The following is a 68326-nucleotide window of genomic DNA, read 5'->3' as shown; positions in this document are numbered from 1 at the left end:
TTACACCACTGGTCCCAGTAACACCACTGGGGCTTGAGGGATCGTGTCCAAGGCCGTGTGGTCCATGTCCCATCATGGGGTGCCCTCAGGAGGCAGCTTGGCTTAGTGCACTTCCCAAGGGAGATTGCCCCGAGCCCATCCAGTCATTCCTTGCTTCGTGGCACTCCACCACCGAGGTCACTCTTAACCCTTAAAACTTCAACCTCGTCCCACTCTCCTCCTAAACTTCCTGTGGGAGCCGTAACTCCTCCTCCCTCCTCCTTCAGATCTACCAGAAGATCCCGAGCACGGACCCCTCGTCCAACAAGACGCAGCAGGTCATCGCGTCCATCCGCGCCGTCAGCCTGCCCGGCAGCCCCATGGCCTCCCGCCACCACTACTCCCCCATCTACCTGTCCTGTGCCATGCTCCTGGCAGCCCTGAGCTGGCAGTACCTCAGCACCCTCTCCAAGGCCACCGAGGAGTACGTGCAGGCAGGAGACAACTGAAGGGCAGTGCCCGGGCGGGGGGACAAGTGGTGGCGGATGGGCAGCGGGGGCAGAGGCTCCTCGTCCCCTGCTGTGGGGGTGGCCCAGCACTGAGATGGTGACAAGGATGGGACACTGGGGAGCTGCAGGCCCTGGGGTGACAGTGTGGCACTGCTGCACTCCATCCTCACTGCCCTTGCTGTCTGCTTGGATGGCTGCAAATGGTGACTGGAGTCTTAGTGTTTGGGGTTGAGTATTTTTTTTTCCCGCCTTCTTTCCTGTTGACCTGACTATTTTTGGTGGGTTTTTTTTGTTTGTTTGTTTTGGTTTTTTTTTCCTTTAGGATGATTTGAAATAGAAGCTCCAGTTGTTTCTTTTCTTCCTTGAGATTTGAGGCATCTTTCCAGCTCAGAGCTGAGCAAAACCCTGAAGGTTTTGCCTCCCTTTCTTAGGCAGCCTCTTCTCCCTTACCTCTGGTGCCTGTTCCATGCTGGAAAGATGCTGCTTCAGCTGGGAGAGGAATGTGCTTCCTTATCCAAGGAAAAAGCTCTGGCCACTTTCTGGCCCTCAGTGATTGACATCCTGCAGCCTGGAAACAGGCAGAGGCCATAGTCACATTTCTGTTGTGCTGAAGGATGCTGAAATGAGCCCTTTTAATGTTAAATATATGGGAGGTGAGGTACTATGTCCCCCGGCTGAAAGGCAGCTGTGCAGCTCCCTGCCCTGGGACAGATGGGCCCTGCAGTGACACAGCTCCTGTTTCAGCACTGGGGGGAGGTGATAAAAACGAGAAGGGAGCTGCCAGCACAGCCCTGAGCTCATAACCCCAGGATTGACTCCACAGCAGGCTCTGGGCTCTGCACTGACTCAGCCCCAGGGGATGGGTGGTCGTGGCAGAGCAAGGCAGGGGAGTGAGAGTTTGCACCTTGCTGTCCCTCATGGGATGCTTTTTTAGGGGGGCATTTGTCACCCTGGAAGGCAGGAGTGATCCCTGCCAGGAGCTGGGAAGGCTGGAGCCACCAAGGGGGTGACCAGGGCAGGTTTCCCTGACCCACTTGGCTCTGGCTTTGGGTCAGACTGATGTGAGAGCTGCAAGAGGCTCCCACCGCTGTCATCAAACACATCTGGCTGGACTGGAAGAAACAACACTGAACACTCTGAAGAAGGCAAGTCCTGTTCTCCTGGGGTGGATTGTTTTCAAGTTTCCTACCCACCTCCTTCAAATGCTGCTTTGCTGTTGTGAAGGGAAGGAGAGCTCATGTCCTGGTCTAGGACAGAGCTACCAGGTGCAGGGTGGTGGCCTTTGCAAGGCCAAGCCCCTGTGGCCAGGCTGTTTCTCAGAAGGAGAACCCCTACTCCACAGTTCCTGGTGTACATTTAAGCTGTTGTTCTAAAAGAAACTCGTGGTAGCTCTCTTTGTGCAGCTTCCCGTCTTGTTGAAATTAAAAGTTTTCTTTGGGAAAAAAAAAAAGTGCTGGATCTTTTTTCTTTTCAGCTGTCATTTATTTTACAGGAGTAATTTCCCTACAAGTTACAAACTTTCAGCTGATGAAATTCCAGTGGTCCCTTGGTGCTAACTCTGGGTATCAAAGTACAGCCCCATGTGCCAGACCTGGGGGAAGAATTTTAACCAGAGGGACAGGTGAGGGTCCATAAATTCACCTTGAAAGGAGTGATGGCACAGCCCTGGGCTGCAGGCACATGCTCCAGGGCCCTGGTGCATCCTCAGGGATGCTGGGGACAGGTCCTGGCTGCTCTCTGCTCCAGGTGGAAGCACCTTCCCCACCACCAGCACACACACCAGGAGGTGGCTGTCACCAGTAGGGCCACGGGACAGGGCTGGCAGTGACCACACCTGCACAAGGGAGGGGATTCTGCCCCTCTGCCCCCCTCAGGTGAAACCCCACCTGCAGAGCTGCCCCAGCCCTGGGGCTAACAGCAGGAGGATGTGGAGCTGCTGGAGAGAGTCCAGAGGAGGCCATGGAGATGTTCCAGGAGCTGGAGCCCCTCTGCTCTGGAGCCAGGCTGGGGGTGTTTATCTGGAGAAGAGAAGGATCCAGGGAGAGCTCAGAGCCCCTTCCAGAGCCTAAAGGGGCTTCAGGAAAGCTGGAGAGGGACTTGGGACAAGGGATGGAGGGACAGGACACAGGGAACGGTTTCCCACTGCCAGAGGGCAGGGATGGATGGGATATTGGGAGGAAATCCTTTCCTATGAAGGTGAGGAGGCCCTGGCACAGGGTCCCAGAGAAGCTGTGGCTGCCCCTGGATCCCTGGAAGTCTCCAGGGCCAGGCTGGAAGGGGCTTGGAGCAGCCTGGGATAGAAGAATGTGTCCCCTGCCTGTGGCAGGGAGTGGGACTGGATGAGATTTAAGGTCCTTTCCAACCCAAACCATTCTCTGAAGACAGAAGGGTCTCACTTGGCTCCCACTCCACACAACCATCTGAGGTGGTGGAAGCCAAGCAGAAGCAGCCAGGAGCCAGGAGCCGAGACACTGGAGAAATCATTTATTGGCACAGGTGTTCCAGCCAAGTACAGCACAGCTCTGCCTCACTGGTGCCTGAGCAAGCAGAGGAAAGGGATTATTTTACAGTGCATGGAGAGCCTGCTTCACACATTTCAGACCCATAGCCTCAGGTCACTAATATATTTTGTGCTTTAAAATTAAAAAAAAAGCTCTTTGCTATATTAGTGTTGGCAAATTGCATGATTCCTCCTACACTTAAGCTATTGCCTCCCCCCAGTAACAAAAATAAGGGTTTTTACCTTCCTCAATGACTGTGGCTCAAGAAAAAAAAGCTTTAATTGTGTCCAAGTTAGTGAGACACCTCCAAGCATCTGTTTGAGCTGCCTGCAGCAGACTTGGGAACCATCCCTCAGCTTAGCATCCAGCACCTGCAGCCCCAAAGCACCCCAAATCTGGGTGCTGCACCCTTGCCCAGGCATGACCTGCGCACATCAAGCTGCTCAGCCATGGAGGAGAAGGGCTTTGCTCTTTCCAGCTCCCTCCCAGAGGCTTGCAGGCTATTTGATCAAAGGCTCTTGCAGCTCCAGCCAGGCCCTTCCCCAGCATCAATAACCCCAGAGTACAGCAGATAAAAAAGTCAGTGAACAGCTGAGGAAGGAGTGGTTTGAAAATCCAGAAGGATGGAGCAGAGCAGGCAATGCACGAGGGACTTGGTGCAGGCAGCTCTGGCCAGAGCCACCCCCACATCAAGTTCATCAGTATTTTGTTCATTAATGGGTCTAAATTTAGCCAATTCAAGGCACACACTCACAGGAAATTCTTCCCTGCTTGTTTCAGGTGCTAACAGTCAGATCAACCCATCTGGGGGTGCACAAATCCCCCCTGGCAGCATCCACCTCTGCTGCCCCACCAAGTCCCTAATCCCAGCACAAAGCTACTGTTTCCTGCCCTCCCAGTAACAAACTGGGCTGGAAAGGGTCCAGGCTAACCAGATTCCAAGAGGCCAGCAAGCTCTCCAGCAGTCCTCTGAGCAGGGAATGCCCCAATGTCCTGCTGTGACCCACCAGAAGCAGGAGGTTGGCAGAAAGCAGTCCCACCTCCAGCTCCACCATACAATTTAAAAAACAAAACAAACCCAAAAATTCTTAAAAGAGAAAAAAAACACTAACAAAAAATTGAAAAAAAAAAAAAAGAAAAGATAAAAAGCTTTAATAAAGTAACCTGAACTAGAGTCTCTTTTAGAAGGGAGGGTCTCTGCACCCAACCCACTATCAGTTAAAAGCATCAGGGACTCAGGATTATTTGTGGTTTGATCAGAGTTACATCCTCTTCCAGTACTGCTCCGTCCTGGGGATGCCGGCCACAACCTCGGACTCGATGCCACAGTGGTCCTCTCCTCGCAGGATTTTGAAGAAACCTGGAAGAACACCAAGAACCAAAAAAAAAAAAAAAAAAAGTCACCTTCTCCATCCATCCCGAGGGGAACGGGGCAGGGAAATGGGGTGGGAATTCCCGGTGGTTCTCACCGTTCTCCCCCCAGTCGGTGTTCCAGGAGTTGGCCACCAGCCAGTAGGGAGTGTTGTTCTCCACGCCCCAGCCCAGGATGCGGATGGCGTGGCCTCCCACCTGCTCCCCAGACACGTGCTGGTACACGCCTGCAAGGGAAATGTCCATTTCTCTGAGGGTTCCTAAGGTCAGGGTGACCCTGAGATCCTAAAGACTCTTTGCTTCCCTAGCCCAAGCAGCAAAGAAGGAGCCTGGAATGCTTCTGATTGTGCTTTCAAAGTTGTTTATTTCTTCTTATCTAAACATTCTTTCTCTGACCTGCTGAGCTCTGTCCAGAAAGGAAGCCATGGCAATCTGTCCCTGAGCCTTGGGTGGCTCCCACCTTATATATTCAAAACTACATGTCTATGTTTACAATTTCTTACCAACTCCTATCATCTGTGTTAGACTGTGAACCTCTACCTCAAACCAATAGAAAAGTGTCACCATCACACCAAGACATGGAGGACAAGACAAAGGAGAAGAAGGCTAGGACACGCCCAAATTCCTCCATCTTGTACCCCCATGAACCCCATTCTAAAAATCCCAAATTTCTACTTTTCCACCCTGTGTTAATTCAAATATCCAACTACTAAAACCCTTGTGGCTTGTAATTCCTCATATAAAATTGACAGCTTTTTCCACATGCTAAAATCAAAGCCACAGATGTTTTTGACTTCGTGCCAGGGTCTCCGAGGCCCCTGCCAGGGTCTCGAGACAGCCAGGGCAGCCAGAGGGATGTCCTGGACTCTGACAGGGAAAAACACCCCAAAATGTCAGCAGGCACCATCTGCCCACAGCACAGAGCGCTCACAGCCTGGGGGCCACCCAGTGTCACAAACCCCAGAGTTGGCTAAGGAGGGGTTTTTGGTTAAATGTGAATCTGAAACTTAGTGTAGAGTCTGGAAGAAGAAGTTCTGCTGGGGAGATAGCAACAGGACAGAAGGGGGAGGTTTTAAACTAAAAGATGGGAGATTTAGGTTGGGTGTTAGGAGCAAATCCTTCCCTGTGAGGATGGGGAGGCCCTGGCACAAGCTGGCCAGAGAAGCTGTGGCTGCTCCTGGATTCCTGGAAGTGTCCAAGGCCAGGCTGGAGAGGGCTTGGATCAACCTGGGATAGTGGAAGGTGTCCCTGCCCATGGCAGGGGGTTGGAACAGGATGATTTTTTAAATATTATCCTCCCAAACCATTCCATGATTCTGTGACTGATGCTCAGCACCAGCTGAGCACACAGGACACCCAGAGACATTCCCCAAGGGGCTCAAAGCCTATTCACAAGAGTTTTGAGGTCCCAAATCTGAGCTGTTGCAGTCAGCTGGAATTTGGGGTGCTTCCCATTAGGGCTCCTTCCCTGATCCAGTCCCAAGAACCAATTATCCTTGCTATGGATACAGGAAATGGCATCTGCCCGTGTCCTTGCCACACCAGATACTCAGGTGTGAGGCTGAGATCTCCAAGACTGGAGCAGACAGACCAGGGCCACAAAAGAGGGACAAAAAGAGGCACAGAAGAGGGTTGAAGCTCCCCCCACAGCCCCAGTGCTGCTGCTCACCAGATTTGTACATCAGGAAATCCTCGTAGACAATGAAGGCTCCTTCCACGGGGCCGTTCTTGTAGATCTCAGCCATGATTTCCTTCTCACTGCGAGGGACTCCGTAGGATGTGATGCCTAAAAGGAGAAGAATTCCCACCATTAGGATGGCATGGTCAGGCCACACAGGATGGCTCAGTGTGACCCTGCAGGAGGCCTCTTGCACTTAAATTCAGGTTAAATCCAAACCCGGCAGCTCCAGAGGGACTGACACAACCAAGCAGGAAAAGTGGGCTCCAGCCACCCCTCTTCCAGAGGGAATTATTTAATCTGAGTCCTATTCTGTACCCAAAGACCTATTCCAGACAGCTTGAGTGGGAAGGGACTTTTTTCCCTGCTACATTCTGCTTTTCAAAACCCGTAATACTCAAGGTGAAGACACATCTCCAAGAAACAGACGGATTATCTTAGAAGTACAGGGCTGGCTGCTGCCAAGGAGACTTGGAGGTGGCTTTGACACCAGATGGGGCTCAGCACTACACTCCTCAAGCCAGCCACCTGCACCACGAGGACTCAAACCTGTTCCACCAGTTCCCCCTTCCCAGCTGAGTCTCAGCAAACACAAACTCTGCATCTGCCACACTCGGTTTGCTCCAGGACTGCCAGAACGGAGCCTCCAGGGACAGGGCACAGGGGGGGAAAAAACACACCAGGAATGGGTTCAATCCTGCCCACCCCTCCCAGCTGCCACGAGGAGCAGCTCTGGAGGGCACCTCCCTTACCATAGTGCTTGTCCTCCTTGTATGAGGGCGAGTAGCCGGGCTCACAGTGCCGGCTGCACCTCGGGGTGCTCCCTCCCTCCCCGGTGCAGGGGGGCCGGGTGCCGTTCACGTGGTGCTCGCAGGGTGGGATGGAGTAGGGCCGGCAGCCTGTCCAGGACAGAGGTGACATCAGCTGGCTGTCCCCAGAGATCCCGACAGCCACGCTGGAGAAGGCAGCAGAAGCCCCAGGAAAGAGCCTTTCTGCCCCAGGAACCCCACAAATCAGTGGGGTGTAGGAGATCTTCCCCTGCCAAACTGGCAATCCCTCCACGAGCAACGTGTTTCCCACCAGACCTGCTTCCCACCACCTCCCTCTCCCAAACGGTGATGGAAAAGGTGGAAACATGAATCAGGTAATGACAGGGAGAGGCAGAGGGTTCCAGTCTGAAAGTTTTTTTTTTTTAAAGGGGGAACATGTCAGGAAGACTCCTGACCTCATCCAAAGCGTAGTGAACTGGTTCAAAACCAGCAATAACACAAAATTCACAGGCTGATTCATTCTTGCTATGGAAACAGGAGCCTTGGGGGGTGGGTTGAGGGCTGCTGGCTCCCTTCCCAGATCTGCCTCTGGGTGCTGCTCAGGCACCCTTGTCCCAAAGGAGTGGCTGGAAGGAGCCATGAGGGCACAGGCAGCCAGCTGGGACTGCAGAGGTGCTCGAGTTGAAGGAGGGAGCAGCCACAAGGATGCAGACCAGGAGAAAAGCAGCCCAAAAAACAGGAGCCTCAACCAAGCAGAGATGCTCCTCCCTACTTCCCCAAGGGTGTCTGCCAGGACTTACCCACGTGGGAATCGTAGAGCCCCCCGGACACGAGGCCCCTCTCTGTCCAGTACCTCCATGCACCAGAGGGGTAACCACCATTGCACCTGGGAGGAGAGGCACCAGCTCCAGCCCCAGCCATCCCGTTCTGGGAGAGGCAAGGGAACAGAGCCAGCCTGGGATGGTTCAGAGGAAGGTTTGAGCACATTAAGCCTTTTCTTAGGCTGTTCTTTTCTTTCCCAGGATCTGCCTTGAGACACCAAGGTTTCGGGCAAGGAGGTAACACGGCTCCAAATCCCAAAGTGCCTTCTTACCAGGTCCCTGACCAGCTTCTGCTGCCAGGAGCAACAGAACTTGGAGACTCAACTCCCTACCCTGTGCTCAACAACTGGGAAAGCTGAAAGTAAAAGGCTTGTGCCTGAAAATCAAGGGTCTGGGACTAAGAAAAGATCCTTCCTTTGGCTTTGGCAGCTGCCAGCTCTGTGTGGAAGAGCAGCACTATGTGCTTGCAGCCATCAGCACCCACTGTGCTGGGGGCAGGATGTGTCCCAGTCCCTCAAATCACCTTTACGTTCCCACCTAACTCCCTCATCCACAGCACAAACCTCTGGAGGAGCTCCGTGCTCGTAAGGGAGACAATTAAGGCAGGGCTGAAGCAATCAGCACCTCCAGGGTCTGCCCCTGCTCCCCCCAGCCACCTCCCAGGTGCACAGGGACCAGGAGCAGCTCACCCCATGCCACACTCAAAGCCACAGCACGACAGCAGGTCCTCAGCTGAGACCTCCACGCTGACCTTGGCGTTGGTGTGGACACAGATCCGGTCTGAAATCGCCTCCACGGCGCCAAAAGCCTGAGGGCAACCCCAAAACACCCATTAGAGCTGGCCAGGGGAGAGAAACCAGGAAACCTCCTGGAAATGAGAGCAGCAAGCATGGCCTGGCTGGGAGAAGCCACCCAGGAGCTCAGACACTGCAGGATCCCACAGTGTCCCCTCACAAAGGGAAACAAAGGTGCTCCAGGGGCTGGAGCCCCTCTGCTCTGGAGCCAGGCTGGGTGAGCTGGGGGTGTTCCCTGGAGAAGAGAAGGATCCAGGGAGAGCTCAGAGCTCCTTCCAGAGCCTAAAGGGGCTCCAGGAGAGCTGGAGAGGGACTTGGGACAAGGGATGGAGGGACAGGACACAGGGAATGGCTGCACACTGCCAGAGGGCAGGGATGGATGGGATATTGGGAAGGAATTCCTGCCTGTGAGGGTGGTGAGGCCCTGGCACAGGTTTCCCAGAGAAGCTGTGGCTGCCCCTGGATCCCTGGAAGTGTCCAAGGCCAGGCTGGACAGGGCTTGGAACAACCTGGGAGAGTGGAAGGTGCCTCTGCCCATGGCAGGGGGCTCAGCAGCAAATACAAAGGTGTGGGTTTTGCCCAGTAAATTTTATGAACACGACATTAAACTTCCCCTGTCCTTACCCAGCAGGAGCCACAGGAGCCCTGGTCCCTGATCTCGCTGATGGTGGGACAGTTGGGCCACTGCGTCCGCGAGTCGAAGTTATCAGGCAGCTCCACATCTGCAGCAAAATCCACCCTGTGAGGAGAGGGAAATCCTGTCTCAGGAGCACCAGCGAACCACCACGGGGTGCACTGCACTCTCCAACCTCCTCTGAAGGTGGAAGGTGGCCTGGAGGACGTTTGTGTTGTTTGCTTACTGAAGGAGCATAAATGGTTATGCTGTCCTTAGATCAGGTCAGCAGCTCCTCTGGCGTGTTCATTTTCAAGGATAACAAACTGCACAACTGGCTGAGTATTTGGCAGGACACAGGATGGATTTTCCCCTCACGTGTGCTCCATGCTTAATTCCATGAAAAATGTCCACCAAGCTGCACCAATGTCCACCCTGCTGCCCACAGCCTGCCAGGAGAGCCCCTGACCCACTCCAGATGCTCATGAAGGATCCACACAAGTTCTACAGGAGCTTCACCTTCTCCTCCCTGCACTCACCTCTCGGGGAGCTTGGGCCCACCCAGGAAGGTGCCACAGAGCTTCTTCACGTAGCTCATGTCAGCATTGTGGAAGTTGTGTCCTGCCTGGGGAGAGACACACACAGCATTGGGAAACGACTCTCCAGAGCCACCGGGAGCATCTCTGGGATCACAGCCCAGTGCTCCAGAGCTCCCTGAACCCCAACCAGAGTCTGACACTTGCTGCAAAGCCCAGGGGCCAAGAGCCAAGCACCTACAGACACAAAACACAGCCCAGGATCTGCCCATCAGGACCAGTGAGGTCCAGCTTGAGGCTTTGGACAGAGCAAAGCAGCCAAGGAGGGTCAGGTCACCAATAACTGGACACTCACCGCTTGTCTCCAGCCCCCTGCAGAGTTTCCTACTCTTACATTGCTCCTGTTCCACAAATTCACCCTGCTCTGCTCCAAGGAGGAGCTCACAGTTCCTGTCACTGCAGGAATCCCTGGCAGCATCACCTCACTGGAAATGCCAGCTGGGACCAAGGCTGGATCTGTGTCACCACCACAGTGACCCTCCCAAAGCTGAGACACTGAACCCCACAGAGACCGTCAGCAATGCCTCTCCAAAAGAACCCCAAATCAGCCCAGTACTCACCTTCCAGGTGGTGTTGAGCTTGTTTATGTGGTTGACCAGGTCATCAGAGAGAGGAGGGAAGTAAGGAATGCTGCGAGCATTGGCAAAGGCCACCAGGACACACAGGAGGGACACGGGTGGCCACATCTTGGCTGCTGAACAGGACACTCCACCTGCAGCCAGATTGGAGCATCATTGGAAACATTCCCAGGGTGGGCTCAGCTGCAGCAACACGTGGGAGGATAAAATCTGGTGTGGCTGCAGCAGATCCCTCCAGATCCCCAACTGCCCCAAAGGTCAGGAGAGAGACACGGGAACAGAGCAACCCCCCTCCCGCAGCTCAGGAGAAATCAGACAAGGCAATCTTGTTTGTTGACCACTGCAAGATTAGCAGCAGCAGGAAAATACCTTTTGAAGCAGATCCAAGGGATTTGGAGGGTATTAAAACCTGTGTTTACTTCCACAGCAATGGAGAATAAGGACCAGGAGAAGGAATAAGTGATATCCCATCTCCACCCCAAACTTCAGGCATGGGATTTGATAGACCCTGCCCCTGCTCTTCCCTTTTAAGATGTTACTCCAAATTACATTTGTAAGAGCCTCATTTTGGCCAGCCTGCTGCCCTGGGGGTGTCACAGCCCCAGATGTGACCCCCTGTCCATGCACCAGAGCTGTCTGTGGCTGCTCTCCTCTGCTCCTCTCCCACTGGGGCTTTTCCCCAGGGAAGTGTAGGGAGTGAGGAAAGCTCCAGTTTGGGGATCAGGGATGCAAAGGAAGAGCAGGAAAGAAAGGACACAGCCTCCCGTGCAGGAGCACAGGCACCATCAGCCCAAACACCCCAGGGCTCTGTGGTTTCCATGCTCCCTTTAACCTAATTCACATCGAATTGCCCAACTTCACATTAACCCCAGCGCCAGCAGCCACTTGAGCCATGTCCCCACGCCTGACTCAGACACATCACGAGCTCCTTTATCTCTGCAAACACACCAGGGCACCCTCCTCCTCCTCCTCCAAACCCTCCCAGCTCCCTCCCACCAGCCCCACATCCACCCCAAGCCTGGTGAGCACTCCAGAACCTCAGCTCCTCCACAGCAGAGATATTCAGGCTTTAATTCCTGCTCAACTCAGCCAGCTGAACCTGTAAGCACCTTTGCAAGCCCTGCTGACACGCAGCTCCTGCCAGCAGCCCCCAGAGCAGCAGAGCTGGATGAGCAGGGGATGGGGATGGGACACACACACACCTCCCTGCCGGCTGCTTCCACCCACTCCAGCCAAGTTCAGCCTTTCCAGAGAAGAAAACCCAGCAGGAGTGCCCTACTTTCTGCCAGCAGTGAGCCCAGGAGGCTGCAGCTCGCTGTATAAAGGGGCTTTTTTCTCCTTTCCCACTCCTCCTTACACCATTTATTTATTTGTTCCCCCTTCTGTGTGCTTTCAGCTCTGCCCAAAAGAAAACCAGCTGAGTTTCAGCAGCATTTGGGTCCTCTCACTCCTAAATATCACCTCTTTGAAGGGGTTTTATGTATATTTTCAGGGGTTTCATGAATATTTTCTTGCTTAGAGGTTTCTGCAGGCAAGGCACTCGCTGGCTCCCTGCTTACACAGAAGGCTACACCCAGGAAAATAAATACACATGTATAATACAACTGTGCTTTTTGCCCACAACAGGAAGCCTGCAGTTAACAAGCCTGAGCTGAAGTACCTTTTTAATGAAAAATCTTATAAAAATAATAATAATAAAAGAAAATGCACACAGACACACAAATATCGAACCCCAAAACCCCCTGTACTTCCTGCAGTCAACTCGGTATTTTCCCACAGCATAGGCAGGAGGCGTTTCTGAGGTCAGAAGTCACATGATTATAATTTATTTTTTTTTGTTGTTTTCCAGCAAGATGTTTGTAAATCTGCTGACAGGCTGAAAAGCACCCTGCCAGGCATGGATGTGCTGCTCACACCCAGCTTTTGAGGGACATCTCCCAGCCTCGGGTTACCAGACCACGCTCTCCAGGCAACCCAAAACCAAACTGAAAATAGATCCCAGAAGTTTCTCCTGAAAGAGGCAGAGTTTCAGCTCTGCTGCTTTGCATCTGCACCCTGGACATGGCCCAGGGCCAGCAAACCCAGCAAAGCAAATAGCTGGGAGCCAGATGGCTCTTGAGGCAAAAAAAAAAAACCAAAAAAAAAAGAAAACCCACTTGCCAAGTCTCCTGTGGGCATGGAGCCTCCCTATGGGTCATGAGAGAGCTGGGGGTGTCCAGCCTGGGGAAGAGAAGGCTCCAAGGAGACCTCTGAGCTCCTTCCAGTGCCTAAAGGGGCTCCAGGAGAGCTGGAGAGGGACTGGGGACAAGGGATGGAGGGACAGGACACAGGGAATGGCTTCCCACTGCCAGAGGGGAGGGATAGATGGGAAGGAATTTGGAATATTGGGAAAGAATTGTTGCCTGTGAGGGTGGTGAGGCACTAGAACAGGGTGCCCCAAGAAATGGGGGATGCCTCATCCCAAAAAACATTCAGCGTCAGGTTGGACAGGGCTCTGAGCAACCTGACATACAGCTAAAATACACAGTTAAAATGTCCCTGCCCATGGCAAAGAGGTTGGAATGATATGCCCTTTTAAACACTCCTTCCACCCCACATCTTTCTATTATTCTACGAGGTCTCCTATGGCTGCAGAGTTTGGGGTGGTGAGAGCTGACACCCAAGATCAGGTATGTCACGATCTGTCTGGAAAAGGAAGGGGAAATCCTCACCCCCGTGGGATTTCTTCCTCCCTAACCCCCCCTCTCCCAGGCTTTATCCTGTGTTCAGCGGGTCTATAAATAGGACACAGGCACGGGACTGGCAGGACGGATTCCCACTGACCGTGGCTCATGTGCAGCCCAACCACAACAAGCCCAGAGACCCGACAGTGACTAAAAGCTGCTGGTTTCCTCCCTCACCCCCTGTCCCAGCTGATCCGAGCAGCAAAGCTTCCCCTGGCAGTGTTATCACCCTGGTGCTTCCCCCAGCACCGCTATCTCCTCCTCACACCTAAAACCTCAGGGCCGTTTGAACCCCAGAGCAGCCCCAAAACCAAAATTGCATCGCAGCTGCCGCACCCCAACATCTGCTCCCCGCTTCGTGCACAGCAAACAGGGCAGAGGAGTTTCCCCAGGAACCCCAGCAGATCCTTTCCCTCTGCACCCCACAACATCTCCAGAGGTGCCTCAGCTTCAGGATAACCCTGGCTAAGGCTGATCCACAGCTCACATCCCACCACCCTGGAAACAACACAAGGCTCTTGGGCTTCTCAGGACACAGCAGCTTCACCCTGCAGAATTCCCCAGGTGGCAGGAGATGTCTGGGGCGGGCAAAGAGCCCCTTGGGTTGCTCCACCTTCCCCTGGACTGAGAGCAGGGAATACTTTGAGATCCAAAGCATCTGCTAATGTCATTTCTTGAAGGATGAAGAAGAAATAAGCAAGAAATGAACACCCACCAGCACACCTGCCCCTGGGTGGGACAGGACACTCACGATTCAGCCAGCTGGCCGCTCAGAAAGAGGAAATTTGGGCCAGCTGAGCACAGCCCCTCTCCCAGGCAGAGAGGAGGAGGCAGCGGAGGTTCTGCAGGAGCTGCTGCAGCCTGCGAGGGAGGAGAGCACCCGCAGGGCTGTGGCTGTGCTGGTGCTGCAGCATCCACCCACAGCCCTCTGAGCTGCCGCAGCGGAGGAGGAGACACCACCCAAGAGCCATCTCCATCCCTCCTGAGCAGGTCGGGGAGCCAGGGCAGCTCCCCGCCTGTTTTCTGGAGGATGGAGCTCCTGACAGTCGAACCCTGGCATCCCAACCTCAGCAGGACCCCACATCACCCTCCCAAGCAGCCAAGCAGCGAATCCCTTCACTCTTGGGTGTCCTTCCCCAAAACAAAGCCCACAAGTCCCATTTAACTTCATTTAAGAAAAAGCAACAACCCAACCCCCAAACCGGCTATTCCGAGCCCAGCTCACATGACTCAGCCGAGGCAGCTCAGACCACAGATAAGACACAGCCCTGCAGCATCTCCCAGCTCTGCACTGTCTGGGCCAACCCCCTGCAGGCACAGACAGAGGCGTCCACACCTCCTGCAAGGCTCTGAGGAAGGTAAAAGCTGTCCCACCCTCCCTTCCACAACACCCCCCAGCCCTCCAGGGGTGCTCAGCACAGCCCAAATCATGTGTCCTGCTCAGCACCAGCCTTTGTCCTTTGTTCTCTCTGCCAGGGCTTGTGACTCCAAGCCACAACAAAGCGAACCCAGCGAGGTTCAGCTCCAGCTCCCGATCCAGCTCAGCCTGCTGTGTCACCAGGTGAGCTTGGCAGCACCAAACCCGTGCTCTGCTGACTTCATCACAGCTCTCGCTGCCTTACCGCAGCTTAAATTATTTTTTCATCGAGAAAAAAACAATATCAGGCGCTCCTCCCTACGCTTATTCCCTCCTAGCAAAGCCGGATCACTAACACAGGTCAGGTAACAGAATCCTAGAGATCTGAGTTGGAAGAGATCCTAAAGGTGATCTAATTTCAACCCTACTAGACCTGGCTGCTCTGTATCTGACAAAGTCATTCCCTCCTGAGACAAGCTGCAGCACTCACCTCCGCAGCTTCCGTGCACAGAAAGCACAAGATTCTTCCCAAATGAAGCTGTACTGATTTTTAATTCCCTCTTCTTACAGACCAGCCCATAAACCAGAGTCTTGCACAAACCCCCACACACCCCGTGCTACGGAAATCCCTTCCTTCGAGGGAAATGCCAGGAGGAAGCGATCTTTGCTACCTCACGCCCGCAGAGCATCCCCGAGAGTGGGATACGGGGATGGGAGATTTATTCCAGGCCAGAGGGACGCAGGGCAGCTTCTCCAGCGCCATTCCCAAGCCGTGGTCCCGCTCCGAACCCAGGCTGGGCTGTGCATCACGGGATGCTCCCAGGGTGCCAAAGCGACCTCGGCGTCAGCTGACGGGCAGAGCTGCGCGGTTTTCCTGTCTCGATCACAAAAACAAGGCTTCCTCTCCCCTCCCGTGACCTTTCTTGAAGGTTTGATGCGTTTCGAGGGTTCATTTTCCGGGCAACAATCCGCGCCGCAGCGCATCTCCCTCCCTCACCCCGCATCCCGCATCCCGCACTAGCCCAAAAAAATCCCCCAAAACGCCGCTGGAAAAAGCGGGAGACGCTGCTGCTGTTGTCCCTGCGGGTGCTCCGTGGCTCTCACGGAGCCGTGCAAGGGGGTGCCCCATTGCCGTGTGCCCTGGCCCTAAGCATCCCCTCCCTTACCGCTTCTTACGCGCGTCCGCGGCTCTCCCCGGGACCCACCGGGACCCACCGGCGCTCACGGCCCCGCTCGGCAGCCACGGCCAGGGCAGCTCCCGGAGGCTGAGTCATGCCGGGCTGCCCGCCCCCGGCGTGACAGCATCCTGCCTGCTGCCCGCCCCCAGAGCCCGCCTCCCTCCCTCCTTCCATCCTTCCAGCCAGCCGTCCCTGCTCCCGGCTCCATCCCTGCTCCTCCCTGCTTCCCTCCTTCCTCCCTCCTTCCTCCATCCCTGCTCGTCCCTGCTTCCCTCCTTCCTCCATCCCTGCTCCTCCCTGCTTCCCTCCTTCCTCCATCCCTGCTCCCGGCTCCATCCCTGCTCCTCCCTGCTTCCCTCCTTCCTCCATCCCTGCTCCTCACTGCTTCCCTCCTTCCTCCATCCCTGCTCCCGGCTCCATCCCTGCTCCTCACTGCTTCCTTCTTTCCTCCTGTCTGCTTCCCTTCTGCCTCCATCCCTGCTCCTCACTGCTTCCCTTCTTCCTCCATCCCTGCTCCCGGCTCCATCCCTGCTCCTCCCTGCTTCCCTCCTTCCTCCATCCCTGCTCCTCCCTGCTTCCCTCCTTCCTCCATCCCTGCTCCCGGCTCCATCCCTGCTCCTCACTGCTTCCTTCTTTCCTCCTGCCTGCTTCCCTTCTGCCTCCATCCCTGTCCCTGCAGGCTTCCATCAATCCTGCCTGCACCCCTGCTCTGCTTCCATCCCTCCGTCCCACCTGCTTTTCATACCTCCATCCTTCCTGCATCCTTCCTTCCTCAATTCCACCTCCAGCCCACCTGTATCCCTCCTCCAGCCTGTCTCTGACCTTCCTCGATCCCAAAGATGTTCTGCCCCTGCCATCCCGTCCTGCATCTTCCCTCCTGCCTTTTTCCCTTTGTGCTGCACTCCATCCCATTTCCTTTTCACCTTCCAAGCTGCCTGATTCCTCCTCAATCCCACCTGCATCCCACCTTTATCCTGGTTTAATCCCATCCATATCCTTCCTGCTTTCTTCCTCCATCCCATCTCCATCCCATCTAGTTTTCCTCCAGCAACCTGTCTGGATTTTTCCTGTATCCCACCCTTTGCTATCCTGTCTCCATCCTGCCTCTATACCTTTTCCTTCCCATTTCTCTCCTCCAGCTGGCCTCTCTCCCATCTACTTTTCCTCCTCCAGCCTGCCTGTATCCTTCCTAAACCCTTCTGCATCCCACACGCATCCCTTTTCAACTCCACCTGCATCACACAGGTTGCCCAGAGAAGCTGTGGCTGCCCCTGGATCCCTGGAAGTGTCCAAGGCCAGGTTGGACAGGGCTTGGAGCAGCCTGGGATAGTGGAAGATGTCCCTGCCCATGGCAGGGGTGGAATGGGATGAGCTTTAAGGTCCCTTCCCCCCCAAACCATTCTGGGGTTCTGTGATCCTCCTGCTTCCCTCTTCCAGCCTGCCTCTCTCCCATCTAATTTTCCTACTCCAACCTCCTTGCACCCCACCACTATCCCGTCTCCATGCTGTCCTGTCAGCATCTCTTGAAGTTTTCATCTGGAAATACAGAAATATTTCACTGTGTTACTGTGCTGACTGACACTTTTTCCCTCATTTTGGCCAATCTTCAGGAGTATGAACAACAGAAAAATAATCTCAGGAACCAGTTTCAAGCCCTGTACTAAACCACAATTACACTAAACCTTCTCTTTAATGAGAAAAACTATATTTTTTTATTATTTTATCACCCTTCTCTGTGAGGAGGAGGTAAAAACTATACTCCCCACCATTCTCAGAAATGAAAAGACCATGTGGCCTGGATCAAAAAAATAATTAATCAGTGATCAAAAAACAGTGAGCATATTCCTTTTTCCCCCTGTTTCCATTTATATCAATCAATTTTTTGTCACACTCACATTTTAAAGGTTGATTTTGGTTTGTGAAGATTTCCTAGTGAAGTGATGAGAAAAATCAGAATAGCATTTAATACACTTGACTGTACAACCCAGCATTTAGGCAGTAAAATGGGAGATGTATTTGATGTGTTTAAATGTTTTTATTCTTCGATGCTCTGTGTGCAATGGCCCTTGGACCATTGCATGCCTTTGCATGTAATATTTAACCACCCCTTCACTATGTTTTTATTTGTGCCTTAACAATTAAAATATTTTTTTAAAAAATCAGTTGTAATTTGCCTGACTTCCCTCTGACTCCACAGGATTTCTTCTCTCTCCTTTGAAGGTTGATTTCAGTTTTCCACATTGTCTGCAAGGTTTTATTGGCATAAAATACAGGAGAAATAACCTGGATTTTGTCCTGCCCTTTGTACAATCTGGCTCCAAAAGCCTCAGTGCCTCCAGTTGTGTGGAGCTGCAGTCAGGACATCACTGAACTCTGATTTATTCCAGTAACTCGGTCAGTTCCCTCTGAATTCCCCACACCTCCTTATTTCCAGCTAGCTTTTCACCCAGAAGTCACAAAATAGTGATTTTAAACCTGTGCAGTCCCATAAAACACCTTTTATTTTGCCTTGCTCTGAGTCACCAGGGAGCCCATCCTTCAGGCTCTGCTGGTGTCCTCTGTGGGCTGAGGGACCAGCCACCTGTTTTCCCTACAAAGATTTGGTGTCTTTTTCAAGAAATGAAAGTATGAACTAAAATTTTGCACAGAGTGCTGACTTTCTGCCCTTTTTGAGGAAGTGTCAAAGTTGCTTCCCCTATTGCTGTTAGTCTGGACTGAGAACATGTCAGTTTTTGAGATAATATGATCATTTTTGAGATAAAATGCTCCAGAGGCTGGAGCTCTCAAGCCTGGCTGGGAGAGCTGGGGGTGCTCACCTGGAGAAGAGAAGGATCCAGGGAGAGCTCAGAGCCCCTTCCAGTGCCTAAAGGGGCTCCAGGAGAGCTGGAGAGGGACTTGGGACAAGGGATGGAGGGACTGGACAAGGGGCAATGGGTATGATGGGATATTGGGAAGGAATTGTTCCCTGTGAGGGTGGTGAGGCCTTGGCACAGGGTGCCCAGAGAAGCTGTGGCTTCCCTGGAAGTGTCCAAGGCCAGGTTGGATGGGGCTTGGAGAAACCTGGGATAGTGGAAGGTGTCCCTGGCAATGGCAGGGGGTGGAATGGGATGAACTTTTAAGGTCATTCCGACCCAAACCATTCTGTGGTTCAATTATAATTTGTTTTTATATATGATGCTGAATGCAGCCAGGAAAGTTTCCCCATTTGAGACTTCCCAGAGAGTTCAAAAATCCCTTGTGTGCCCAAACCAGGCATGAAACAAATCCCCTTTTTATCTCATCGTATTTTTATAGCATATCAGAAAAAAAAAAAAGAATGGTGTTTGCTGAGGCTTTGGCCTTTGGAACAAAATCCAACACTACAGGAACAAGATAAGGAAATGGGTCAGGAGGCCTTGGGCAATCTTCTCTTATCACTTGTTAAATCAGTGTTGATTGAATCATGGTGAGCCTGCTTCAGCACTGAACAACAAATAGCTCTTAAGGAGGCTGCTGAAGGACCAACACCTATAGGTTTTAGAAAAAAATTTCTGTGTATATTCATTCCCTACCATAATATTTTTGTGGTCCTAATTAATGCAGGGGTGGCTTTTTTCATCTTCAGGGTTTAAAACCATCATTGCTTACAAAAAGAGCATGAAATGCAGGTTTATTTAATAACCAAATAGATCTGCTTTGCTTGGGGTAGTGGTGAATTGTGCTCCTCCCTGAGCTCAAAGCCTGTCTGGGCTGCTGGATCTCCTTTGGGGAATATCCACCCAGATTTTTCCTGATTCATCATTTTCTGATGCTTTTAAACTGTAATTTTACTGCTCAAGCAGCACTACAATATTTGCTTCTGAAGTTTTTTTAATTCCTGGCTCTTTGTCCCTCTTTGAACATCATCCCAGGAAGTGTCCAAGGCCAGGTTGGATAGGGCTTGCAGCAACTTGGGATAGTGGGAGCTGTCCCTGGCCATGGCAGGGGGTTGAAAGGAGACAAGCTTTAAAGTTCCTTCCAACCCAAGTATTTCTGTGACTCCAAGATTTCTGTGGCATGATTTGGCAGCTGACTTGCTCTCCCTGGCAGCAGCAGAACATCTGTGAGGCCTTGATGGGAATAATGATGGTTATTACACGGCTGCATCAGCTGCCAAGGTAAAATACTCACCCAGGGCAACTAAAACAGGATTTTATAAAGCCATAACGCTGCCTAAGAAATCCTTGCTGGATGGGTTGGGCCCTGATGTTATCCTCACCTCTCCCATGGGAGCTGGGTAATCCTGAGCTCCAATCCTCACCCCCCAAGCATTCAGTGTCTGCCAGAGTCACAGCTGGAGCACGTGGCTTTAAAAAACTCACTGGAATATGCCTTGTTGGCTAATTCTGAGGGATTTAGGCTTCTCTGGTGGAAGGTTTGTTGACTGATTTTTTCCTGTCCAGACAGAAAATGAGCTTTGCTGTCTCCTTGAGCAAGAGAGGCGGTCCTGGCTGGTGGGGCTGTGTGCTCCAGGTGTGGGTGGGAGATAATTCGAGGCATCGGGGGGTCTTGGTGTCCAACACCCCCTGGACACCCATCTGCAGCACCTTTAGCCTTGTGCTGCTGATGCTGCTTCAGAGGCTGAAGGATGCTGCAGAATCCTCCCCGCTGCTTTCGGTAAATCCTTGCAAAGAGGGAGCTCTGGTTGCCCGAAAATCGGGCGCAAACCGGGAACTCCGGTTACACAACGCCGCGGTGACTCAGCCGGGCTGGCTCACGAGGAGCCCTGTGACCGCCGGGAGGTGGCTCGGCAGCAGATGGCATCAGCAAAAACCTAAAAACCTTCTTGCCACCATCGCTGGGACCAGTCCAGCCCGGAGCTGGGCGAGCAGCGAGACTTCCAGGGCTGAACTTGCCGGCCCTGGATGGATGTGGGGATTCAAGGACAGGGATATGATTAATTCCTGCAATGTTATGTCCCTTTGCAGGGTGACAAAATTGATCCTCAGCACCAGCGTAAGGCAGAGTCCTTGTCTAAATTAAACATTAATAGTTTGATGTATTTTTATTGAGAATCTCTCCTGGGTGGGTTCCTGTGCTCCATATCCATCCTATCTTCCTGGGGTGTCTCCCCTCCTAATTCTTCAAGCAAACATCATCAGCTGTGCCCAAGGACATGCTCAGCTGCTCTCATCCAAAGGTGGAAGTTTCTCTTCATGTGTGGCACATCAGAGAGGCAGAGATAAACTTGTCCTGTGTCTTGCTTGAGACAGAGCTTTGTAGACCCCTGTGAATGTCACTGCTCAGCATGGCCAGACCTCTCTCCCCACTCTCACAGCAATTTTTGGCTGCAACACTCCTGGAGTCAAAGGTGGAACTTTATGTGATCTGAATTTTCCTCCATGAATCTGACAGATTTTTGAATCTTTGGGAATTTGTTCCGTGTTCTCTCTCTGCCCTGACAAGGGATTGTGTTTTTCAGCTTTTCAGGCTGGAGCAGTTCCCCAGAGCTGTGTCCCCATCAATGAGGGGCTGGCTGGGGCAGCTGCTCCAGCCCCAGATAGTCCAGGATGTTCCTTTTGAAAACGCCTTAACTCCAGGGCACTTTTGCCATGTGCTTTCTATACGAGGTGTTGTAGAATAATTTAGTTTGGAAAAGCTCTCTGAGATCATCAAATCCAACTATCCCCCAGCACTGCCAAGGCCACCACTGCCCCATGTCCCCAAGTGCCACACCCTCATGGCTTTTAAATCCATCCAGGGATGAGGAATTCATCACTGCCCTGGGCAGCTGTGCCAGGGTTGGAGAAAAGTTCTGATTGAAATTATTCCTAATATCCAATTTAAACCTCCCCAGGTACAACTTGATGTAATTTTCTGTTGTCCCATCCCTTGTTCCCTGGGAGCAGAGCCTGACCCCCCTGGCTGTCCCCTCCTGTCAGGAGTTGTGCAGAGCCACAAGGTCCCCCCTGAGCCTCCTTTTCTCCAGGCTGAGCCCCTTTCCAGCTCCCTCAGCCCCTCCTGGTGCTCCAACCCTTTCCCAGCTCCATTCCCTTCCCTGGACATGCTCCAGCCCCTCAATGTCTCTCCTGCTGGAGGGTCCCAGAGCTGTCCCCAGCCCTGGAGGTGCCCCAGCAGTGCCAGCACAGGGGACAGCACTGCCCTGGCCCTGCTGCCACCCCAGAGGTGGGACAGCCCTGGTGCCTTTGTCCTCTTGCCCACCTGGGCACACCTGGCTTGTGTCCAGCAGGGTCAGGCATGGTCAGACACTGTGGTCTCTGTTCCCTTTGTGGTACATGCCTGACGTAGCTCTTGCTCCTGCCATTCCCTCCAGGGAATTCAGAAGTGCTGGGAAGTGCTCAGGACCCAGCTGCTCTGCCCTGTCACCTGATCCTGACCTCATCCTTCCACTTCTTGCTGAGGTCATGGTTTGGAGCCACTTGGCTGCATCTGTGTCCATCCATCCTGGCTTGTGACAGAAGGTGGGATCTGACTTCCCTTCTGTGTCCCTCTGTGGTCACCCACTGCCCAGATGACAGATGTAGGATGGGAGCATCTAAGGATGAGGATCTTATGCTTCAAAAAGAAACTCCCAGCTGACCCCAAAGGAGAAAATCCACTGAAAAGTAGAAGTGAGAGAGAAGTGGGGACAGTGGCATGTGAAAATTTGCATCCAAAGCACTTTTCTGTGGGTGTTATAGAGAGGGAAACAAAACCCCTGTTCTGTGTCCTTTGCTCTTCTGCATGACCAGTGTGTCAGCCCCAACCAGAGCAACTTTGCCATCCTGGCTTTTTGAGGGAGTGTTCCACAATTTGGCCTTTCTCTGCAAACTCAGAGATTGTCCATGGCCCAGATCACCTGAGCTCTTGGCTCCTCCTACACTCACCTGAGCCTTCCTTTCCAACACAGAGTTGGGAACGTGTTTTCCCAGCTCTGGTGTGTGGTCAAGGAATGGGGCTGTGACTGCCCTTGTCTGTTCCAGGAGACCCCCAGATTCTCATTTGTGTCTGTGACTTCATCTCTTGATGTCTCCTGCCCACAGCATGCAACACCCATTGGGTGGGGACATTCCTTAGGCCCAACCATTTGTTCTGTGTAGTTTTTGGAAAGGTGATACAGGCATGGAGACTGTGTCTGGCACAGGCAGAATTTGCCTTTGGGGAAGAGACCAATTTCTCTGCAGAGCAATTTTCTGTTTTCTCTTGGCAGAAGGGAAACTGAGGCAGGAAGTCTCCATCCCATGGTGAGTCCAGCTGGAGAAAGCCACAGTGCTGAGCCATGGAGAGCCTTGCTGCAATGCCTTCATTCTGACTGCCTGCAAAGCCAGAAGAGCTGCTGGCTTCTAGCAGGAAGGGAAACCTCCCAAGATCCTTCGGAAAAGGGCGTTTTTGGTGCTCCAGTGGAAGGTTATCTCAGCAGGCACCGTGCCAGGCTCCCGGTGACGTGGCAGGGTCTGTCACAAGCCACCCGGCCGCTGGGACCCGTTTTCTCCTGGTAACTCTGTTTTTCCCAGTTCTCTGCTTTGTTTATGCGTGAGCCTCAGGGGGGAAATGGAAATAGGAGGAGAACTGGTGGGACTGGAAATCAAGGTCATTCCTAAGGAGCTGGGGCAGGAAGGGAAAAATGCCAGGAGGGTTTTCTGATGTCAGCAGCAAGGGACCTGTGAGATGGGTGCCTGGACCTTTTTGGGGTGTAGAAGAAACTGGAAGTACATTGAATTTCATTTTGATTTAAATTTAATTTATTCAGGAAAAAACAAAGCGCAGGACGAGGGAGGCAACAGGGAGTTTTCTGGGACACAAGTGATATTTTTGTAAGAAGAGACATGCTGTGCCTTTCATCCCAGCAGGATGAATCTTAGAAAGTCTGGGTTTGCTGGAGGAGGCCAGACCAGAGGGAAAACCTGTCTGGTTCAGGCAGCCCTGGTTTTTGATGCCATCTCGTGGTCCGGGAAGGTTTTACAGAGGATATGTGGAGTGTACTTCCTTGGCTGAGCAAAAAACCAACTCGGGCAGCTACTGCTGTCACTTCCCTGGCAGAATCGTGAAATCTGCCCCTGGCCCTGTCACTTTGAATAAGTCTCATTCCTGGAGGATGATTTCCATCATCTTATCCCATGTCTGTTTGGGAATTTCCATCCTGAATACCTCAAGGGAGCTGGGCTGTCTCATCCTATCTCTTTTTAAGCTCTGAAGCCTGGAGCTGCTCTGCTCTGGAGCCTGGCTGGGAGAGCTGGGGGAGTTCCCCTGGAGAAGAGAAGGATCCAGGGAGAGCTCAGAGCCCCTTCCAGAGTCTAAAGGAGCTCCAGGAGAGCTGGAGAGGGACTTGGGACAAGGGATGGAGGGACAGGACACAGGGAATGGCTTCCCACTGCCAGAGGGCAGGGATGGATGGGATATTGGGAAGGAATTGTTCCCTGTGAGGGTGGTGAGGCTCTGGCACAGGTTTCCCAGAGAGGGATCCCAGCACAGAAAGACAAAACATATTCAGAGCCCAAAATTCCAGGGGTGTGTGCTCAGGGGATGAAGAGGAAGCTGAGCACCATAAAACCTCTGTGTTCAAGAGGTTTGATGCTGTGTTGCTGCAAGCCTGGTTGCCCAAGAGCAGCCCACGTGCTGTGGTGTGCAGCAGCAATCTCTGCACAGATTGCTCAACATCTGCAGCTGCTGGGATTTGAGGGAGTGCCTCCAGGCTGGCACGGGCAAGGCTTCCAGCTGTGAATGGATCTTCTCATGGGATGCAGAAAAGTGAGGAGCTAACACTGTCCTGTCTGACTGTGGAGGTCTGGGAGGAGCTTTGTGTGTTGTTCTCCTCTGCTCTCACTGCTACAGGAGAGTGGGGGGGTGACAAATCTTTTTTAGGTACTCAAATGCACCGATTTCACTTGTATCTGTAAGAATTCCCAGTTTAGGGTGACAATCCTTGTGTACAGAGAGACAGGGTGACAAAAAAAAATTAATTTGAACATCTGGATAGAAAAAAATGTGGCAGCATCTCTTCCTGGAAATCTCTGTTTGAAGATGAGGATTATGAAGGTTCAAGAGGGGAGCAAGACCCCAGCACAAGGACAAGCACAAAGGTGCTAAAGACTTATAAATTATCTGTAAAACATGAAGAATCCACCAAAGGAAGAGCAGCCTCCCAAGTTTGCACTGGAATTACCCCGAGGGGGATGTGAGACCATCTCAAAACAGCCACATGGGGCTGGAGCCAGCTGCAGGTTTTCTCCCATGGCTGATCTCCAGGGTGACTCCACCCCTGCTGCCTCCCCAAGCACTTTCCAACCAGCCAAATCCTTCTGATAAATATAGCAGGAGGAAGGCAGAAGGTTTGGCTGGGGACAGGCAGAGGGAACTGGCTCTGGGACAGTTTTGTGATCGTTGCAACAGAGTCACGTGTATGTGCTTAAAGCAAGACCTAAGTGTAAAGTTATGCTGTCCTGGGATTTTTGGAGAGGGTTTGGGGTTTGGAGGGGAAGTTGGCAGCTGGGTTTTTTTCTCAGCTGATGGGGTAACAAGTCAGCTGGATTGGAATGGGCTTTTTTTAGTTTTGAGGTGACTTTTCTCTCCAGGGAAGAGGGTGGCAGATTTCCCAACACACAGCAATGGTCATGGCACAGTCATGGAATCATGAATCATTTGAATGAATTTAGTGGAGTGGAATGGAATGGAATGGAATGGAATGGAATGGAGTGGAATGAAATGGAATGGAATGGAATGGAATGGAATAGAATAGAATAGAATAGAATAGAATAGAATAGAATAGAATAGAATAGAATAGAATGTCACTATCTCCAGCTATGCCTGTGCTGAAGGAGTAACTGTTATCTTCATTTCCCTCCTACCCTCCATTATTCCTCAATATTCCTCTTCCAGGGTCTTTTATTTATCTGCCAAGGCGTCACTTGGCTGCAGGAAGTTCCTGGCACGGGGAAAGAGGTGGTGACTCCTGGCTGCAGCCTCCACTGTGCCAAATCCCCTGGCCACCTGTCTTGGGATGGACCTCAGGGTCTGAGGACTGACTAAACACCATGGGGTCTCCCAAGAGGGGTCTTGCTGCATTTTCCAAGCATGTGCAGCCTCTCCAAGGACTTGTACCTGGCAAACTCTACTTGCTGGTTCTTGCACGAGCTCCTGGGACTGCCCTACCAAGGGTGGACATTGCCCATGGAAGTTCCCGCACAGCGGACAGCTGTCCCATGGGATGGGCTGTGACACCAAGTGCCTGTAAGTCCTGTCTGAGGGGTAAGGGATAACCCTGAGTCTTTCCAGCACCAGGCACAGCGAGGTCCTAGCCCTGAACTGGCACCCACCCAAGGCAACAAACACCACAAAAAGATGGGATCCTCCCCTGGGAATTGCTGTGACAGGGCTTGGCTCTCCCAGCATTGTCTCCCCATGGCCTTGAGCACCTCCCTGGCCGCCGTGGTGCTGAGCTGCACGTTCCAAGGTGAGCGAGGCTGAACCAACAATTGTCCCCCAAAACGACACTGGCGCCTGCTGGGGAAGCCCAGACTGGTGTTTGTGCCAGAAGACACACAAACATCTCGGCTGAACAGCCCTGACCTCCTCCTCCTTTGCCCTTTTTCTGCTTATCTCTGCATCCCTGGGGTAACCCAGAGCAGAGATATTCTGGGATCCCAGAGCTGCTGTTTCCTCCTGGCGCCATTTCCTTCAGTGAGGGGTCAGCACCGCCACCCTCTCCTGACAGGACCCCACGGGATGCCCACGGTCCCCCGGGATGCTCGGGGCTATCTCTGGGAGGACAGCGGCCAGAGGAGGAGGAAACCCTTCGACAGGAGCTGATGGTCCAGGAGCCGGGCAGGCTGGAGGGTGCTGAGCAAGGAAGAAAAACAGGAAAGTGGCGACAGATAAGGAAAAGGACCTGGAAGAGGAATATTGAGGCATGATGGAGGGTGAGGGGGAAATGAAGATCACGGCAGACGTCGTGCCGCGAGAGGAAGCTGCTGAAAGGAAAGCAGCCCAGAAATATCCTTCTCATTGTACTGGGAAACGAGTCTCAGCCTCACAGCACAGGGGTGCTCAGCAGGTCTGTGTCCTACACCCACAGGTCCTACCTGGCTGGGAAACTCCAAGAACAACCCTGCACAAAAATGGTAATTAGCCTGTTGTGAAGACTGCTAATTAATTTGTTAGTGGCCTGATTCCCATTGCTGTGGGACTGAGCCTCGTGCATGCTGTCCCTAAAGAGGGAAATCCTTGGCACAGGGACAGTCCTGGAGGCTGGATGGGGCTCTGAGCAGCCTGGTCTGTGGAAGGTGTCCCTGCCCATGGCAGGGGTTTGGAACCAGATCATCTTTAAGGTCCCTCCCAACCCAACCCGTTCCATAACTCAATAGTTCTATGATTCCATGTTTCTATGACTCAGTGTGAACCAGCCCCTTGGATCCTGCTGGGGTGGAACAAACCAGAGAGAGGAGCTTGTGTCCATATCCCAGGTGTGTCTTGCCTCAGGTTCCCTGTGCAGGTGCCCTGCTGTTTAATCTCACTGTGGCAGAGCACCACAACTGCATTTCCTGGCTGGTTTCTGCACTCACCACCACTTTCTGCTGATCCCTCAGGCACTGATCACTTCCACATTCTCACCTTGGAGCAGGTCACACTTGTGGCACATGGAAATCTTGTCATGACTCCAAGACACTGCCTTTCTTCTCCGTTTACATGGATAAAACCCCAGTCCAGATCCCTCCTGATCACAGCCATAACCTGTGGAGGAACCCTCCCCAAAACACAGATGGGTGCAATGGAGGCACACCTAACCTGGTGTTCCTTCAGAATCATTTCTCTGGGACCTCTTCCCTACAGGAGCCTGCTGGGAGTGCCCTGATGGCCAAACTGTGCCGAGGGCTTGTTTAGCTCTGTGCTCACTGGTCAGCGTTAAAAGCAACGAGTGGCTAATTTAAAAGTGCAGACAAATTTAATTCCCTCCTGGATGGGAAGGATTATCCCTGTCTTGCTGAGGTAACTTGTCAGCAGTGAGGGTCTGGTAGATGATAACCCCAGAAGGGAAGAGGTCAATCCTCCAGACACAGCAGAGGTTGAGGAGACCTCCATGGTGCCGGTGTCCCCTGGCATGAGATGGGATGCAGAGCACCAACTCTGCTGCCAGAAAAGAGGTGTGAGCAGAGGAGCCTGAGCAAAATCATCCCAGTGACCTGATCCAGGAGCCAACACTGACAGTGCTGGGGATGGAAACTGAAATTCCAGCCTCAGAGTCACAAGCACACAGGGAACTTGATGAGGATGTGGTTGGTGACACATCCTGGATGTGAGAAAGTGGTGCCTAGGACAACTGTGATACAAAACTGCCACTAATTAGGGAAAAAAAAAGAAGGGCTCAGAGAGTTGTTCGTGCATGGGCTGCAGAGAGAAGCAGCCCCTCTTTCCCTCTCCAACATAAAGAGAATGAAGTGAGAGATATATGTTGGATCCAGCTCTGGGTCATCAGCAATGGAGAGACATGGAACTGCTGGAGAGAGTCCAGAGGCCACGGAGATGCTCCAGAGCTGGAGCCCCTCTGCTCTGGAGCCAGGCTGGGAGAACTGGGGGTGTTCATCTGGAGAAAAGAAGGGTCCAGGAAGAGCTCAGAGCCCCTTCCAGGGCCTAAAGCGGCTCCAGGAGAGCTGGAGAGGGACTTGGGACAAGGGATAGAGGGACAGGACACAGGAATGGCTGCACACTTCCAGAGGGCAGGGATGGATGGGAAATTGGAAGGATTTGTTCCCTGTGAGGGTGGTGAGGCTCTGGCACAGGGTGCCCAGAGAAGCTGTGGCTGCCCCTGGATCCTCGACAGTGTCCAAGGCCAGGTTGGACAGGGCTTGGAACAGCCTGGGATAGTGGAAGGTGTCCCTGCCCATGACAGGGGGGTGGAACTGGGTGAGCCTTTAGGTTCCTTCTAACCCAAACAATTCAGCCCTGGAAAAACTGATTTGAACAGAACCTGACCTTGAGCACTTCCAGAGACTGGGCAGCCACAACAACCTGTTCCAGGGCCTCAACACCTGCATTGCAAAAATGTTTTCTCATATCTAATCTTAATTGACTCCCCTTTCGTTTAAAACCATCACCCCTTGTCCTGTCACAGCAGCCTCTGCTAAAAATCTTGTCATTGCACCACCTTCATCCACAAACCTCAATTCTTGGTCTAAGGCTGATGAGAGAGTCACTGCTGCAGATCATCCATGAGATACCCACTCATCCTATCCCATGCCTAAGTTACAGAAGGTCTCTGCACATATTTTGGGATCCACTTTTACTTCAGGATTGACCAGCTGGTGACTGACAATGGCTGGTAGGATTACTTCCCATCTCTGAAGGCATTTTTGCAGCATTTCACCATGTGACTCTGGTGAGTGACAGGGCTGTTGTTGGGGCTGATAACATGATTAGCTCGAGCCAGAATTGGTTCTGCCTACAGTCAGCAGGACCTCGGATCATACCCTACTGTGTCAACTCACAAAATCCAAAATCCCCTTTTCCAGCCTGTGCTGAACCCACCACAGTCTGTCACCCCCCAGGGGACACTGCTAATGAGCTGTGCTTGAAGAGCAGCCTCTCCAGCAGATAGCAGCTCCCAGAGCAGCATCTCCCAGCAGATAGCAGCTCCTGGGGGAACAGGCAGCCTGGGAGCGACGATGCTGACGGTGAAACCTCCCATTAATCACAGGAGCACAGCTGCCACCTCCCCACCCCAGCTACCAGAACCAGTCACAGCCCTGAGCAGACAAAACATCCACATTTTCCCCTCCCATGTGTTTTCCCTCCATGTGCTCTGTGTCAGGAGTTGTCTGGTGCTCAGATAGGGCTGCCCCTGGGCTGTGGATCATATATTGAAGGATTGTGTTGTCACCCGGCCTCATCCTTGCAAACATCAGCCTGGAGAGTCCATAATGCAGATCCTTAACTGTTCATGGGGCAGAGAGTCCATCGTGCAGATCCTAACAGGAAAATCCATAACTGTCCTCTTCAGGGAGGCAAAGGTGTTCCCATGCCAGCAAGGGGGACCTCAGCTTCACCTCTGCTTCCAGAGCTGGTTCCTTTGGGCAACCACCTCCCCATGGTCTCAAGACAGCACTGTCAGACTCCTCAGCTTGAAAACCAGGGCATCATCTTCTTGGGCTTTCCTTGAAAGCAGCATCCTGGAAGGAGGGATTATTTAATTTCTGTGTTTTTCACCCCAACACAAAAGAAATGTGTTTCGTTTGAAGTGGCTGCTATGGACCAAACAGAAACCCAGATATCTGGGAGAAAAGGGGCTAATGGCAAACTTGGGATATGCGTGAACTTGGAATAAACATAGTGCTATCCAGAGCAAATGTACAGAGCCTTTGAAATAAGAAATTATTTACTATAGGGGTGATGAGATTGCCCAGGGGAGTTGTGGACTCCCTGTCCCTGGAAGTGTTCAAGGCCAGGCTGGATAGGGTTTGCAGCAACCTGGGATAGTGGAAGGTGTCCCTGCCCATGGCAGGGGGTGGAATGAGATGGTCTTTCAAGTCCCTTCCAACCCAAAATAATCTATGATTCTGTGAAATCACGTCTGTATTTTTAGCTTGTCCTGCAGACCTCACTGGGACGTGTTGCCCTGGCAAGTGCTGCCAGCTCCTCATCTCTATCACCAAGTTTTGTAGCTCCCTAAAATCTTCCCATCACCCAGCTTCAGGTTGGGTTTTGTCCCCACAGCTCCTGCAGCACAAACTTTGCGTTTCTTGGTGCCTCAGGACCATGGCATCAGGTCCTCCAGGCTGGGGATGAACTTCCAGTCTTAAAGAATCATTCCCTACTTCTGCTCCCTCCACCTTGTCCAGATGAAGACAGGGAAGGGAAGGCTTCAGGTTCTACCCTACAAACCTGGGTTGTAGGCCCAGAGCTTGAGAAAAGTGGCAACAGCAGAAACCCAGCGAGATGCAGCACACAGTTCACAACCACAGATGCAGCGCTGGCGTCCCAGTAGCTCTGTTGTGGTCTGATACAGCTGAGATATTTTCCACATTAATGTTTTTCCTGCTGGCTGGAGCTTCCCCCTGCCCTGGGAAGGATCAGCCTGACACCAAGGAGGGGTCAGACCCCTTGGGGTCCTGCTAGCCCAGCCAGCATCCTTGTAGAGGCTCTCCTCATTTGTACATACACCCATATGAATTAAGAGATGAGTTTTTGCAGGAAGGGTGTTTTCAGATCTTACCTAAGGAATTTAGGACTGGCTCTACTTAGTCAGGAGGTCTTGGGTCTGACACAACTGCTTTGACAACACATTGCTCCAAAACCTTCTTCTTCCTCTCCTTCTTCCATAGATGTGGGATCATGGGGTGGGTGGAGGATGGGCTGGGTGGGCGTTCATGCCCATGCACCTCCCCTCCTTCCCTCCTCCTCCTCCCCCTCCCCATCACCCTCCCCAACCCCTTCCACTCTTCTCAGCCATGATAAGCTCGCTGATGGAAAAAATGTTGTCACACATATCTCACTTCCAGTGTGTGGGAGTTGCTGATAACGGTGCAAAGATCTGGAAAATAAAGACTCCTGACAGCTTTTGTGTCCATCCCGGCACGGGGGGATAGTCCTGGAAGAAGCTGTGGGATTTGGGAAAGGGTCCTGCAGGCTGTGGTCCTGAGGAAGAGGCTGGAGAGGGGAAAGGGCTCATCCACCCTCCCCATTTGAGGTGCAAAGCCATTCCCCTGCACATTCCCCAAATTCCTCCCTCCCTGGAGCATCTCCAAACTGAGAGCCACCAGATTTTGGCCTCAGGTGGCTTTGCTGTTGTGCTGGGGAGCAGTCCAGCAGCTGCTCACCACGGTGTTTGTTTTGGAGCTTCCCCATCAGCCAGTGCTCCCTCTGTGGGGAGAGGGGGCTGTGCTGCTCCAGCACTGCCGTGCTTCCACGTGAGCTGCTGAAAGAGCCCGGAGCAGCTCGCCAGAAGGTGAAGTCATTTATTTATGCCTAGGAAAAACGTGTCCTTTATTGCACAGCCTCTGAGCTGCTGGGGCTGAGCCACTGCCAGGTTTTTGTGCTGATGTGGAGAGCCGAGGTCAGCACTGGGCAGTGCCAGTGGCTGCGTTTCTTCCCAGAAGAAGGGATGTACAAACGGCACCAATTTATTAATGGAAAAAAAGTGCCAGGGTTTGGCTGGCAGAGGTTCATTTGACACAGAATCACACAATCATTTAGGCCATTGAGTCCAATCTATGATCAATCCCTACCTTGTCGCCAGCCCAGAGCACTGAGTGCTGGTCATTTCTTAGATACCTCCAGACATGGGGATTCCAAACCTCCCTGGGCAACCCCTTCCAAAGCCTGACCACCCTTTCCATTGAGAAATTCCTCCTGGTGTCAAAACTGAAGCTCCCCTGGCACAGCTTGAGGCCATTCCCTCTAATTTTATAGCACTCCTAGTTTTTTGGTATTTATTTTCTCACTCTAGTTACAGCAACTGAGAATTACTTTTGCAGAAAACCTTATTTATTTTATAAATTTTATAAATTTTCCAGCTGGAAGGAGACCTACCAGTTGTTTAGATTTCTGTCCCAATCCTCAGGGACTGTAGATGCTCTGCCCAAAACCTCCTTTTTCCTCCAGAGCACTGGTCTCCAAAGTGAGCATGATGATCCATCGGAATGGGGGGAAAAATATTTTTTTCTAACATAAAAAAATAATACAAAATTAAATTTATTTGAAGATCACTGCTGTGGGGAACTGTGTCTCTCCTTGGGCTCCCATGTCCCACAAAGCTTTTCTCTTCTGAGGGCTGTGTTGTAGGAGATAGGAAGGCCAGTTTTCCCTGGATTTAGCCTAAAATATTACATTTTTCTGATCAAACCACCTTTCTGGGGGAGAGAAGAAAAGAGGGGGTGGTGGTAGCCTTTTAAAAGAATGGAGAAAGATGCCAAAACAAGAGGAGGAAACAATGGTCCATCCCAAACCCATTTCCATGGTAAATTTGTACCCATCTCTGCTTGAGAGTAGCCCAGACCCTGAGCTTTGGGTATGGGACAAATTAATTTATCTCACTCCATCTGCCTTGACCTTCTCATTTGATGGCAAAGGGCATCTTCTAACCTTTTTCAGATGAATTTTCCAGGTTGTCTGCCTGGGATATGAGAGGTTTAACCCCCCCAGGAGAAGCTCTGGGTGACAGCATCACCCTTGACTCGGCCGGGCTTTGGCACAGCGGCGCTTTCCCCTTGTCTGGTGGCTGATAGCCGGCTCCATCCTGCTGGGAGTGATTTCCCTGCTGCCAGCGAGCTCAGACACACACACAGACACATCCCTGTGCACACGCCTCTCACAGGGCTCCACATTCAGGGGCTCCCCACCTCCTTTCCCTCGCAGCTCCGGCATCCCGGCCCCGGGATGTCATCCTGCCCCTGATAAGGCGCAGGGGCGGCTGCCAGAGGAAGGCTCCCAGTTGCTCCCGGCGCCAGGCTGGGTAGAGGCAGACGTGTCTAACCCTCGCTCCTCTGAAGGGCCAAAAACAAATGACATCACCCCCTCATCGTGTCCATCCTCCCCCCAGAATCCCTATCATGGAGAGGCTGTGCTGGAGGAGCAAGGAGGAAGAGGGAAGGCAAGGGGGAGGAGGCCGGGGAAAAGGAGGGAAGGCAAAGGCTGGAGCTGGAAGTTGGTTACTTTGGCAAGAAGACAAAGTTCTGCAAAACTTCACCGGCCAGACTTCAAAAAGGTGGAAAAAGTGGAGGCTCAGTTCTGGCAGGTCCTGTTATCAAGGGGAGCCTTATCTCTCGATGGGGCTGATGGCTCCTGCGAGCCACAGTGGCTGCTAACCCCTGGCTGAGCTTTCCAAGGCCCCTGAGGAGCCAGGCTGTCACTCAACAGAGGAGAAGCATCCAGGAAAGGGGACTGCATGGAGGCATTGCCACCGTGTTTGCAGCCTGCAGAGCCACAGGAGCAAGGATGGGGCATCCCAGCATGGAGCCCGGCAGTCCCTCACTGCCTCAGTTCATGGTGGGGAGGAGTGAGGGGATCATTCCCTGCTCACAGTCCAGCCAGAGATGGGTCAGATCTCCACTAGGTGTTAACTGGCATAGCTGGGTCACTGGTTTTACTGGTTTCCTCCAGGGCAAGAGTGGTGACTCTGGGATGGATAGCAGAGTGGGTTTAGGTTGAAGCCAGGTGTGCAGCTGGGGGTTTTAGGGTTGGAATTTTGCACACTTAATTTCTTCCATGTCCTGAGTACCACAGTGGGTGTTTTCCAGGGATAAATCTCCCAGCTTTTTTTGGTGAGGAGATTTTCATGCCCTTTCAAGCCAACTCTCTACTCACAGCTCCAAGACATCTCTATTCCTGCTCCTCCTACACCTCCTCCTTCCTGTCTCATCACCTCCAAGGTGAGGACTTGCTTTGGGGGTCCTGCTCCAGAGCACACCACAGTGGGCTTCAGTGGACAACAGTCCACAGTCAACAACTCTCACTCCCTGGTGAGGAGCTGCTGGAAGTGAACTTGGCCTTAGCTCATTCCCACTCTTAATTCTACTCAATAAATCAGCCTATGCAGGACAAGAGGCAATGATACCCCTTGGGTGATATTGGGATAGATTTTGGAATCACATCCACTGTGGAAGTAAGATTTCACCTGGGAATTGCTCCACGCAGGAACAGGGCAGATGCAGAACCTACCACACTTCCTGTGAGACTGGGTGAATTGTTTGGATTGTTTTCCCCATGTGGATTTCTCAGCCTTACCAACCTTTCCTTCCTCAGAGAGATGGATCACAGAATCATGGAATGGTTTGGGTTGGAAGCTTTAAGGGTAATCTAGTCCAGCACTCCTGCAATGAGCAAGGACATCTTCAAGGAGATCAAGTTGGCTAACCTGAGTCACCCATACAGGTTCACCTTGTTGCTATGGGAGAGGAAGAGGAACTTCTGGAGGGGAAAATCACACCTCTGTCTTGGGTCCATCCCCTTGAAGAGGATGAATCCTGCCATGGCCTCTTCTGAAATTGAGGTTGTTAAAGGCAGTGACTGAGACAGAGGTGGAGGAATGTGTCCAAAGAGATGCTTCAGAACTGCTTGGACCACCCCAGCAGATGCCTCTCTTGCTGCCACTCTGGAAGGACACCCCTTGCTCTTACACCACATCTGCCACCTTTGTGCAGACGATCTGGATCCCCCAGTGCACCTCCAGCACCACAAACCCCTGAGTGTCAGGCAGGGCGCTCCATCTGAGGGGCAAGCACGGCTGCACTCCGGACCCAGCAGGACACAGAAAACCCAAAGGTTTATTGGTGACGGGCAAACCGAGCTGCACGTGGAGGCACGGAGAAGTCTGAGGACAGGTTCTGTGTACAGTTCTGGCTGCAAGATCACTGGGCTGGCTCTCCTGGGGCTGTCACACTCCCCTGATGTGGCCGCTGTCACCGGCAGCAGCGCAGGCGGCCGTTGCTGCAGCTCCCTTCCCAGCGCTCCATGTGGAAGCAGAGCCTCCGGCAGTGGCCTCGGTTGCTTCTGCACTGCTGGGTGTCTGAACGGCCTCTGGCTGCTGGGGAAAGGGGACAGGAGACCTGGTTAGGAGAGCTGGAACCTGCTCAGAGCCCCAAAACCTACTGGGAGCTGCGCTGGTGTTGGTGGCTGAGCAATGGGATGTTCTCAGCGGGCAGCAGGGAAATTCAGCTGGTTCCACGGTGAGGATCAGATGTGCTTGGGAGGAGCTTCTCCATCCAGCAGGCACTGGGAGTCTTTTAATGACTGGCCTGGGTGAGACAGCCAGGTTTGGGTTGGCTGTGTTAGGTGAGGTGAGTTAGGTGAGGTTGGACTGCATCAAAAGGCAGAGAAGTGCCTTTTGGAACAGGTGTTTCACCTGTTGTTTCACCTTGTTTCCTTTCCTTGTTTCTTTTGGAGATTTTTTTTGCTTCTTGGTGTTTTGGGGTTTTTGTTTGCTTGGGGTTTTCAAATCTTTTGCTGTCTTGGTTAAAATGTGCTGCTTCTCTTTAGACAAAACACCAAGTTTGTGGGTTCTGGAGGGCCCACCACCAGTGGAGTGGGCAAACCCTTCTCTGTCCCTTTGTTGTCCCCAGGACTTCAGTTAAATAAATGAGAGCATAAACAGGCTAAGCAAGTAAAATCTCCTCCTCTTGGTTATCAGGTTTGCCTTCTGCAAATGTGGTATCACCAGAGTTCTGCTAACATCATAGTGACCTTACACCTGAATGAAACCCAGATCTCTGACATATGTATACAAGCAGCCAGCAAAAATACCAAACCAAGGAATAAATCTCTATCAAACCAGAATCCCCGAAGAAAACAAACAAAAAGAAAAGTAAATTATCTGCCTTTCCCTCTTCTTTTCCCCCCTGAAAGATAGTTTTGATTTTATAGAATCAGAGATACACAGAATTATTTGAATTGGAATGGACATTAAAGACCATCTACTTCCAACATCCTGCCATGGGCAGGGACACTTTCCACTATCCAAGGCTGATCCAAGCCCCATCCATCCTTGTCCTGATATAAAACAGATTTCCAGGGATGGAGAGTCCACAGATTTTTGGGTCAACCTGTGTCAGGGCCTTCCCACCCTCACAGCCAAGAATTTCGTTCAAATATCTAATTTACACCTACCATCCTTCAGCTCAGGACCATTCCCTCTTCTCCAGTTCCTCCATCCCTTGTCCCAAGTCCCTCTCCAGCTCTTCTGGAGCTCCTTTAGGCACTGGAAGGGTCTCTGGGGTCTCCCTCTAGCCTTCACTTTTCCAGGTGAACACCCTCAGCTCTCCCAGCCTGGCTCCAGGGCAGAGGGGCTCCAGCCCTTGGAGCATTTCCATGGCCTCCTCTGGACTTGCTCCATCAGCTACTGATGCTGAGGATCCGAAATCTGGAGGCAGCTTTGCAGGTGGGATCTTACCAGAGCAGATCATAAGGTGAAAATCACCTCCCCCAGCCTTCTGGTCACACTTGCACCTTCCTGCATTTGCCACATCTATAGTCCACTCATGGAGAATTTAATGATTCTCCATGTTTGATGGGGGATGAGGATTTTATCCTGGTCAGGAGCAAAGCTCAGGCTCCTGGAATAGGCTCAGCATTTCTAGATGAGTTTTGAGGGTGCTGAGAGGAGGGGATGCACAGCCTATGAACTCAGGTTGCATCCAGGAATTTAATGGAGACCATCTCAGGAGAAAATTTTTCCTTGGAAGGGCGAGTTAGGTCAGCCTTGTTTTGAGGGCCCTGTCTTGTCCTCTTCTACCTCAGAAGAGTAGGAACCTGCCCTTTCTCTCTCCATAGTCCTGCAGGAACCCCTGTGAGAATTTTGATCTTACCCGGAGCGCCCTGGAGGAGGAGAATGACAACGACTGCAAAGAGCAGCTGGAGAACCCGCATGGCTCAGTGTGGGTGGAGGTTCCACCCCGAGGAGGAGTGAAGGGCCCTACGGAGAGGAATAAGAGGGAAATTCTGGATTTATAGAGTACAGGGGGGTTGTGTAATTTTCCTGGAGTGGAGGGAACTTTGTCAATCTCAGGTGCATTTCAACATGAAGGCAAACAGTTGCACAGGGTGTGCCTGCTCTCAGTCACATCGTGTCACAGACAGAAAGTATAAAGGGGAAATAAAGGAAAAAAATAGAAGGAAAAAGACCAAAAAGTGTGGAGGAAATCAGGGTTTTGTTGACAATTACACTGAGCACTGGGGAGTCTGCTACTGCTTGCTGCTGGAGACAGGATGTTGGGACTGACTGAGTCTGGCTCTGTGTTTGTAGGCTTGGGCATGTGATGTTAAAATCCAATCCAAGTGTTTGCAGTATCAAAGTGTTGGGCTTTGGTTTTTTGTGTGTTTTTTTTTTTTTTTTTTTTTTTTTTTTTTTTCCAGCTTTCACTCTCTGTGTTTAGCATTGACACAGTCAAGCCTGAAAAAATCCAGAGTCCCCTCCTTAGCACTCCCCAACTCACAGAGCTGGCTTGAAAATAATGGGATCCTTAAAAAAGTAATGGATCTGCTTCTATTTCCCAGCCAACTTCCTGCTGCAGAGAGGATGCTTGCCAAGGTTTTGTTTACAACTGTCAAGGAAAAAATGGAAATTTAATATTTTATTAATTTATGTACTCATTCAATGGCAAAGCTGGGGTATCTCCCTGCAGTACTTAGTGGCATCAGGTGGATTACAGCTCTCCCAGAGATCCTGGCAGGCTCTCAGGTTTGTGCCAGTTCTCCAGGCCAGTTCCAGGAAATCAGCAGAGGTGAGACCTGCATTTCAACTTGGGAAAACAACGCAAAGCAAACAATGAGCAGGAATGTCCCCCAGCCAACAACAAATGGAGGAAGAGGAAATAGAAATTTTATAAAGGTTTGTTTTGTTTTGTTTTTTTTTTACAGTGGTGATGCAGTGGAGGCCATCACCAAGTTTTCCCTTTTCCCTTCAGAAGTCACCTCGTTGGATTTTACTTTGCAGGCTGGATGCCAGGGAGTGCTGGAAAATGCAAACCCCGTGTCCTTCGGGCTGCTTGAACAGAACAAGGATCACCTTCTTCAAACAGTGCAGATAAAGGGGCCTTCAGCAGTCGGACTTTGGAGTAGAGGACACTGAGCTCTTAACCAGGGTGTCCTGCAAACTGGCCACGCACAGCCTGGGAAGGGAGATGGACCTGGAATCCCACCTGGGGGAGAGCTGGATGCAGGGATGTGTGTGAGCCTCTGGAAAAGTGTTGGTGCTCTGCCTGGGTGGAAGACAATAACCACCCTGTACCTCTGAGGATTGGCATCTCCAATGTGAGAGATGGTGCAGCGGGATTTCCTGGAATTATGGAATCATAGAATGGTTTGGGTTGGAAGGGACATTGGGGATCATCCAGTCCCACCCCCTGCCATGGGCAGGGACAGCTTCCACTATCCCAGGGTGCTCCAAGCCCTGTCCAACCTGGCCTTGGACACCTCCAGGGATCCAGGGGCAGCCACATCTTCTCTGGGCACCCTGTGCCAGGCCCTCCCCACCCTCACAGGGAAGAACTTCCAAAGCAAAGAATTTGGGAAGGGCTTATCCAGCAGAAAGGAGACAGCAGGTCTTGAGCTACAGTCCAAGCAGGAAGGAACGTGTGGATGCTCCTGTGAATGTCCTGCTCTGAGTGTGTGACCTGTAGTGTCTGAACATGTGTGTGCAGATGGCTTGGTGTTCTCCAGAGAGGATGTGGAGCACAGAGCCAAGGTACCACGTGGCCACGGTGTTCCCAGTGACGGATGGCAAAACTCCAGGTGTTTGTCTCCAGCTCAGCTGCTCTCCCGTGCTGAGGGCAGCACCACTGCAGAGGGTGATTTGTGCCTGGAGCTGTTTAAATGCTGCAGACTCCATGGGGACAAGGCTGCATCCTCCACACCACTACAAACCCCAGCTCTGCAGCTGTGGTACATGGGTTACGTTGCAGAACGTGCCTTGGGAAAGAAATCCAGTACCAACAAAAAACAGATTTCCTCCAGAAATCAGGGGCAGGAAATCTCTGTCCCATGGGCAACTGCTTGTACAACAGCTGGCCTGGCTCCCTTTGGCGTGGTCCCACTGCTGTGTTGGCCTCAGCCTCTGGTGAGGCCCAGCAGCCTCCCACCCTCCCCTGCTTCCCAACCTGCCAGCAGATGTCTTTTTTCAGAGCTCACCATGCACAAAGGCTGATCTGTGCTCAGACACATGGCACAGGAATCGGCTCCTGGGTGCTTAAGAGGTTTTGGGGCTGGGAGGAGTTGAGTCAATCTGTATCTGCTCTCTGGCCCCAAACAGGAGGGATGTTTCCACTGACTTCATTGCCTTCAGGCCAGGACCTGAGCAGGCTGATTTTTAAATGCATCCTGAGATAAGTTTTTGCCATGAGGAGCAATTCCTTGGGAGAATGAACCCTTTTGCTAACTTGTGATGCCACCTCCTACTCCCAGTCCCACCAACAGCATCTTGCCAAACAAGCACTGGGAGAGCCCTGCAATTCAACCTGTGAAGAAATGATTGTGGGCTCAGCTCTGGGCTCAGCCCTCCAGAAACCCCCCATGGCTCTTGCTCCAGACCACTCTTCATGGCCTTCTCAGAACTCTGTTCAACAGGCCCATGTCTGTTCTTAAATTGAGGCCCCCAGAGCTGGACACAGCAAGAAATGATGGGTTTTGCCCCACAAAAAAAATGGTCAGAGCACACCTTGTGCAATAACTTATCCTTTCAGTGCAGGGCCACATCCAGGTGTCAACTATGGATCATTCCTGGCACATGCCCACCTCTAAACTGTGCCAAGGAACAGCATGGAAGGCAGTTCATTTTCTGACAGCACATTTGAGTAGCCACTAACTTCTGTGCCTCACATGATTTGATTTACTCATGTAGGTACAGCCTCTGAATCCTGACCTGTTTTATCTCCCCAGCACACCCTGGAGCTGGGCTGTGGTGAGGTGATTTCTTTCACCCCGCAGGATTTGGAAGAGCTCCATGTGAGCGGGTGGAATGTTGGAATGTGACCCCTTTTCTCCTGCATGGGGGTGAAGGCAGATCCAGGCTCACAAACACTGGTTTGTGTGGGATTGCCAGGGATGTAAGAGACAGCCTGGATCCAAGGGGCTGCCCACGGATGTGGCACCTCAGCTTCCCCCAAGCAGGAGCCCATGCAACACCATCCTGCTCCTGATTGCACATCACAGTGACGTTTTTAGGGCAGAAGAGGAAGATTTGGCTCTCTTTGCCAAGCAAACACTGGCCTGTTGCCTGGGAACAGCAAACAAATCCCACCAAGGGAATCCATGTCATGCTTTGATGGACTGAAATCCCGAGTTATCCAAGACGCTTGTGCTGGTTGACAGACCTGGCATGAGGGTAGAGCTCTATCCTGGCTGTCTGTGTGGCTGCAGAGATCCCCGATGTACATCCCAAGATGTCTGGATGATTTTTGCATCTCCTTTAGGTATAGGTCTTCTAAGGTAGTACTAAAGAGCCTCAGTTCGCATCCTTCTGAGCTCTATCAGGTGCAGACAGCTGGAGTTCAAAGCTCAAGGATTTCCTACTAAAATCCTCTTCTTCATTTATCTTTCGCCTGCCCTTGAGAGGGTTCTGGAACTGGATGATTTTTAAGGCTCCTTCCAACCTGAACCATTCTGGGATTGTATGATGATTTTATGATTCTTCCTCCTCCCCAGAGTTACAGGATACTCCAACTAGGGCTTAATTAATTTGAGCAGCATTCCCTGTCATACACTTACACCAAAGCAGCTCGTGCTGCTGTTCAAGCAACTCCCCATGAGCTGAACTGGCTGCTTTCCCCAGCTGAGTTTAGGGGTAAAGAAACCACACCAAAAACAGTTTTATAAGGTCTGGAAGTGCCGTTCTCCACCATCCACCCTATCCTTGGTGCTTTCTCCCTCCTCCTTCTCTGTGAGACTGGAAGGGAATTCAGTTTGTCTTATTCGTTGGGCAGAAATAAGGATGGATTTTTGGTTTGGTTTGGTTTTTGTTTGTTTGGGATTTTTTTGATTTTTTTTTGTGTGATTTTTTTTGGGGGGGGTTGGGTTTGTTTTTTTTTTTTTTTTGGTTGTTGTTTGGGGTTTTTTTAAGATTATTTCCATCCAGATCAGCAAACAAGGGAACACCCAGCAGTGGGACAGCAGGACCATGCCTGTGAGCATGCCCATTAGTGCCAGAGGGACAATATTCCCTATAAAAACTGAGCTTTTCCACCTTTCCTGGTGGACTGGTCAGTAGGTCCAAAGCATATCGGGGGCAGGATGCCCAGTGACTACGAGGCAGATGTGGAAGGTGAGCTGCAAGAGCCCACTCTTCACTTTCCTAAGAAACCAGGCTGTAACCACCATGGCTGAGCATTCCCAGATGAGGGGAATGAACAATGAATCCTGTGGATGAATGTGAGAAATAAATTGTTTGATTTGGAGAGGTGCCCTGGTTCAAACCCCTCCCCGTGCTGTCCTCGTACATCAGCGTGCGTCAGAGGGATGGGCTGGAAATGGGCAGGAATTTGGCTCTGGGTTCAGCCCTGTCCCTGTCTTCACAATCAATTCCCAAGCCAACAGCCAGCTCAGGGTTATCTGGCTCTCCTGAGGGCCCATCCAGCTGCAGGGGATCTCCAGGGCAGCGCTGGCATCTCCTGTGTGTGCCAGAGTCCCAGTGATGACCTGAGGAGAGTAACTGGGCTGCTCATCAGTGAATGGAGACTCTTGGATTAATGAATTCTCATCCCTCTGGCAGTGGGGCCTGACCCTGCTGAGGTCAGTGGGAATTTTCCTGTTTGATTCATCAGAACAAGAATTTCATCTCCCAGGGAGGATTTTTCCCTGGCTCTGTCTGAGCAGTGCCTCAGCTGGTTGGCATAGCTCTCTCATTACATCATTGTTTCCTTGCTTTCACAGAAATGATTGACCCAGAGAGAAATATTTTACCTGGAAAGGGAGACCAGGAGCTGACAAAGGCAGGGAAGTGTCAAAATGTTATGTTGAAAAGACACAGAAGGGTTGAGAGTGGATTTGGACGGAAAATTCATTTAGGCTGAGGGAGCTCATAGGAAGGGACAAAGGGGAAAAAGAGACTGATTTCTTTGGGGCTGGGTGACCAAAAGGGAAAGGACTTGCACCAGAAATGCAGCCCATGGGTGGAGAGGGCAATGGAGCCCTGACAGGCTGCCCAGACCTTTCAGATACCTTCCTTACCATGTTTAAAATAAGTAAACCTGGGGTCTTAGGGGAAAAACTCATTCCCTGTGAGGGTGGGGAGGCCCTGGCACAGGGTGCCCAGAGAAGCTGTAGCTGCCCCTGGATCCCTGGAAGTGTCCAAGGCCAGGCTGGACAGGGCTTGGAGCAATGTGGGACAGTGGAAGGTGTCTCTGCCCATGGCAATGAGATGGTCTTTAATGTCCCTTCCAGCCCAAACCATTCTGGGATTCCATAACTGCCTTGAGAACCTGGCACAGACTGGAAAGAGGAAGTGGATGGGGGTGGATCTTGCCTGAGAAGCACAGACCACACTCACCTTTATGTCAAAGCAGGCGCCTTTTGCACCAAAAGTGATGCCAAAAACAACTTTTCCCATTGCAGCCATTTTCTCTGGGCAGGGAAATAAAGGGACAGAGTTCCTCTGGTGTTCTGGGGAGGTGAGGAATGCTGGGGTCACTCCTGATCAGTGCCATCCCACCACTGGCAGCACTGCTGACTCACAGGTGGGCACTTGCTTTGTTAAACCTCAGGTTTATTGGTTTAGTGTAAAGCAGAAAGGCAATTTTCCACCTGGGCATGTCAGATAACAATCAGAGTACCAACAGGGCCACAGATATGGGTGGCCCCAGCTTCTTCTTGTCACAGGTTTCCTGAAAAGTTACAGCAAAACCGAAGAGTGAATCCACAGCCATATTCTCCCAGGGGAGCGACAGTCACAGAAACCACAAAATCTCCTTCCCAGCAGCTGCTCGTGCCGTGCCAGTGGAGCCTGCAGCTCTGCAGGTGCCGCAGTGGCTCCTTTGGGAACCTTCAGCTCTCTGTGGTGGCAGGTGACAGGTTTTTGCAGCAGAGAATGATGGGTTCAAAGCAGTACTGAGCCACGTATTCCCCAGAAACACAGCTTCCCATCCGGCACAAGCCCCCTCCATGGTTACAGCTGGCTGGTCCATGAGCATCTCCTGGACAAGGGAGCAGCAAATTCATGGATAAAATTTGTGGGATTCCTTCTGGCACCATGTTCCCAGCCAGCCAAACCAGCACTGGGAGCACACAGAGAGCTTGGGCACTTTGAGCACACCTGGGATCCCCATCCCACAGACAGGTTCAGATATCCATGCTAGAAATCCCAAGCTGCTAAGCCAGCTTCCCTCAAGGAATGTTTTATCATGGAGTTGTTTTTTTCAGGATGTTGGCAAAGACTGTGCATGGGAGGTCAGAAAGGTTGTTCTCTCCCTGCCAAGGAGGCAACTGCAGCCTGAGAAAAGACAGGAACATTTTCCCAGAGGTTTCTCCTTTAGGGCTTCTCCCAACTCAGTGGTGTGCCCCATTCTCACAGCTTCCTCCCTGCTCATTTTTTGTATTCCCCCAAGAGATTAAATAATGAATTTTCCCAAAGTACCTCACCCACTCTCTCACCCAGAAAACCTCTTTCCTCAGTACCTATCACAGTGAAGAAAGATCATCCCTGTTCCCAGATATCCTGTTCACCACCCCAGGCCTTCCTGCTCTTACCGTTCTGGGTTAGGGAGATGAATATGAAAACAAACACAAGGATCCCCATTCCTTTGGCTCTGCTGGAAAATCGCAGGGCTGGGAGTGAGATTTCACAGAAGCCTCTGTGTGCTGCTGGCATGATGGATGGCATCTGGGAAGAGGAGGGGAGTAGGCAGGAGTTAATTCTATTCCAGTCCCAGAGTAACATTTGCTGCTGAGAAACCCTTTGGTGTCGTTCTGACCCAGCGCTGCTGCTCCAAACAATGCTGACTTTTTTCACGTTCACTGGTTCCTGGCTTTCCTGACTCCTCTCCTTGGAAGCTGGCATTTTGGGCTGGTAGAATTCCAGCTGGAAAAAAGAAGCTCAGAGGGATCCTCTGCCCTTCACCTGCAGCCAGAAAATCCCTTGGAAGTGACAGGGAGGAGGGAAGCAACCTGCAAGGGAAGACTCCTGAGGATCTGCAAGGAGGAGAAGGATGCAGGCTGGGAGAGATTAATTTTTAATCCGAGCTTGTGTGAATATTTTCTCCAGCTGAAACCTGCATGTTATTTTTTCTTCTCCAGCTTTGGCTTCCAAGGAATTTGGGAGGCTTCATTCCTGGGTGTGATGAGCACACAGCGCTGGTGGAAGAGCTGTTAGTTCAGCAGTGCACCCTGTGGTGGTAAATCTTTGGTGAATGTGCAGCTCTGGCTGTAAAATGTGATATTCCAGCTGCCCTGCCTAACCCTACAACTGCACTGTGAACACAGGATAAAGAGGATAAAGCCCCTTTCTCCCTTAAAAAAATACCCAAACAGAACAACGTAACTAGAATCATGGAGTCATTTAGGTTGGAAAAGGCCTCCAAGGTCATCAAGGCCAACCATTTCCCAGCTCTTCCAAGCCACAACTAAATCATGTCCCCAAATGCCACATCGATCTGTCTTTTAAATCCCTCAGAGATGGGGACTCCATCACTGCCCTGGGCACTCTGTTTTAATGCTTAACCACTCTTTTCATGAAGAAATTCCTCTTGATGTCCAACCTGACCCTCCCCTGGCACAGCTGGAGGCCATTTCCTCTTTTCCTGTCCCTGTTCCCTGGGGGCAGAGCCTGACCCCCCCGGCTGTCCCCTGCTGTCAGGAGTTGTGCAGAGCCACAAGGTCCCCCCTGAGCCTCCTTTTCTCCAGGCTGAGCCCCTTTCCAGCTCCCTCAGCCCCTCCCTGAAGTGTCCAAGGAATGACTGGATGTGGCACTCAGTGCTCTGCTCTGGGTGACAGGGTGGGGACTGGTCACAGGTTAGACTCGATGACCTTGGAGATCTTATCCAACCTTAATGATTCTGTGATTAATTGTTCTCAGTCCTCTAGAGCTCCAAGTTCAAAATCAACATGGTAAATAAGACTAGGCTGGTAAAAAGGATTGGGAGATGGGGTTTCCAAGGATACAACAGCAAATTTTTGTGTAATTCTGCATGTAACAGAGAGACATTCTGCCTCTTTCCATAAATGAACTACTGCTATACCTGTTTATTTATCATTTATTGCCTTCTTTACATAAAGACACATGTCACCTCTAGTTAATTACACACTTTGCATGTTAAGAACAACAGACACATCTACAACACTTGGAATAAAACTTGCTTGTTTTCTTGGCTGTTCTTTCCCATGATTTTCTGCGGTCCCACAAGGTTTTTGTCACACTTCTGTGCAGCACTTCCATCCTCTGCGAGGGCAGAGTCCCTCTTGTTCTTGCAGACATCTGATTTCTGGGGGCACACAATGGCCCCCCTCATCTTGGCAGATGTGGAAGTTGGATGTCGTGTCTGCAATTCAGAGGGTTTAAGTCAAACCTGACACTGCCATCCAAACTATCTCATACACAAAAGTTGTTGGGAAGTTGTGTTTACTGTGTCCCCAAAAGCGAAGACACAAAGACTAACTTCCGGGCTGATCACAGCACTTCTGTAAAAGAAGGAATTTGTGACCCACCAGCTTGGAAAATAATTAAATGAGGGAGGGATATTGTAGAGCTGTGAAACAGATGGATGCAGAATGACTACATTTCAAGTAGGTGGCACTGAACAAAATTGTGAGGGATGAGGTTTTAAAATAAATTGAAGGAATTCCTAACCTGGGAAAAAAAAAAGCCAGTAAGGACTTTTAAACACAAGGATGCCTAAATATAAAAATCCTGAGCTGCAATTTCATGAAAGCCAGAATGATATATAAGAAAATGTAATTATATGGTTTTGGTTACTTTACACACACAGAGTAACTGCGAGGAAACACCCACTTATGGCCACAGACAGATCCAGGATGCTGGATCAGAGGAACTTTAAGATTAGCACAGTTGTTTCTAAAGAATATATTAATGAATTATTCACACTGAGGATTATCTATTGAGGAGAACCAAAACCAAGCAATTCTTGGAAGATTCAGATAAAATACCATGGAAGAGGTCAGCTGGCACCTATTAAGCAGAGTAGGGTGGGTGCAGCCAGCAGTCTCCCAGCAGATGATTATAGGAAGATTTACCAAGGAAGGAGGACTCTTTGTGAGCCAAAATTTTTATTTAATTTCCCCAGCTGGAGGTAGAGCTTTGGATCATTTTGGCCAGCCCCAAAGGCTCCACACTGATATCAGTGGAGGAACACACAGGTCCACTTGGAAAGAGATGGCTTAGACTCTGTGCCTGGAAGTGTCAAAGGCCAGGCTGGATGGGGCTTGGAGCTGCCTGGGATAGTGGAAGATGTCCCTGCCCATGGACACCTTCCACTATCAGGGGGAAGGTGGAACTGGGGGTGGAACTGGATGAGCTTAAATTCCCTTCCAACCCAAACCGTTCTGTGATTCTGGGATTTGGAGGCCAAGTTTGCTTTGCTGAGTTCAGCCATTGCCCCCCACATTTTGCCCTGCTGGGTGGGGCTCCCACACGTACCAAGGCAGCAGGTCCTGCGGCGCCGATAGCAGGTTCCAAAGGCAGCGAACGGCTCTGGGCAGGATTTCAGGTGGAAGCAGTAGCCGTGGTATTCCAAACAACGCAAGGTGTCCCTGGGCAAGCCGGGACCTACAGGGGGAATGGGATTCCCAGTTGTGCTGCAGGATCAGTCCATTCTCATGGTCTTCCTCCTGCTGAAACCCCACAGATCCCGGTTAGGGATCTGACACAAATACTCCCAAAACCCAGTTTTGAGGAACTCGTGGGACCTCAGAGCATTTCAAGGAAGGATTTTGTGCAACTGGAGTGAAACACAGAGGTTGATGGCAATTTTCTGAACATATCCTGCTGTAATGGGAAGGAACAGCTCAGCCTTGGATGCTTCTGAGTTCTGGGATTGCAGTGCTGCAGGAACATGCAAGGGACATGCAAGGTCATCACATGCTCTGAAGATAAAATGATGACTTTTAAAAACTCCCAAAGGCAGAATCTGGCTCAATTAACAACAGGAACAAGCAGTTTGCCCAGTCCCTTCTTTCTCTGAAAGCCTTTCTTCAAGGTGAGGAGTTTCATTAAACATGAAGAACAGGTAGGATAAAAACACAATTAAAAAATGAGTTAGTGCAGTGACAAAGGGGAACCAGAATATTCAGAGAGCTGAAGTCAGTGGTGCAGTTCAACTTGAACAATACCAGGGAACAATACCTCTGCTCTCTTCTACCTACACAGAGGGGACAATTCTTAACCCTGGGGTTAGAAGAGGAGGTGATTTCCACAGTGCCACCATCCAAAAGTGGCATAAAGATATTTCAAAGAGTCATAAGACCTGACAGAGGCTTCTGTGGGGAGGTTCTGCAGTGACACCTGCCCACCATAGGTTAATTTTGCACTTCTGCATTTAGACTGTGAAACAGGGAATTGCTCTAAGGAAGGGAGTTGAGGAGGATGTTCTGCACCTCCACATGAGCAAGCTGTACCTCCTACACAGGCAAACCCCAGCGTGGGGCTTGCCCCTTACCTGGAACAGCCTGGAGGAGGAAAAGCAGGAGAGCCATGAGGCAGGAGAAGAGCTTCATGGTGGAAGGTCTGAGCTGCAGTGTGGAGAAAGGGCCACAATGCCAGAACCTTTGAGCCGGGGAGGAGGGAGCACTCTGGCATTTATAGGGCAGTGGGAACAGCTGTGGCTGTCTGGGGAACCTTGGAAGGGGTGGCAGGGGAAGGCAGCAGGTACAGCCTGACCTCTGCACATGGCTCAACCTGAACAATGGCTCAGGGGCACAAAAACAAGGGGACAAAGAGCTGTGCCTCCCTGCCTGACCACTGGATGGCTGATGGGAGGGCTCCTTATCAATATGGATCCACCCAGAGAAATGTCAATGTGGTTGTTCATGGATTATCTGGAGGAAATTAGACATCATTTGGTGGGAGAAAAGACAGCTGGGATATCATAGAATCATCATGGAATCATAGAATAGTTTGGGTTGGAAAGGACATTAGAGATCATCCAGTCCAACCCCCTGCCATGGGCAGGGACAGCTTTCCCTATCCCAGATTACTCCAAGCCCCATCCAACCTGGCCTTGGACACTTCCAGGGATGAGGCAGCCACATCTTCTCTGGACAACAGAGAATATCTGATCCTGCTGCATGTCCTGTGATGCAACAGTTGCTCCCAAGAGAAACAAATAAATAATAATCATCATTTGTGTGTACGTTTTTAATGTACACCAACATATAACATTTTTGTGGTTTTTTTCTGTGAAAGGTTCTGTGAAGAAAAACAAAGTGGATGGCATTCCTGTCCATGGCAAGGAGCTGGAATGAGATGATTTTTCAGATCCCTTTCAACTCAAACCCTTCTGCCATTCTATGTTTCTATGAGATATGAAGTGTAGATTGTCAGTTTTCAGGTGTCACCAGCAGCACCTCCAGCTTTGGTGCACAGAGAGCACGTGACAAGTGAGATTCATGAGATTTCCTCAGCATTTGTCTGTACAGAGTTTGAATGATATCAATAGACACATGGAAGTGGCAGCTGACAGCTCAGTTCTCCCTCCATCATTCACTTCAGCCTTTACTTACTTTCTGTACAAGGTATTTATTGATGTTGTTCTGACCCAGCAGCCTTGATATCCACAATGCAAACCTCCCCCTCAGCCATGTGCATTGTTCTCTGTCTGCCTCCCTGCTTTCTTTGTTTGCTTTCCATTGCAAATTTGCAGATGCCATCCACTCGTGAAAGAGAGGTGTTTGTGTCCATTTCCAGGTGCTCCAGGGGTGAAACAAAGGCTGCAGCAAGAACCCTTCAGCTGGCTCAGGTTCTCACTGAATCCAAGGGGATCCTAGCTGAGATATTCATCTCAGCTCTCAGGATCTGTCATTGTACTCTGTCAGACTGGAGCAGACACAGCTTTCTCAACAATTATTTTATAAATCACACCAAAAAAAAGTCTTGTTCTGTAGTGATGGTCTGCAAATGTTTGCCTTTAAAAATTTTATTTCCATGGGAGGTGAAGTACAAATTCAAAACCTCAAGTGTGGTGGCAATGATGGAAGAAGAGTGGCTGCCCAGTAATTTCACATTCAAAATCCCTCCTCATCATTCCCAGAATGTCCTCACTATCAAACTACAAGTGCTTATACAATCATAGTCCCCTTCAAATTAGGATCAGAAATTATCCTAGAAAAAAACCCAACTCTGAAATTCAAGTACCATCTCAGTCTGCCTTGATGCCTCTGCACTGTTTGCTCTTTTTTGCTCTCCTCCTTTCCCAGGTTACTTTCCCAGGTAATTCCAGGTCAGAGACATGTTTTATATGGATCACAAAATAAATGCTTACACACAGTGGAAGTTCTGCCCCTCGCCTAAGGATCTCTTGTGAGAAGCTGCCAAGGGAGCTGGGGTGGCTCAGCCTGGAGAAAAGGAGGCTCAGGGGGGACCTTGTGGCTCTGCACAACTCCTGACAGGAGGGGACAGCCAGGGGTGGGTTGGGATCTTCTCCCAAGAAACAAGGGACAGAGCAATAGGAATCACATCAAATTGCACCAGGGGATATTTAGATTGGAAACTGGGAACAATTCCTTCACACAAAACTCTGTCCAGCCCTGGCACAGCTGCCCAGGGCAGTGGTAAAGTCCCCATCCCTGGAGGGTTTTGCTTATCTGGCCTGGGACTCACATCCCTTGGAATAAGGAAGTTTTTATGAGAAGGGAAAACTTCTCTTTCATTTTCAGTCATGGGACAGCTCTGAAAATCATACCTGGGATGCTAGATTTATGGGAATCATCTGTTTTCCCAAAGCACTTAACCAGATTTGTGTTATGGCAATGTAAATCAGCAGGATTTGACTGCAGCTGGGCTGAAGTGGTCCCGGAACTGGCTGAAAACCTGACTTTATTTACAACATTGTAAGGAGCAAGTGACGGAGTGGGATGGATGAGAAGTGCCACTGGGGGTGGTCAGCAGGGAAAAATATGGGGGGGAAATCTACTAGCAGCCATTGGTGTTGAATAGACAAAAAATTTGGGCTGTGGAGGAAAAAACACTGCATTTCCAGGAAGGAAACAAGCTGAATTTCCAGTCTGACCTTGGGATGGAGGATCCTTCAGTGTACAAAATTTATCTCGAGCCTGACTTACAGCTCATAGAGCCCATGAGCTGGCTCCTGGCTCCCTCTTGTGGGAAAAGGTGCTGGAGGAGGAAAGGATCCCGTGGTGCAGGATTTGCTCAGGTGGAAAGGTAAAAGCAAGAGGAAATGCTTCTTTGCTCCATCCTCAGCACTGGTAATTCATGGGGAAAATGTGTGATGGTTATTAATATGTTTGGACAGCAGGGATGGGATTTGGTTTCAGGCGTCAAATTTTACAGAGGAATTGAAGTTTTGGAGGGAGTCACATTCAAGGTGTTTAACTTTAAAGTTAATGTTTTCTAACTTCATATAATCTTATAACATTTCTAAAACTTTTAAAATCTCTGTAATTATAGTAATACTGAGAGCTCAGCTCTTACCAGGATTAGGCTGAGCCAGAGAGGAGTTCCCTGGTGCTTTGCCCACAGCCCCTGCCTGTATTGCCCCTCTCCAGACACCCTGGTACCCAGCAGACTGCCTCCAGCATGTTTCCCATGGGGTGGGAACGGAGCTGGGAATGGAGATGGAGAGGTCTAAGGAAGGCTTCACCTCCTTACTGACACTGTTATCCATGGCATCCTTGCTCTAAGGACCCATGAGAAAAGGACTGGGCAGCTGGAGCTGGTGGTGGTCCTTGCCTGCAGTGGTGGGACATCCTGCCCACCTTGCAGGAGCTCCAGCTGCCGCTCCCAGCAGCACAGGGCTGTGGCCGGGGCAGGACATCAGGAGCTGTGACTGGCCTGGGCTCACACATGTTCTACTCTACCAAAACCATTTCTGTCTGGGTCCACAGCCAAAACCCACCTTGGGCTGCCCTGTGTTTCCCCCTGAGCCACCATCCTCCCTTGGAGCATCCCTAAGCGTGGTTCCTGCCCTCGCTGACCCTGCAGGTCCCCTCATCCCACCCCACACCTTCATCCTGCAGCTCGGTCTCAGCAGTCAGGCCTTGGCCACCCTCCCCTCAGGCTGCCCCTCCACAGCCACAGCCCAGCTCCTGGGCTGCAGGGACACCCCAGGGTGGTCCCCATGGGAAGGACATTCCCAGTGGCCAATCCTAGGCCCCGGGAACCCTCCACCCCGACCTCGTGGCGCAAGGGCAGCGCATCTGACTCCAGATCAGAAGGTTGTGTGTTCAAATCACACCGGGGTCAGGCTGGGGCACCACTGGCACCCCTTTGCTTTTCAGGGGGCTGTTCTGTGGAAGGGTAACTTAGGCTAGGGGTGTGTATTCTATTTCCATCTGTTGGAGGTGGGGCAGTTTTCATCTGTTAATTGGGCAGCTTTTATTTATATCTTCCAAAATCCATCTTCTTTCAGGGGAGATATCTTCTGTTAATGGGCCAGTGAGCATCACTGCATGGCAGATAAAATTCCATCATCCCATTGTGAGATGCTCCACCCAGGGGGAGGAGCCAAGCATTCCTACCTGGATATAATCTGACTCTTGGAACACCACAGGTGACCTTTTCCCACTGGATTCCCAGAGGTGCAGCATTCTTCACCAGATTTCCAGAGGAAGACCAGGCTCATCTACACCACCACTGGACCTTCAGAGGGAAACTCCACCCTTCTACAGGATCCCTGCTTCAACAGAACCACAGCTGGCACTGCAGGAGGGCTGCAGCCACCATGGAATGGGACTGCTGTCACCACCCTGACCCACAGGGTGTCAGGTCCTGTTCTGACTCTGGCAGTGGCTTGTTTTCTTTTTGTACCATTGCATTTGTATTTTTAATTTTCCTAGTAAAGAACTGTTACTCCTCTTCCCATATCTTTGCCTGAGAGCCCCTTAATTTCAAAACTATAAAAATTTGGAGGGAGGGGGTTTACAGTTTCCATTTCAAGGAAAGCTCCTGCCTTCCTTAGCAGACACCTGTCTTTTCAAACCAAGACAGAGAGGCAGGGCTCAGGGTGTAGGGGCACAGACTAGACTATACAGGGAACATGATGTCCAGAGCTCTCCTTTGAGCAGGGAGCTGTGCTGGATGGAAATTACGGGTCAGAATGCAAGCAGGGAAGTTGTGTTGTTGTGGGGGTCTTCCAAAATTTACCTCCAAAAGGAGCTTAATGCCTTCCTCAGAAAAATGCAGGAAACTTTTTAACTACAGGCTCAATAACTTCTGGAGGACCTGCACATGCTTGATTGGCAAGGTAACATGGGGTGGTATGGTCAGTCCAGGGTATATCTGGAGGGAAATCAAGAGCAATTACTCTGTGTAGGATTATGGAAAAAGGGACAAGTTTCTGATGAACAATACAGAAAGATTTTTTCAAGAATATAAAGACCATCTGGAAAGCTGTAGTCTGGGCAATCACAGCTCTGAGTCTGCCTGAACAGTATGGAAACAATCCTTCAGAAAGCCATGCCCAAAAGGAGGAGAGATAAAAAATGAAAATGACTGGAAGGCCAAGGATTTACCAAGGGTGGACCACCCTAGACCAAAAGAATAAATTTCTTTGAAGTGATGATTTCTTTGGTGATCAAGTGGACACTGAGGAACATCATTTATTTTGATTTTGGTTTCACCTATGACAAGGTCTCCCTGCAGCAGGACACACACACAGAGCAACTGAGCTCAAGCCAAAGGCAAAGCAAAGGGCCAGGAGCAGGCACTGAGGAGCTTGGGGTCAGGGTTGGTGGTCCAGGGGACCCTTCACTGCTGGATGCTGAACTGGGTGTGCCTTGGGGTCTCTGTGGTGGGAGCAGAGGCTGTTCCACAGAAGGAAGGACACGGCCAGCCCAGCGGGGACATGGGGAAGGCAAGTGGACAGGGCCAGTGGCGCAATGGACAACGCGCCTGACTACGGATCAGGAGATTGCAGGTTCGACTCCTGCCTGGCTCAACACTTTTAGCCCACAGAAATTCCTCCTGCTCCCTTTGTGAGCTCCTCCCTTCTCCTGACCATCATCCACCCTCCCTCAAGCTCCTGATGTCCTGTCCCACACTCCCAAAGGAGCAGGGCTGGAGCCCACACCAGCGCCAAGGGCAGCACAGCAAATCCCTCAGCGGAATGCAGGTACCTCCTGAACTGCTGTCTCACAGCCAGGACAGAGCCAGCGCTCCCAGGGTGTGCTGGCACCTCGTGTGCCCTGGTCCCCAGCCCCCTGCAAGGCTCACACTGGCCTTGCTGCCCTTTGTCAGTGCCTTGACAATATCTGTATGTGACAGCAATGGTCTCAGTGTAGGGCAAGGTCCCAGAGAAGCTTTGGAGTTCCCATCTTTGGAGTTTTTTAAGGTTTGACTACAACTTGATGTCAAAGACTTGTTCCCTGAGCAGGGATTAGATCACCTGCTTCCCAGGGATCTCCTAAATCTATTTTTTCTGTACTTACTTAATTCTGTCACACAGCCCATCCAGCGATGGGAAGCCCCCAGAGCCCTGGGAGGGCTGGGCCAGTGGCGCAATGGACAATGCGCCTGACTACGGATCAGAAGATTGCGGGTTTGACTCCTGCCTGGCTCGCAGTTTTCCTGCCCACAGCCTGGCTGTCATATTGATGGTGACAGGGGACATCTTCCCATGGTGACCTGCCTCTCTCTGGTGTTGTCCCTTCTTGATGGGCTTCCTGCATAGCAGAACTTCCCTCGCATCAGGCCCTGAGTGGACACACTGGCAAAAAAAAATTCTCTGTGAGATGGCAAATCACTAAGAAAGGAGCCCAGAGAGGCTGTGGCCTCTGCATCCTTGGAGATATTCAGTCTGAGGATGCAGCCCTGATCTGCACATCATAAATGAAGCAGAAGTCTGGACTGGAGACTGCCACATGTCATTTCCAATACGAATCAGTGTTATTTGATGTAAAATTCCCGTTTCCATGTTCTTTTGTTGCTTCATCCCATATTTCCACGTTTATGGTCCTGTCATCAGTGTTTTGTACCTTCAGTGTCTGTGGCTTGGGCCAGGAGGTTCGAAGGTGTCCATGTGCAGGGTAGCCCAGACCAATTGGCCATCAAGCAAGTGTCAAACCAAGACAGCAAGATCTTGCTACAGCTCACCTGCCACCCCTCTGTCACCAGGCAGGAGCAAGTGGAGGTGGCCTTGGCCTAAGCTTTCCCCTCCACTGGGCACCACAGCTCCAGAGAATTCTATAAAGCCTGGCAAGTTTAACTACACATCCCATAGGAAGGCAGGATGTGCCCTCCAACCTTCCACAGCAGCTGAGCTGAGCCTGGAGCTCAGTACAGGCATCTCCTCTCCTGGGTGGTGAAAAACTGGTGGGACCACAGCTGAGGAGGGCAAGGCTGGCATGGAATGGACAGGTGGGAGCAAGGTGAAATCCTGCCACTTCTCTTTAACCACCCATAAATCCAGGTGGTCCTGAAGTGAGGACAGCAGGTGGGATCAGAGGCTGGGGCCAGTTCCTCAATGGACTGTGAACACACCTAACTATGGATCAGGATCAGGAGACTGCAGGTTTAAGTCCTGCCTGGATTACCCTGAAACTGGTGGTGGAGGTGACAAGGGACAGCTGTTTTCCTGAGGTCCTTAACCTTCCAGGCTTTTTTCCATCTCTCCAACATCACCATCACAGGAACACCATTTTGTGACATCAAAGCTGTGAGCAGGGCACTGCTTCCAGAGCAGAACTTGTCAAGGCACTGACAAAGGGCAGCAAGGCCAGTGTGAGCCTTGCAGGGGGCTGGGGACCAGGGCACACGAGGTGCCAGCACACCCTGGGAGCGCTGGCTCTGTCCTGGCTGTGAGACAGCAGTTCAGGAGGTACCTGCATTCCGCTGAGGGATTTGCTGTGCTTCCCTTGGCGCTGGTGTGGGCTCCAGCCCTGCTCCTTTGGGAGTGTGGGACAGAACATCAGGAGTTTGAGGGAGGGTGGATGATGGTCAGGAGAAGGGAGGAGCTCACAAAGGGAGCAGGAGGAATTTCTGTGGGCTAAAAGTGTTGAGCCAGGCAGGAGTCGAACCTGCAATCTCCTGATCCGTAGTCAGGCGCGTTGTCCATTGCGCCACTGGCCCTGTCCCCTCGCCATCCCCATGTCCCCGCCGGGCTGGCCGTGTCCTTCCTTCTGTGGAACAGCCTCTGCTCCCACCACAGAGACCCCAAGGCACACCCAGTTCAGCATCCAGCAGTGAAGGGTCCCCTGGACCACCAACCCTGACCCCAAGCTCCTCAGTGCCTGCTCCTGGCCCTTTGCTTTGCCTTTGGGTTGAGCTCAGTTGCTCTGTGTGTGTGTCCTGCTGCAGGGACATGTCTGGGATATCTTGTCAGAGGTGAAACCAAAGTCAAGATAAATTATGTTCCTCAGTGTCCATTTGGCCATCGAGGAAGAAATTGCATTGTCCCAGAGTGTTCTGCCCTTGGGAAATCCATGGTCCCTGTCTCCAGCCATCTTCACCTTCTTCCTTCGTTTCAGGAACATTCTCACCTGGCCTCTGAGATGGGATGGACCAGACTCTTCTTTACGCTTTTCTTAAAAAAACTCCTCATGGTGTTCATCAGGAACCTCTCTCTATTTCCATCATTTTACACGGAACCATTTTCCTTAAACACTTCAGGACTGACAGTACCACCTCACCTGGTCTTCCAGGGAAATATCACATGGAGATAAGTCCAGGTTGCCCAGGAGCAACTGAGCCTGCATCTGTGAAGCTTTTTCCACTTTTCAGAGAAAGCCTTCACTCCCTTCAGCTTCGTCATGAGGCAAAGTGCAGCAGACACCCACCACATCTCTCGGCTTTGTCCTGCACTTTGGTTATAACCTGTGACCTGTGAATCATGGGTTTGATATCCATGCATCTTCCAGGTGAAAGGGGCCTCTGTCCCCAGGAGGGGCTGGGCTGTGGAGTTTTTGCTTATTTTTTTGTTAAGGTTAGGATTAAATGTGTGAGATGGTATTTCATGTTTGGACTCAGATGTTTATTAGTTCTTAACTATATCATAGTTCTACAAACTGTGAGTTCTACAGTATTTTCTTTCAGAAAACTAAAGATGGAGCTGTATCTTTCTCTCTATAAGGTTTTGTAAGGATAAACTGTTTAATTAAGAAATGCCACTTGAATTATTTTTATTTTGAACTTAATAACTACTCATGGCTCACAACGTGGGTTTTTTTTATCTAATGACATAATACTATGAAAAAGAAGGTGAAGAAGTGTGAGTCTGCAGGCCCCAAGTTGGGCAACTCCCTGGGGGCTCCCCTGGCAGGGGAAACGCTCCTGGAGCAGTTCTGAGTCAGGAACGAGAGATGTATTGGACTTTTTTGGTCTTCAGCTTCTGTTTATCCTTATCTTATCGAAATTTCAGCACACTGTCTGCACCAGACTCTGCATGCAGGAAAAACAGCACAAAAGTGGCCAACAAGCTCTTGTTACAAGGCCTTTTAAGTCTAATAAAAAATTAATCTACCCAATTAAGAAGTGACACCTAAATTATTTTCCTTTCTAACCCAATAACTGACCCCTAAAGACCCACAATGTGGATTTTTCTACCCAGTTAAAAAATACCACATAAAACCAAGAAGAGGAAGAAGAAAGAAGAAAGGAACTTGAGATAATACCCTGTACTGTCCATCTTGAATCTATCCATAACATACTAAAAATCCTAAAACCTAAATTTCTCACCCATGTGACATTCTACACTACTCTCTACAATCTCTGCAATCTATTTCTCATTTTTGTGGTCTCTAGTTTACCTTGAGGCTTTGGAAGTTTTCTCCATGAATGAGGATCAAAGTCAGTGCTCCCCTGGGGGCCAGGATATCCCAGAGCAGACAGAGAAATATTCTCAGTGCCCTTGGTTTCCACAAAGAAGATGGACTAGCTTTTGCTCTAAAACCTCTATTTTGTTTTATATATATTACTATATTCTGAAACCTTAAACTCTGAGTTTTCTACTATGTGATATTACACACTTCTGTTCAAACAACACACCCATAATCCCAGTTCTATCATTCAATTTTGGAAGCCTTCTCCACAGCCTCAGGTCAAATGCAGTGGTCTCTTGGGGGCCAGTGTCTGTCAGCACAGAAAGTCTCAAATTCTCAGTAACCAGGGTTCCACCACTGGGACATCATTTTTCCTGTCTCTCTGGAGACACCACATCCAGGAATCTGTTTTTCCTGGGAGAAGCTCTCCAGGGCTGCTCTGGGCAGTGGCCATTTTGGCCTTCTTCCTCTGAAGTATCTCATTTAGAGCCCTCTTTGTTTAGCAAGGCAAGACAAGCAACGATGGTGATGGTGCCACTCCTCTGTGAGGCGAAGCAAAATTCCCATTCCCTCAAAGAATGCCCCAAATTCCAGGATGACATTTGAGCAGGAGTTGCCCCATCCCTGACCTCGTGGCGCAATGGCAGCGCGTCTGACTCCAGATCAGAAGGCTGTGTGTTCAAATCACACCGGGGTCAGGATGCCCCCTCTGTGGGGGTGTGAGATGGGCACCTCCTTTTGCCCTCCCACTCAGTAACTCTGTACCCCAAATCCCTGCTGAAGGGCAGTGGGTGAGCCATGGCAGAGTGGTCTTTCCTTGCTGGATGAGTGTTCAAAGTATCTTCAAAGTGATGCTTCTTTAAAGTATGACTTCAGCTTTCCCTTATCCTATGTTTGCAAATTTGACAGGAATAGTGGGCACCCCAGATGTAGCTTCATGTCTGGGTATCAATTCTTCTGGTCCAAAACCCCTTTGGAAGGGTAAGTAGCTGTTAGGAGGGATAAGATCCCTTAGTATGTTCTTCCTCAGATTGACTAAACCAAATTTCTCCCCATCTCTCTTCACATCCCCCATATCTAACTCCCCCACCACCTTGACAGCTCTCAATGAACTTGTTTCACTATGCCAGCGAGGTTTTTTTGTTGATTCTGTTGAAACACCTGGCTGTGGGGAGCCGAAACTGAGCCATCAGGACTGGTCATCAGGATCTTTAACTCCCTGCTTAGTCTTCTCTTGTTTCCCCATGGTGAGATGGACAAAGGGGATAGAGTGCTGGGAAAAAGGCTTGAATCTGTAGGAATGACTTTATAGGAGTTATAATTCATAAAAAGTAGTTGAAGTCCTTTAAGGGCTCTTTAAAGATCAATTTAAAAATACATAAATAGGAGACATACTGAGACAAGACAATGGATCAATAAGACAGACAAGAACCTGAGATTCCTTATTCCATAACTCTTGGAATACCACTGAAGGGTTGAGTGAGCAGGGATTTCCTCAAGATGTCGCTGCCTCACTGCTTTCAATGTCACAGACTCCTCTAGGTTGGAAAAGACCTCCACGACCATTAAGTCAAAGGTCCTTTTCTTTGGCTCTGTCTCCATAATGTGATTTTCTGTCCCTTTGATTTATCAGAATGGAAAGAAACTCAGATATTTCCTTTTGTAAATCTTCCACAGATTAAAAAGCCCCAAAGAGTACAATTTTCAAGATGCTGTTTTTGGGGCAACTGGTACTCTCTTGAAAGGATATCTGGTAGGAAGCATTATTCTTGTAGACTTCTTATCAGATGTAGTTTCACTGCAGGCAACTGGAAGAGTTTTGCATTTAATAAAAAATGCTGAATTTACAATTATTCTCACTTTTCAAAGGACCAAACTCTTAAGACTTCTAAAAGCTTTTTTTTTTTTTTTAAGCAGGAGCGTTTTGAGTCACAATCTAGGGAAGGTGTGCTGGAACGAGAGGATCTTCAAGATCCCCTTTCAACTCAAATCATTTGATGATTCTATGAAGAGCATGGTGGTGAGTTTTAATAAAAAGGACACTTCAACAGAGTAGGACTTTATGTCTCCAATTCAAAGAAAGTTGTCATAAGCTACTTAATAACCAAGATTTTTTTATAATATTGAGACTCTCCAAATATTTCCAGTTAAAATACTCTCTCTTGCATAAACGAGGAAATCTTTGAAGCTGTATCAAATGGGGAAATGTGAGGGAGAAAGGCTTAAAATATTCCATATTGCTGTAAATTCCTGTAACAAATTATCTTTCCTATATAACTTTATTTTCCAGTGAAAATCCAGTTCTCAGGGAATTGTGATCAGACCTATCGAGGTCTGTTACACAAAGTAGTTTACTCTGAATATTGACATAGAAGTAGCTTGACCAGAGGAGGATGTGAAACCTGAAGCTGAGACTCCTTCACACAGTGACAGATTGGGTTAAACTCTGGACTCTTTGTGTCTGGTGGAAATGTTTTTCTGTAGAAACTTGAAGTATGTTTTGTTAGGCAGCAAGGTTGGTTTTTATTTTTTTTCTGTTTGTATAAGCAACAGTGCCGCTCTTGTGTCACCAGGCTTTCTTCTAGAATGATCCCATGACTGGTTTGCAAGCTGAAGTTTTGTTTTCATTTCTTTCCACCCTGTTGGCTCAAGTCTCAATGTCCAAGTTGAGGACAGGGTCACATCTCCCTGTGAGTGACCAGGGAAAGTTTGTTTCTGGTCTGCTGGACCTTCCTAAGGATAAAGACCACAGAAACACAGACTGGATAAGGTTGGAAGGCACCACTGGATGTTATTTGGCCCAGCCCCCCTGCTCAAGCAGGCTCATCCTAGAAGACATTGCACAGGATTTTGTCCAGACAGTTCTGGAATATCTCCAGTGAAGGAAATTCCACACTCTCTCTGGGAAACTCATAGGTCCTCCTGTTTGTGGAGGGAGGCTCATTCCATGCTAAAAAAAAAAGATTTTTGCTTTTATTCCCTCAGCACTTGAATCAATCAATGAAGTGACTACTGGAGAAGTGATGAAGGAACCTATTAACATTTAGATATCAGGAAGAATTTCTGCATGGAAGGGGTGGTCAGGAGTTGGAAGGGGCTGCCTAGGGAGGTGGTGGAGTTTCCATCCCTGGAAGTGTCCATGGAATTACTGGATATGGCACTCAGTGCTTTGACAAGGTGGGGATCACTCACAGGCTGGATTCAGTGTTCTGGGAGCTCTTTTCCAACCTAAATAATTCCATGATTCTGTGATTCTAACAAACTTCGTGTCTCTCATTTCCTCTGGGCAAGCCTGTCCCTGCTGCTCTCATCCCTTCCCTGTTTGCATCTACATCTCACTTCTGCCTTAGTGTGGAGCAGATGGGGGTGTCAGGGCTGTGATTGCTCAGTCTTCCATGTGGGGATGAATTTTATAAATATCTTCAGCAATGGCATGGAAAAAACCCCAAAGAGTGAGGTTTTGGCCGTTTTATTCCAGCTATTTAAAAGCCACACCAACAGCGGGGAACTTCATAAAATGCAGCAAGTGGGAAAATATATAACAGAAGTACTTGGGGCCAATGGATTTAGGGCAAAATAACCCAGGTTGTGACACTGGGTAATTTCTTTCCCAATGTACATTTTGTTGACAGCATGAGGTTGATATTTATCTTTCTCAGCAATCAAGAGGCAGAAGGGCTTTCAGCTTGTACACTGATATCTTTAAAATCAGGCCATAAACCAGTATGGGATGGATTATCAGCTAAGAATCTTCAAGAGAGAAATATTTCCTTGGATTTATTTCAGGGGACAACAACAATAAAAAAGGCTCAAAGCAATTTCTTATCTCTATCTCTGTTGCAATACCCTAGCCTGAAAATTGTAAAACTTCTTTGTCATCAGATTCCAGACCTTAATTCATAATTAATTTCTTGAAAACTCTTTTTTTTTTTTTCTATTTTTTTCAGCTGTTTTGCCAGGTGCATACCCAGGATGTACTTGTGATTGGTTTTCAGTTACTGCCTTAGGAGCTGGGTGAATATCAGAACAAATTCCAAGAAAACCTGTACAAAGCACTGGGATCAGCCTTGTGAGCAGACATTAACACTGGCAGTGAGATACAATCAAGAGTAGATTTTTTTAAATGAATAAATGTCTAAATGAATACAAGGCAGAGCTCATCAGTTTGTAGATACCTGTCCTTCTAATTTGCATTCCCTGCTTTATCACAGTCCATTGGCTTTTCAAAGCCCCAGAAGTTTGTTAGACACTTCTTATGTTTTATATTTGCAGTGAAAAAGTCATGACAGGAATTTTTCCCAAGAAAGAAAATGGCAAGATGAGGCTGGAGCAGATGGCCCTGCTCAGCACTTCATTCCCCATCTCCCAAAGTTGATAGAGATATAATATAGCTCTTAGACTTTTAAACATGGAAAATCAACCAAATTTCTTTCCTTTGCCTGAACTCTTCCCTGGGATTTTGTCCCTTGTGTAAGAACAGGAGCTGTCTGCAAATGGTATTTGATCCAACAGCTTGGCTGCTTCCTTCCTTCCTTCCTTTATGCTTCTTAGATTTTATATCATATTCCTGTAACCAAAATTGTTCTTGCAACTAAGTCATTGCACAAGACCTATGTCCTTTACATGGTGGAAATGGCTGATTCAATACAGAACTGCTGTAATTCGAAAGGCAAATTAGATTTTAGGGTAAAAGCCAGAGATTTCACTTACTTGTGGTGTGATTGCAACAGCTTTGCCAAATAAAGTACCAGCAGAATTGCTGAGTGTCCTGGGGCAGGAGGAATGAGTGGAGAGGCAGGAGGGAAGGAAAAGCTTCTCTCCTGTGAGAACATCCATAACAAAATGTCCTGGGGCAGCAAAGCAGTGTAGGGACAGAGGTTCAGGGCCTGGCTCTGTAATATCAGCTAAACTGGCTCAATTTGGGCCCAGAACAACTGTCACAAATCCATGGGGGTTGGTATGGGCTAGGAACCACTCCTTGTAGATAGTTTAAATCCAGCCACCTGTCCCTGAAGCTGGAGGAATTTAACAGCATGGATGTGGCCAGCCACCCTTGTTGCCTCAGAATCACAGAATGGTTTGGGCTGGAAAGGACCTTTGCACCCACACCCACAAACTCAACCTCACTGCCCCTCTGGAGGCTGGAGATGGGGGTAAAAGGTGGGTTAAACTCTGTTTTATACCCCCAGCAAAGGCGTGGGAGTGAAAATGTGCCGATGACTTGAGAAATGCGGCCCCTAATGCTGCTAGGAAGTCTTGGCCTTTCCAAAGGCCAAACTTCAGTTTCCTAGAAGTGTGTGGCTCATTACCCAGGAGGAATCCCATCCTTGAAGGAGGGGGCGAGGTGCTGCTGTTCAAGACATGGTTTCCCAGGAAAGTCATGCACAGGGGAGCAGGAGCTATTAGCCCTGCGTGGCTCTGTGGAGACTTCTGTGCAGAGGGGGCTTGGGGTCATTGAAAATCATCTTGAACATTTTGTAAACTTCAGCAGATGAGAGTCAGGATGGTTCATGCCATGTCAACATGTCTTTGAAGGAGGGAGATAAAAAATTAACTCTAAATTCCATGTTTTGTGAGGGATTCTTCCATGCTGGAACTGTACAGCTGCTGCAATGTCAGCCCTGCTCCCAGCTGAGGTTGGAGCAACCCTCCAGCATGGAGACCAGTGTGATGGGGAAAAAATAACCATGAATGGACAGATGAAATGAAAGAGATTAAGTGAAAGGAGAGGCAGAAAGTATATTTACCTGCTGCTACCAGAGGTTAACCTGATAAATCACAGAATGGAATGTTTTGGGTTGGATGGGACCTTAAAGATCATCCAGTTCCACCTCTGTCATGGGCAGGGACACCGTCACTATCCCAGGTCACTCCAAGCCCTGTCCAGCCTGGCCTTGGACACTTCCAGGGATCCAGGGAAAGCCACAGCTTCTCTGGGCAACCTGTCCCAGGCTCTTACCACCCTCATGTTTATCCCAAAGAGATATTTAAAGGACATCAGATATCAAGGAAATGCTCAGAGTCCTGTCTCTGTAACTCCTAAGAAATAACATGGTGATCTAAAAAGTGCTTTCAATCCTCAAAGGGTGTAGTTCCAGGAAAAACTAATTTCAGGAAAAAATGCTTCAAGAAAAAACTAACTGAAATTTAAACTGGAACCTGGGAAACAAACAATTAGGTGATGTAGGAACAAGTGAAGAATCAGGCACTGCCACTTCTTGTCCCCAGGAGATGGGGTCCACTGGGTGGGAGAAAGCAAACTCCACCCCCAGCTCTAGTCCCTGCATTACACAATGCCCTGATTGGCTCATTGGAAATTGGTGATGTGCTTGATGATGTAATGGTTTGCACCACTGGGTTTTGTCCCTGATATTGACCTTCAAAGTTGTGGGCTGCTTTACAGAGGGCTAGAAATGGTGTAACTGAGTAAATCAAAGTATCTAATTATTTCAGGTGACTCCTCCAGGTAGCTGGTTTTCTCTGCTCTTTAGAAGTGCCCAAGGACAGGTTGGACAGGGTTTGGAGCAACCTGGGATGGTGGAAGGTAGCCTTGCTTATGGGGGTGGACTGGATTTTCTTTAAGGTCCTTCCAACCCAAACCATCCTGTGATGTGAGAGTTCAAGTCATCTTTTCTAACTGAATAGACACACTTTCCTGTTAGATTAGTGATACCTTTTCTTTTAGTGTTACCCCTCACTTTGTGCCATCTGTACAAATGGAGATCTGCAGTGATTGACTCACCGAGTGGGATTTAGACATCCTTAATCACTGTAATTTCTCTTGGGGACAGTAGCATCCAAGCAGAGACAGGAATAAAACTCCGTGCAATTCCAAAGTTTGATCCAGACACTGACCTTTGTAGAAGACAGATATTTAGATCTCAAAAGTATAATAATAATAATAATAATAATAATAATAATAATAATAATAATAATAATTTATAGCAGAAGAAAGATTGCTAGCAGCAGGACAGAGGAATTCAAGACACCTGAACCATGAGGAGGGGTGAAGGACACTTGATTAAGCATCTTATAAAAGGCTCATTTGCAGCTGGTGCCAAACCAGACAAATATGAATAATGCACAGAATTACAGAATCATTAGGTTGGAAGAGACCCTTAAGATCACCAAGTCCAACACCTAACACCTCAATTAAATCATGGCACCAAGTGCCACATCCAGTTTCTTTTAAACACATCCAGGGATGGTGACTCCACCACCTCCCTGGGCAGGCCATTACAGTACTTGATCATTATTTCTGTAAAAAAATTGTTTTCCTAATGTCCAGTCAATATTTCCCTTGGTGCAGCTTAAGACTGTGTCCTCTCATTCTGTCAGCTGCAATATGTAATAATTGTAATATGATTAATTGCAAATACAATCTGGAAAGCTTCTGGACTCATAGCAGTGCCTTTCTCTGGGTTATGATATGACATCATTTGACCATACCCATATTGTGCAATTTTTGGCTTCCAGTCCAAGGTGACCACACCGGGCTGCCTGCTGGAATAGCTCCTAGCCTGGTCTAATCAATGAGACAGCCAGAAATTTTCGGCAGAGTACAAAACTGCCAGGGCTGTTCTAATAACTGAATATTGTGGATGATGAGTTTTCAGTGGTCACATCTTAAATCACTGCTCACACTCTGCTACCTGAATTAGCTGCAGCTCAATAAATTGCAATGTGATCTTGGATGTAGCAGGCACAAGGGAGTTGTCTGCTCAGATGAAAACAAGGAGAAGGTCAATGCCATGCTGACTTGACTGATTCTAGATATAAATATATATTAATCAAATTCTTGTGGCTGCAGCATTAGCAGCTTCCTATCTAACAAGAACCAGTGAAGTTCCATGATTCTGTTTTTGTTGATGATGGTGCCAAAGGCAGCAGAACCTACCCAACACACCATGGGAATAGACATTTAAACAGTGCACAGAGGGAAGTATTTAGACCCTGCTCACTGTCTAATGAAGATATTTCTGGTGTTTTAGCTTGTCAGCAACTGTACAGTAGCTCTTAAAAATTAAGGCTTCTGTGTTATTCTGTAGGATACCATCCACACAGAAGTCTCAGTATTTTTCAGGAAAAGTAGCAGCACTAGGGCTGTGTGACAGATCAGGGAACTCCTCGTCAGGACCAGAGAAGTACCAGTCTTTTCTCCACCACCTACAGGAGATCCTGCCTTCCTCCTTCCTCTCAAACACTCATTATTATTCTTTCTCACCCTCCCCTCCACAGAGGAATTTCCCTTTAGCTTAGAGGCCAGAGGACAGTACATTCTCCCAGCTGGTGTTGAGTGTTGTCATTTAAATTTCTATTTAATGTTGACTTAGTGTCTGGATTGCAACACGAAGGCACAAGCAGCTGAGAACAAAGCAGCCAAGGGCATCTAATAATTGACCAGGTTCCCAGACCTCAGCACCATCCCTGAACCTTAAGTGTGCAGGTATTGTAAATGCAGGCGAACCCAATGGGAAGAAATGATGATGTCTGACTAAATTCAGAAGGCTGAATGATTTCTTTATTATAACTATGCTAAAATACATTAATATACTATATAAAAGGAGGATACTAAAACTACATACTACTTTCTCTGACTCTGTCTCTACCTAACACAACTCATGTCCCTCTCTCGAGACCCCAGCCCCAGGTGGGTTGGATTGGCCATCAGGCTCAAACAATCCTCACCAGAATCCAATCAAGCAATCACTCCAGGGAAACAATTCTCCAAACACATTCCACATAGGAAAAACAAGGAGCAGAAATAGAAATTGTTTTCTCTTTAATTTCTCTCTGTGCACCTCTATGAAAAATCCTGAGAGGGAGAGAAATGTGCTTGCCACGTGCAGGGGCCTCCCCCTGTGCCCTGTCAGTGACCCCAGCCAATGTCTCACACTCCAGGATTCATTAACGGATCTGCTGTATTTCTCCTCATCTAAAAAACTAAGAATACTTCTTTTTATAGGATACTTTTGTAGCTGTTGCCAAGCACAGTGAGGACTGATAGAGAAACAGAGGTAAAACCTGCCCTGTGCACCCATTTAACCTGTGGGAAATGGCACAAACCACTCTAATGACAAGCGACTTGTGGGAATATTGTGTGTGAGAGCCAAGTGTATCCATTAGAGGATGTCCACTAGTACATTTTAATTTTCAAGCACCTTTGGCCCTCATTTTGCCATTCTCATTGTGCCCTTGTCGTAGTTGAGACAGAGACAACATAAAGCAACACACTCCATTTCCACAAGGCTTCAAAGAGTTTTTATTTTAGCATGCATGCTTTTTATACATTCTTACAAAGCTCATAAGTTTATACTTTACTCATTGGTGATGAGACAAACAAAGTGCTTATTGGAATAGGCAGTTGCAGGTTTCTCTTATTTATCCTTCTTTGTTGCTTGCTTTCAAGGTCAACAACCTTGGCAGAAAATTCTTTCAGGGCTAAACATGGATCCTCTTACCAAACTTCTCTCTGGCTCACAGAAGTCACTGTAAAACCTCTTTCACATGCCCTTAGCAGCATCACGTCAAAGGGTGGAAACATGGAACCACAGAATGGTTTGGGCTGGAAGGGAACTTAAAGACCATCAAGTTTGAACCCCCTGCCATGGGCAGGGACAACTTCCACTACCCCAGGTTCCTCTAAGCCTCATCCAGCCTGCTTTTAAACAGTTCCAAGGATGTTCCACCTTCTATTAGACCAGGCTGTTCAAGATGGAGCAACCTGGGCTAGTGGAAGGTGTCCCTGCCCATGGCAGAGGTGGAACTGGATGATCTTTAAGGTCCCTTCCTGTTGGATTATGTTCTTTTCTGATTCAAAGATGGGGAAACTAAGAGGTGTTTTGAAAACTTTTATTTTATTTTTAGTCTCATGTTAAGGGTGAGACAATATAGATGTTATAATTTATGTTATCACAATTAGAAGATAGCTATTTTTAAATCAGAATACAAGTGTTTCTTGGTCAATTAGCTTTAATTACACTGTGTTGTAAATGCTTTGAAGTTAATTATCAAAAATTACTTTTCATGGGTCTTGCTACAATGCATCTTCCATAGTTTTATTTTTTAAAATTATCTAGTCTTATTTGTAAGGCCATCTTTTGAAACTTGTTTCTAGTTCCATTTCTCTCTCAACAATGTTTCTTTTATTTTATGGCATTTTTAAGTTAGTATTTTTTATCTTAAAGTTTTAATAAAGATCTATACAATGTGAGTTTTCTGTTAGGCTTTGAGAATTTTTATAAATTTATTTTTTACATTTCCCCTTCTCATTTGAACGGAAAAAAAAAATCTCACAACAATGTTTGTTTTATTCTACGGTATTTCTAAGTCAGCATTTTTTATCTCAAAGATTCCATACAGATGTATACTAAGTAAGCTTTCTGTCAGGTTTTGAGAATTTTCTGTAAATTAATTTCTCACACCTTCCAACCCAAATCTTTCCATAATTCTGTGATTCTATAATAATTATTTGCACTATCATTAGAAAAGCCAGGAGAATACTGGATTATGTTTTAACATGCATTTGGTTTTAATGGAACATAAACACATGATTTCTTAAATAACCATGTGCCTACGAGATTTTAAAGACATATTTATATTTACAATGGTAAAATGAAGTTTTGCCACCATCCAAATACATGTACCATATTTTAAACAACCTTTCTCAAAAGCATCATAGTTCTTAGACTTCTTTTCATCTGTCATTAGTTGATGAGTCTGACTTAAGAGCAAACACTGAGGCAAACCCCTCCTATGTAACATCATGTACGGTGCTTGCTGTGAATTATTATGGAGGCAGTTTGTTACCCAAGGGGGCAACAAGAGAAGAAAAACTCATCTTGCAGAAGACTGAAAAATCAGCTTGAAATGCTGTTTGCAAAGGTTTTCCCCACTCCACATGTCAGATTTTCCTTCCAGTATCACCTTTGTAAAGGGGCTGCTGGGGCAAAATTCAGGAAAATTGAATTGCAAAGTCCCCCCAGCTCCTCTTTGCTTAGAGAACTTGATTTCTCTGGGATAGGGACTTGCAGCTCCTTGAGTTCCCAGCTCATGTGTGGAAGTTAATGTTCAACAAAGATCTCCAGGACTTCATCCTGGCCCTGGGTACTGTGGGATAGAGTTCCATGCACACACTTCCTTGCTCCAGCCCCAGGTCACTGCTGTGCTGCATGAATTGTTCTGCTCCTTGCCTGTTTTATACAAGTTTTGCCCAGTTTCAAGCAACCAGTTTGCTCCAGTCTTTGTTTTTTGTTAGAAGTCAAAGTCATGGAATTTTCCTCTTGTCCTGAATGACATTTTTGGGTTGCCTGTGCTAGCAGGGCTCAAAGTGCTGGTCGCTTTCATTGAATCATGGAATCCTTGAAGAGTTTGGGTTGGAAAGGACCTTACAGCTCATCTCATTGCAATCCCCTGCCAGGGGCAGGGACACCTTCCACTAGACCAGATTGTTCCTAGCCCCATCCTTGATTGTTTCCAGGGACATCCTCCACCCCTCTGGGCAGCCTGTGCCAGTGTTTTGCCACCCTCATTGCAAAAATCTTCTTCCCTGTTT

General features: G+C 49.6%; 5 protein-coding genes and 4 non-coding genes across 12 annotated transcripts in view; 4 read left to right on the top strand and 5 right to left on the bottom strand.

The window, feature by feature from the left end:
* Positions 1–1938, top strand: part of FDFT1 (farnesyl-diphosphate farnesyltransferase 1) — an 11625-nt gene extending 9687 nt beyond the window's left edge. The window contains exon 8 of the mRNA XM_021550039.3: positions 267–1938. Coding sequence (XP_021405714.1) covers positions 267–488 — 222 coding nt within the window. The 3' untranslated portion in view covers positions 489–1938. The remainder of the gene's footprint in view (positions 1–266) is intronic.
* A 1019-nt stretch (positions 1939–2957) lies between these two features.
* Positions 2958–15589, bottom strand: CTSB (cathepsin B). 4 transcript variants are annotated; one of them, XM_021550047.3, is made up of 10 exons: positions 15457–15589; positions 10193–10344; positions 9576–9661; positions 9048–9162; positions 8319–8437; positions 7609–7694; positions 6791–6937; positions 6030–6146; positions 4459–4587; positions 2958–4349 (listed from the first exon to the last, which is right to left on the bottom strand). In XM_021550047.3, exons 2-10 carry the CDS (start codon positions 10316–10318, stop codon positions 4252–4254), a joined length of 1023 nt encoding a protein of 340 aa, XP_021405722.1. In that variant the 5' UTR covers positions 10319–10344; positions 15457–15589; the 3' UTR covers positions 2958–4251. The 4 variants fall into 4 exon arrangements, with proteins under 4 accessions (XP_021405722.1, XP_021405725.1, XP_021405723.1 ...); XM_021550050.3 differs by lacking the exon at positions 15457–15589 and adding an exon at positions 14781–15256; XM_021550048.3 differs by lacking the exon at positions 15457–15589 and adding an exon at positions 14159–14236.
* Positions 15590–34660: 19071 nt separating this feature from the next.
* DEFB125 (defensin beta 125) lies at positions 34661–36774 on the bottom strand. The gene is made up of 2 exons (XM_031504548.2): positions 36714–36774; positions 34661–34933 (listed from the first exon to the last, which is right to left on the bottom strand). Exons 1-2 carry the CDS (start codon positions 36772–36774, stop codon positions 34812–34814), a joined length of 183 nt encoding a protein of 60 aa, XP_031360408.2. The 3' UTR covers positions 34661–34811.
* A 6105-nt stretch (positions 36775–42879) lies between these two features.
* On the bottom strand, positions 42880–43736 carry LOC144246022 (gallinacin-12-like). Its single transcript, XM_077781818.1, has 2 exons — positions 43582–43736; positions 42880–43028 (listed from the first exon to the last, which is right to left on the bottom strand). The coding sequence occupies exons 1-2, from the start codon at positions 43712–43714 to the stop codon at positions 42880–42882; spliced, it is 282 nt and encodes a 93-aa protein (XP_077637944.1). The 5' UTR covers positions 43715–43736.
* Positions 43737–45240: 1504 nt separating this feature from the next.
* LOC110481442 (gallinacin-11) lies at positions 45241–47559 on the bottom strand. The gene is made up of 3 exons (XM_021550045.3): positions 47502–47559; positions 46484–46612; positions 45241–45368 (listed from the first exon to the last, which is right to left on the bottom strand). Exons 1-3 carry the CDS (start codon positions 47557–47559, stop codon positions 45241–45243), a joined length of 315 nt encoding a protein of 104 aa, XP_021405720.1.
* Positions 47560–51190: 3631 nt separating this feature from the next.
* On the top strand, positions 51191–51262 carry TRNAW-CCA (transfer RNA tryptophan (anticodon CCA)). Its single transcript has one exon. It is a non-coding gene; the product is annotated as a tRNA-Trp (tRNA).
* A 1620-nt stretch (positions 51263–52882) lies between these two features.
* TRNAR-ACG (transfer RNA arginine (anticodon ACG)) lies at positions 52883–52955 on the top strand. The gene has a single exon. It is a non-coding gene; the product is annotated as a tRNA-Arg (tRNA).
* A 2056-nt stretch (positions 52956–55011) lies between these two features.
* Positions 55012–55084, bottom strand: TRNAR-ACG (transfer RNA arginine (anticodon ACG)). The gene has a single exon. It is a non-coding gene; the product is annotated as a tRNA-Arg (tRNA).
* A 2314-nt stretch (positions 55085–57398) lies between these two features.
* Positions 57399–57470, top strand: TRNAW-CCA (transfer RNA tryptophan (anticodon CCA)). Its single transcript has one exon. It is a non-coding gene; the product is annotated as a tRNA-Trp (tRNA).
* The last annotated feature ends 10856 nt before the right edge of the window (positions 57471–68326 follow it).

Source organism: Lonchura striata, chromosome 3, assembly GCF_046129695.1.
Source record: "Lonchura striata isolate bLonStr1 chromosome 3, bLonStr1.mat, whole genome shotgun sequence".
NCBI classification, from domain to species: Eukaryota; Metazoa; Chordata; class Aves; order Passeriformes; family Estrildidae; genus Lonchura; species Lonchura striata.
The sequence above is the reverse complement of the archived record's forward strand: the minus strand, read 5'-3'. Positions and strand labels throughout refer to the sequence as shown.

Coding starts and splice junctions, on each gene's coding strand:
- CTSB (XM_021550047.3), bottom strand. CDS start 10,318: ATGTGGCCACCCGTGTCCCTCCTGTGTGTCCTGGTGGCCTTTGCCAAT. Junction 6,147..6,790: donor CAAGGAGGACAAGCACTATG/GTAAGGGAGGTG, acceptor TTCTCCTTTTAG/GCATCACATCCTACGGAGTC. Junction 4,350..4,458: donor CACCGACTGGGGGGAGAACG/GTGAGAACCACC, acceptor GTGTTCTTCCAG/GTTTCTTCAAAATCCTGCGA.
- DEFB125 (XM_031504548.2), bottom strand. CDS start 36,774: ATGCGGGTTCTCCAGCTGCTCTTTGCAGTCGTTGTCATTCTCCTCCTC. Junction 34,934..36,713: donor CCTCCTCCAGGGCGCTCCGG/GTAAGATCAAAA, acceptor TTTCCCCAGCAG/CCAGAGGCCGTTCAGACACC.
- LOC144246022 (XM_077781818.1), bottom strand. CDS start 43,714: ATGCCATCCATCATGCCAGCAGCACACAGAGGCTTCTGTGAAATCTCA. Junction 43,029..43,581: donor CATCTCCCTAACCCAGAACG/GTAAGAGCAGGA, acceptor TCCCTTGTCCAG/GAGATGCTCATGGACCAGCC.
- LOC110481442 (XM_021550045.3), bottom strand. CDS start 47,559: ATGAAGCTCTTCTCCTGCCTCATGGCTCTCCTGCTTTTCCTCCTCCAG. Junction 46,613..47,501: donor CCTCCTCCAGGCTGTTCCAG/GTAAGGGGCAAG, acceptor TTCCCCCTGTAG/GTCCCGGCTTGCCCAGGGAC. Junction 45,369..46,483: donor CCGCAGGACCTGCTGCCTTG/GTACGTGTGGGA, acceptor TCTGAATTGCAG/ACACGACATCCAACTTCCAC.